Genomic DNA, 72,089 nt, shown 5'->3' with positions numbered 1-72,089 from the left:
ATTCTTCAACAAAAAGACTTCAAAAACAGACTCCAATGAGAGCCTGCTGAATTGGAATTAATTTGCAAATTGGGTACAATTAACTTAGGCTTGAATAGAGACTGGGAGTGATTGAGTCATTACACAAAGTAAAACTATTTCCCCTTGTTTATTTCCCCCCACCACTGTTCCTCAGATGAAAGCTTATGCTCAAATAAATTGGTTAGTCTCTAAGGTGCCACTAGTACTCCTTTTCTTTTTGCGAATACAGACTAACACGGCTACTACTCTTTGCCATGTGATCATGGTAAAAGAATTACAGAAAGTCATTTTCTCCAGACATGGAAAAAATAACATTATGCCTTTATTTCTCTCTCTGCCTCACCGTGGAATACCTACCTCAAATCTTCCCCAGGACTTTTTTGTTGGGTTTACTGCTACAGATTAAAAGAGTACACATATCCTCATATCACCTACCCTAGGAGTTTGAGGTGAAAGTGGTGTTCTCGTCCATACTCCCTGTTGAATAAAAGGCCCAGGTAGGAACCATCAAATTGTGGAGGTAAATGCATGGTTATGTAGGTGGTCGGAGAGAGGGCTTTGGATTCTTTGACCATGGAATGTTGTTCCAGGAAGAAGGACTGCTAGGAAGAGATGGGATCCACCTAATGAGAGGGAAGAGCATCTTCACAGGCAGGCTTGCTAACCTAGTGAGGAGGGGTTTAAATGAGGTTCTCCAGGGGATGGTGACCTAAGCCCAGAGGTAAGTGGGGAATTGGGATATCAGGAGGAAACACAATTAAGACAGTGCAACTGTGGAGGCCTCCTGATTAATGCTGAGAAAGTAGGGCAATCAACTAGTTATCTTAGGTGCCCGTACACGAAAGCAAGAAGCCTGGAAAACAAGCAAGAAGGATTGGAAGACCTGGTAGAGTCAAGGAAGTATGATGTGATTGAAATAACAGAGACTTGGCAGGGTAACTCACATGACTGGAGCACTGTCATGGATGGGTATAAACTATTCAGGAAGGACAGGCGAGGGAGAAAAGGTGAGGGAGTTGCACTGTATGTAAGACAGCAGCATGATTACTCAGAGCTCCAGTATGAAACTGAAGAAAAGCCTGTTGAGAGTCTTCGGCTTAGGTTTAGAGGTGAGAGCAGCAAGGGTGATGTCGTGGTGGGTATCTGCTATAGACCACCAGACAAGGAGGAGGAGGTAAATGAGGCTTTCTTTGGACATCTAACAGAAGTTTCCAGATCACAGGCCCTGGTTCTCATGGGGGACTTCAATCACCCTGACATCTTCTGGGAGAGCAATACAGCAGTGCACAGACAATCCAGGAAGTTTGTTGGAGAGTGTTGGGGACAACTTCCTGGTCCAGGTGTTGGAGAAACTAACTAGGGGCTGTGCTCCTCTTGACCTGTTGCTCACAAACAGGGAAGAATTGGTAGGGGAAGTAGAAATGGGTGGCAACCTAGGCAGCAGTGATTATGAGATGGTTGAGTTCAGGTCCTCACAAAAGGAAGAAAGGAGAGCAGCAGAATACAAATCCTGGACTTCAGAAAAGCAGACTTTGACTCCCTCAGGGAAATTATGGGCAGGATCCCCGGGGAGGCTAATATGAGGGGGAAAGGAGTCCAGGACAGGTGACCATATGATTGTGGGATACTTTTGGCAGACTCCCATAACCCTAATCTGTTGGAGGCTGCATCAACACGACAAAGCAATAGGGCTTGAACAGTGGGTCCCAGGTTGACTTGAGCTTGAACCTTACACCCTCACTGGGACCTAGGAGCCTGGGTTTGAGCCTGAGTCCAAGAAATGTGTGTGTAGGCAAAAGGAAGGGTTGGGCACAAGTCTGAGTCTGAGCCTGGGCTTACATTGCAGTGTAGACATATTCTGAGTTATCTGAAGGAGATATAGAGTATGATTGGCATCTTGCTTTTATAGTAAATGATGGAGCACTGTAATTTCCAAATGAGAGGACATAAAGATTAGATCTAGGGAGAGAACCATTAGCTGAAATATAGTATGTTGCCATTTGAATGCTGGACTTAAATTTATATATTTTGAATATTTTATATTCTTCCTGAAAGTAACTGTATATTATATCATGCACAGAAAATGCAATATATTTTACATGGAATAAATAAATTGCTGTTTATATGGTATGTTTCATCAAACTTCCAGAGAGGTGTTCAGAATAACAACTACCTTGCACTTGTAGAAACACACTTTGTTACAGATGAACACACTGCTACTCACAGAGTAATGTGTGGCACATAATAGCACTACAGAGCAGTTGATTATTTTTTTTCTGTGCCTGAAACCTTCTAAACCCTTGGATGAATATTCCATTTAGCAACTAAGTTAGGAAGCTCCATGCTTCTTAATGTAACTGAAATGGATTTGTAGACTATATTAGGCCTGATTTCTCTCACGTCAGTATAAGGTCTTGATTCTACAAGTTGCTGAACACTCTGCCTCCAGCAAAAGCACTTAAATACATGCATTGACCTATGTTTAGAGTAGTGAACATGACAACAATGGCAAATATTCATAGACGTCTTTTAGCTGATAAAGTTCTAATAATATTCTCCAACCCCATTTAACATTATTGGTTGCTTTATCTAGAAATAACTATATGTATTTATATTTTACTTTGAAATTATACACTCTGCAAAGAGTTTTAGGGCCTGGCTCTTAGTGGATGTAAAATTACATAGATCTATACAACTCACTGAGATAAGTTGATTTACCACAGCTATTCTATATAGACTTCTATAGTATACTCATGATAAATGTATCTGAGAACCTCAGGTCTGGCCCCTATATTAAGGACTAGAGCTATGTGAAGTTTTGTTTGCTGACCAAACTGAGAAAATTATTGAAAAATTGTTTCTTGTTGACCAAAACATTTTGATTCACAAGAAATTAAACATTTCATTTTGGTTCTGTTTTTTTCTTTAGCCTTTTTAAAGAGTAAAATTTAGGCAATTTTTGAAACATTGTTTTGAAATTTTTCATTTTGAAAATGTCAAAATGAAACATTTTGACTTTAAAAAATATGCTTTGTTTTTGGCCAAAACTATTGGCCAAATTTTACATGAATTCATGAATAGTTTCAGTCAACACAAACTGCAAAAAACTACCCGCCTCTACTAAGTATCCACTCTTGCTCATGCTGTGTAATTGTCCAAAGAGCAGTCCCATTGGTTTCAAAGGGTTTCAATATTAGGATAGGAGAATTGGACCATAAATTATTTTTAAAGAATCCGAAAAAAGAATCACATTCTGATTTTAGTCAAACCACTCTAAATCTCCAGGTTACAGACCTTACTACAGAATTTGGCTCTGTGTCAGTCATATTGTACATAACTAGTTCAGGCAGATAGGGCTGCAGTAAGGCCTGATAGACTCAACTTTCAAGTCTGTCTTTTTTCCTCTTAAGAGTTATATTTTTAAAATGATCATTTAGCATTTATATTTACTCACAATATAAATCTACTTAATACATCATGAAAAAATAAGTCTAGTTTAGAAATTTCTTGAATAAAAATCAGTTGATTAGTTTGTACATGTTTTCATTATGTATTGATTAAACTATTATAATTTACCTATTCTGGATTAATTTTTCTATCACAAATAGCATATTGCAAATAGTAGTGAATTTTGCTGTTCATTTGTTGATATGATCAAAAGTGCCAGAACACATTTCTGCCGTTAATCAAACTTTCTTGGGACTCTTTTGTTTGTCATTAGTTTTAATACCTTGTTTTTAATCTGTAAAATACTGCAAAGTATTGATACAGAATATTTGCCAAGCAGAGATTCAAGCTTGCAATTTATTTTTATTACATATCTGTGCTAAGATTTAACCCTTATTATATTGAACAGTGGAATAATACATTATGTAACATTTCTGCCTAAGAGTAACTTAGTTTGCAGTATTGAAAAATTATTTCCTACGACAGAATTCAGAAAATGGGAGAAGATCATGATTTTTTCAAACAAAACAACAGAGAAAACAAACAAACAAACAAACAATGAAGCTAGAATGTTTGATAAAGGAAAATACTGTACTTTGTCCACTCGGACTGGAGCTCTTAATTTTCTATTTTTGCAGAGAGGTCTTCTTGTTTAGGGATTGGATATACAGTGTAAAAGAATTATGAGGTTTATTTAATCTTTTCTAGTATTCTCTATTTGAAATGAGTGATTGTACTGTTAATATGACATCTGTGTCTTCCAACCCCCTGAATTTTCAAAACATTATGGGTAGGATTTTTGAAAGCACTTTGTGTTGACTTAACTCAGCCCCAATTATCATTGAATTCAATGGGATCCGAGTTAGGCCAATGGTGAATGCTTTTGAACATGCCATTCCAAGTTTCTAAAATAGAAATTGAAGCCACTGAGACTCTGATCCTGCAAGTGGGCTTCTGGACAGCTTACAGAATCAGAGAATAAATCTTTCCCTCTTTTTCTAAAAGTGAGTGAAAAATATTTCTATTAGAGTGAAAAGTATTTTGTTTACATTTTTAATTTTTACATTTAAACAGGTCAGCTTTCTGCAGGCAATTACTAAAAAACTGAAAATGATGCTAAAATAATGTTACACTCCTAATAGTAGAGCTTCAGGAATGCATAGCCTTCCCTTGGGTCCTGAATGCATACCTACACAAAGCCAATGTTGACAAGGTTATTGTATTTATACTAGAGCTGTCTGATAAAAAAAAACAGCAGGAATTTAACTTTTTTTTTGTTATTTTGCAAAAAATTGTTGACATTTTCCAGTTGTTCAGCCTCTACTGAGATCAGGTATAGCACAGTCAGCAGCAGCAAAAGCTTCCTCCACATCACCTTACCAATACACCACAACCAATCACAGGATATATTGTATGACATTTCTAAGAGTGAGGGGTAGTTGAGTCTTCGTACCACTGAATCCTTAACCTCTCTGCTGAGACTGCCAATAAGGGTTGTAATTAAAGTGGTGGTTTCTATGCTAGAAACTAAGCTAAGACCAACACACAACTTTTGTCTTAAAGGAAGATCAGCCTGAGGTGAAGTTGCAAGGGAGTGGAATAAAGGAGGACAAATAGTGGGTGTTGTTAGGACTTTGAGCATCTCAGAGGACACTCTGTGAACTGAAAAATAAAACAAACAAACAAAAAACACCTATGTATTTTTGAACATGCCAAGAAAGAAACCCTTGTCACTGTTTGTATCTGACTTAAAAATAATGGATTGACATCACTATGAAAACAAAAGAATGACAAAATTAATGAAGATATTGATTTGTTATGGGTCAAATGAAACAAGATAAATTGGAGCAGGAATGGGACCAGGAAACAATTGAGAAATACAAATTAACTAACTGCTAGTCCTGTTGGGATGCTTGTCCCTTGACATACAATTACATTATGCGTTATTTCTAAAGAATCTTCTTGATTCCACTCACTTGTGAACTCTACATCTGTCTTCTCTTTTACACAAATGAGAACAAAAACTTGTACGAAAATAATAAATGGATCATCAGTTCCCATAACAAGAGGGAAACCTGCTTTTTTTTAACCCCCAAAACTAAAGGCTGGAACACAGACTGTAATCAGCATTTCTCAGAAGCAACAAGAGCCTTCCTTCTATTCCTTTTAATTTGTAGACAATCACACATGTGCTTACATGCAAATCTACTGCACACGAATGTAGCAAAAAGAGATTGGCTAATCCCTGTGTTACTGAACTCAGCAGCATGAATTCACCCTTCTAGCTATGAGCAGTAGTGCTATGCTGCTTATGGATTTTTTTTTCAGTTTTCTGGCAGTTCTGCAAAGTTAAAAAAACATATTTTGGGTTGAAATTAAAGTTTCACTTTGATTTCAAGCTTTTTTTTTACATTTTTATTTTTTTTTAATTAAATTGAAGGAAAGTCCAGTACAAAGTCATTTGACTCAAAAAATTTAAAAGTTTTATTTTGAAAACATTGGAATGAAATGCTGTTTTTGGATGAACATTTCAGGAAAAACTAGCATGAATTTGCAAAATGTTAAGGTGTCACCAGAAAAATGTATTTCTGAGAAACATCAGCTCAGCTCTAATGGACAAAAGGCAAAAGTATTCAACATATAACAAAAACTGCTCCCTTTCCTGTATTCATCCTTTCCGCCTGCATTCATCTCCCTGCAGATGGATTTTTGCAGCATTCTCCTATGGCTAGCCTATCCAGTTATTTCAAACGAAGAAGGGACAGAGGGCAAGTAACACATTGGAGGGCTTCTCATGGGAAACTCCCTAACAGCAGCCTCCTTTCTTTTAAACCTAAAGAACTCCACCTCATGCAAGTACACTGATCACAACTGCAGCAATATATAAAGGCAGGGAGTTCGTCTCTCATGTATTCAGGACCGAAGTCATTTAAGGTATTGCAAAATTCGACAGACAACTTCAACTAAAGGAGCAGATCGAAATAACCTTTGTCATTTCTTCTGAGTAAGGTACTGTTACATGTACTGGGCAAGGTAAAATGGAGACATAGAGCAGGGTGTTGTCAGCATAGTAGAAGCACCATAACAGGTTTCTCTCCATTAGCTCTCCTAATAGCCCCGCTACACACTACAGAGGATGACAAGATGGAACTAAGTTGAATTATCACTTCCTGCAATTCTCAGTGTAGACCCAGCCCTGCAGTCCTTATATAGACAAAACTCAGATTTGATTTTATAGGACATCTTGTCTTAATAAAGACTTCAAGCTTGGGCCCTGAGTTTTCTTCCAGAATCACTAGAAAAATAACTCTACATCATTATTGCCATTGATACAAGATCATGCTTCTAGGGAATCTGAGATACTGTCCAAAAGGAACATGCAATTTCCATGGGCCTAATCCTGCAGACCTGTCACAAGGCAAAACTGAATTCAATTGAAATTTTGCCTTGGTGAAGACTGAAGATTTTTTTTTCAACATTTGCTCTATTTATGAAGAAATATATAGTTTTAAAATGTAGGAAAAGCCTTTTTATCTTCATCTGAAGCAAAATATATAGAAAATTACATCTGGCTTTTATATATGTTTCTTTTAGTATGAACTGGGGAGCACACTTTGATTCATCTTTATATTCTTTTTCTCACTGTATTTGTATTACATTAATGGGAAAATACAGATCTACAGTGGCCAAAATAAAATGTCTAGATCCTATGGCTATTATTATCTAATGACTTTGGAGCCTAATAGATAAAGAGCCTGTTTAGTAATTCAAAGAGATTAAGTTCAAATCCTGTTGCAAGGTTGTACTTTTATTAAAATTTCTATTAACTTTGCTTCCATCAGTGAGATTATATATAAAGTAATTCCTACCTTGAAAAAGAAAAAGAGAAAGGGTACTTGATTCAAAATAGTTCACATATAATCTTTTTTTAAAAAAAGTTGACTTGGAAAAAGAACAGTTTGGCCACATAAACAGCCTTTTTTGCAAAAAGGGTACAGCTTTGGAACTCTTCTATTTTTGCTACTCAATATAGTAGAGGATACCAGGGACCAAAAACAAATGCAGGAAAAATAGTTTTAATTTCTGCTGAACTCCACCAACAGTTACTGATAGATTTCCTACAGTTTTCTGTATGGTATACTAACAACCTTAAGAAAAGCAGTTTGGATCTTTATATGGTCCTAGCGTTTAAGGCCAAATGAAAGGATCACCAGATCCTATAATCTGACTTCCTGCATATCAGAGACCATCAACACATCCAGCACCCAAACACTTCTCTAACAGACTAAATGGTCAATTAAACAGGATACAGTTAGGGATAACTTGACTTCCTTTCTGTAGTTCACCAATCTTGAGTATTAATGTTTAAAGAGAGGAAGGTACACCTAAATTCTGTCTTATTTAATTTGATAATTATGAATTACTAATCTTTTCTCTAAATAGACTGTGTTTAACACAAGACTTTTGAAACTGTTTAGAGATTTTTGGGTGACTCCGTGTTTGGGTATCCAATCTGAGACACCTTAGAGAGACCTGATTTTCAGACCCGGTATTTCCCAGTTGTAAGGTTTTAGGGCTGAATGCTGGGGACTGGATAGGAACCAAGATTTTCTTTGTAGTTGCCTGCTTTTGATTCTGTGTAGTAAAGTTGTTACCCTTGCCTTTACATTTATTATATATTTTGGACCCAACCAGGGCAAGGTGTAAATCTCTGTGGTTGTGCTACTCCAGTCCTTCTACCCCTCATGTTCTGAAACAAATCAATATTTTATGTGCCTCCCAGGCAGTGCTTCAGGACATTCCTGGGTGTCCTAACCAGTGTCAGAAGAAAAGCTCGTTAAGCACATCCCTATCTCAGCATGTAGGCCAGGTCAGCAACTCTGCCAGCCAGTGTCCCTGTTGGGCTCTGCTAATTTAAGCACACAAAGGTTCTTCCAGTTCCAGGGACCAGCATGGAAAGAGCTGGCCAGTAGGTGTTTATGTCCCTGCTTTCTCCAACACACTGCCCATTTCCTTCCTCTTGTGTCCTGTGTGGAGAAAATATGACTTGATGTGGCAACTTGCAAGGTTGGTCTACCACTCAGAATAGGAGTGCAGCTCTGAGTGCCACAGTGTTGAAGATGTGCTCCTTTCATCCAGAACTTTTTCCACTTTCCCTCATCTTCTCTTCTCCTCCATTCAGAGAGATCTAAAATTATTATTTTTATTTATTTGTATGTGGTGCTACATAGTCTCTACTAGCCCATTGGGCTAGGCACCATATAAAACACATATTGTAGGAAATATTGCCCCTGCCCCAAAAGCCTACACTGAAAAGTCACAGTAGTGGAGGGAAGGGATACAATAAACAGTCAGCCGTTCCTGGCTTCCTACAGCTCCCATTGGCTGGGAACGGTGAACCATGGCCACTGGGAGCTGCAAGTGGCCATACCTGTGGACACTCAGGTAAACAAAGTGTCTTGCGGCCAGTCAGGGGCTTACCCTGAGCAAGCCATGAACCATGTTTGGGAACCCCTGATCTAGCCCAGAATCCTGTCTTCCAACAGTGGCCAATGCCAGGTGCTTCAGATGGAATACATAGAACAGGGTAAGTATCATGTGATCTGTGCCCTGTCATCCAGTCCCAGCATATGGCAGTCAGAAGCTTAGAGACACCCAGAGCACTCCTGACCATCTTGGCTAATAGCCATTGATGCACCTATCCTCAATGAACTTATCTAATTCTGTTTTGAACCCAGTTATAATTCTGGCCTTCACAACATCTCCTGGCAATTTTTGAACCCAGTTATAATTCTGGCCTTCACAACATCTCCTGGCAATGTGTTCCACAGCCTAACAGAGCATTGTTTCTTTTTGTTTGACCTGCTGCCCTATTAATTTCATTGGGTGACCCCTGGTTCTTATGTTATGTGAAGGGGTAAATAACACTCCCTTATTAATTTTCTACACACAATTCATGATTTTCTAGACCTCTGTCATATCCTCCCTTAGGCATCTCTTTTTCTCAACAGTCCCATTCTTCTAAACTCTCCTAATAAGGAAGCTATTCCATACCCCTAATCATTTTTGTTGCCCTTCTCTTTACCATTTTTGTTACCTTCTCTTTACCTTCTAATATTTCTTTGAGAGGCGGTGACCAGAACTGCACACAGTATTCCAGGTGTGGGTGTACCATGGCTTTATATAGTGACATTACAATTTTTCCTGTCTTATTCTATATCCCCTTCTGAACGGTTCCTGACATTCAGCTAGCTTTTTTGATTGCCGCTGCAGACTAAGTGGATGTTTTCAGAGAAGTAGCCACAATAACCCCAAGATCTCTTTCTTGAGTAGTAGCAGCTAATTTAGACCCCATCATTGTATATGTACAGTTGGGATTGTGTTTTTCAGAGTGGATTACTCTGCATTCATCAACATTGGATTTAATTTGTTTTTTTCTTGTCCTGTCACCCAGCTTTTTTTTAGATCCCTTTGTAACTCACCATGTTCTGCTTTGGCCTTAACTATCTTGAGTAATTTTGTATCATCTACAAAATTTGCCACCTTACTATTTAACCCTTTTTCAAGATAAATTATGAATATGTTGAATAGATCTGGTCCCAGTAAAGATCCCTGGGGACCCTATTATTTACCTATCTCCGTTTTGAAAACTGACTATTTATTCCTACCTTTGTTTTCTCTCTATATCCAGTTACTGATCCATGAGAGGACCTTTTTTCTTATCCCATGAGTGCTTTCTTGGCTTAAGAACCTTTTATGAGGGACATTGTCATAAATATAAAGGGAAAGGTAAACCCCTTTAAAATCCATCCTGGCCAGAGGAAAAAACATTTCACCTGTAAAGGGTTAAGAAGCTAGGATAATCTCTCTGGCACCTACCCAAAATGACCAATGAGGAGACAAGATACTTTCAAAGCTGGAGGGGGGAGAAACAAAAGTTATCTCTGTCTGTGTGATGCTTTTGCCAGGAGCAGAAAAGGAATGGAGTCATAGAACTTGGTAAGTAATCTAGCTAGATATGCGTTAGATTCTGTGTTGTTTAAATGACTGAGAAAATAAGCTGTGCTGAATGGAATGTATATTCCTGTTTTTGTGTCTTTTTTTAACTTAAGGTTTTGCCTAGAGAGATTCTCAATGTTTTGAATCTGATTACCCTGTAAGGTATTTACCATCCTGATTTTACAGAGGTGATTCTTTTATTTTTTCTTCATTTAAAATTCTTCTTTTAAGAACCTGATTGCTTTTTCATTGTTCTTAAGATCCAAGGGTTTTGGTCTGTGTTCACTTATGCAAATTGGAGAGGATTTTTATCAAGCCTTCCCCAGGTAAGGGGGTGTAGGGCTTGGGGGGGATTTTGGAGGGAAAGACGTTTCCAAGCGGGCTCATTCCCTATTATATATTTGTTAGATGCTTCGTTGTGGCAGCAATAAAGTCCAAGGGCAAAAGGTAAAATAGTTTGTACCTTGGGGAAATTTTAACCTAAGCTGGTAAAAATAAGCTTAGGGGTTTTTTCATGCATATCAAGGTTCCTTCCCCACTCTGAACGCTAGGGTACAGATGTGGGGACCTGCATGAAAACCTCCTAAGCTTATCTTTACCAGCTTATGTCAAAACTTCCCCAAGGTGCAAATATTCCACCCTTTGTCCTTGGATTGGCCGCTACCACCACCAAACAAATACTGGTTACTGGAGAAGAGCTGTTTGGAAACATCTTTCCCCCCAAATACTTCCCAAAACCTTGCACCCCACTTCCTGGACAAAGTTTGGTAAAAAGCCTCACCAATTTGCATAGGTGACCCAGACCCAAACCCTAGGATCTGAGAACAATGAAAAAGCATTCAGTTTTCTTACAAGAAGACTTTAAATAGAAATAGAAGTAAAGAAATCCCCTTTGTAAAATCAGGATGGTAGATACCTTACAGGGTAATTAGATTCAAGACACAGAGAATCCCTCTAGGCAAAACCTTAAGTTACAAAAAAAGATACACAGACAGAAATAGTTATTCTATTCAGCACAATTCTTTTCTCAGCCATTTAAAGAAATCATAATCTAACACATAGCTAGCTAGATTACTTACTAAAAGTTCTAAGACTCCATTCCTGGTCTATCCCCGACAAAAGCAGCATATAGACAGACAGAGACCCTTTGTTTCTCTTCCTCCTCCCAGCTTTTGAAAGTATCTTGTCTCCTCATTGGTCATTTTGGTCAGGTGCCAGCGAGGTTACCTTTAGCTTCTTAACCCTTTGCAGGTGAGAGGAGTTTTCCTCTGGCCAGGAGGGATTTTAAAGGGGTTTACCCTTCCCTTTATATTTATGACAATGTAGGTCCCCACATCTGTACCCTAGAGTTCAGAGTGGGGAAGGAAGCTGGACAGACATTGTCAGAGGCTTTCTGAAAGTCCAAGTACACTATATCCATTGGATCACCCTTGTCCACGAGCTTGTTGACACCCTCAAAGATTGGTGAGGCATGATTTGCCTTTCCAAAACAACATCTATGTGTCTGATAATTCTGTTCTTTACTATAGTTTCAACCAATTTGCCTTGTACTGAAGTTATTTGGCTATATTGAAAGAAGGACAGGAGACACTTGATATGGTTTTAATGAGGCCACAAATTTATAATTCAATGTCTGGGACTACCCTGCAGATAAAGTGTACATACTCCCATTTTCATTAAATAACTACCCAGGAGGGTGTCCGCCAGGCCTCTTTCTTTTTCTATCTTGGTCTCCTAGCCAACATATTGCTTGGACTTTACTTTCCCCCCCTCCCTCCCCGTCCCACGAGTTGGAGGATTAAGGTGGCTAATCATCAACATAATCTTGGTCAAGGGGTCGGTATTATATTCCTACTGCTATACCCTTATTATTCAAACATGAAATTTCTATCCATAAAGATTCAATGATACAGTTTGATTCATTTAAGTTTTTCACTATATTTGATTCAATGCTTTCATTTGCCTATAGTGCAAATCCCCCACCACCATGACTTCCTCTGTCATTCCTATGTATTTTGTACCCTGGTATTACCATGTCCCAGTGATTAGGATTGTTAAGTGAGTTTTCATGATGCTTATTATATCAATATCCTCAGTTAATACCAGTAACTGAAATTCACCCATCTTAGTATTTAGTTTTTGTATACAAGCACTTATAAAATTTGTCAATATTTACTTGTCTTCCTTCATGTGATGTAATTGAATGGGACTCTTTCATTTGACTGTTTCTCTTCAACTGCTGCATGGATTTTATCAACTTCTAGCTTCTCCTATTTACTAAGATATAGAGACTCTCCAATAATAGATCTTTCCCTAAGGAATGTCTCCATCCAAACTGTGTGACCTTCCACTGTTGCCGGCTTTCCCCCAGCCCTTAGCTTAAAAATTCTTCTATCGCCTTTTTAATTTTACATGCCAGGAATTTGGTTCCATTTTGTTTTATGTGGAGCCCATCCTTCTTGTATAGGTGCCTCCTTCCCAAAAGGTTCCCTAGTTCCTAATAAACTTAAATCCCTCCTTCCTACAGCATTGTCTCATCCACACATCGAGACCCTACAATTCTGCCTGTCCAACTGGCCCTGACTGTGGAACTGCAAGCATTTCAGAGAATGCTACCATGGAGGTCCTGGACTTTAATCTCTTAGCTAGCAACCTAAATGTGGCTTCCAGAGCCCCTCTTCTACTTTTTCTTATGTCACTGGTACCTACATATGCCACGACCACCAGTTCCTCCCCAGGACTGCACATAAATCTGTCTAGATGTCTCAAACAATCCACAACCTTCATACTAGGCAGTCAATTTACTATGAAGTACTCCTAGTCATCACAAACTCAACTATCTATATTTCTAATAATTGAATCCGTCATCATTACCACCCTCTCTCTTCCTACCAACTGGGGTATCCTCCCCTGAAGGGGTATCCTCAGTGTGAGAAGATCATCTGGAAGGAGGGTCCCAACTATGGGATCATTTCCTCCACTCCAGTTTGATGTTCTTCTTCCTCATGAGACTTTCATCCTCCTCAACAGCACAGAGGCTGTGAGACTAAGGGTGAGACTGCTCTACTGTGTCCCAGAAAGTCTCATTTATATTCCTTTTTGTCTCCCTTAGCTCCTCCAGTTCAGCCACTCAGGCCTCAAGGGCCTGTACTCAGTCTCTGAGGGCCATGAGCTGCTTGCACTGAGTGCATATGTATGCCACCTGACCACAAGGTTGGTAATTATGCATGCTGCATTCAGTGCAACAAACTGGATAGCCCCCATTCTGCTGCTGGACTTCTGCCTGCATTATTTTTACTCCTGCAGGTTTTGGTTAGGGTTTTTTGGTTTAGTTTGGCAGTGGGCGTTGGATGGCCCAAGTTTAGAGAATGTTAGCTATTCTGGTTCTCATGCTTCCTCTTAACCTGCCTCTCAAAACTCCTGTTTGCTGCTTCCGTTTGCTAGCTCCAATGAATATATTCAATGATTGACCAAATCTTTTCCATTGAGAAAGGTACCAAGAGGTCTATGGTTGGTTATTGGTTTAAAGGAGCCCAATCCACAGAGATATTTGTAGAAGTTTTCACATGCCCATACATTTGTTAGATACTCCTTTTCAATGTGCACATATTGCCTTTCTGGTTCTATAAAGTCAATGAAAGCAGAAGCACATGTAAAGTGTATGAAAGCAGCTGGCTTCCACTCAGATCCATATAGCTTCAACGATGCAGCACCAAGGCCATAGCTACTGGCATCAGCATTGACCACTGTGAGTTTGTTTAAATTGTAGAGCTTTCAAACTGGATCAGTTGAGACCATTTCTTTTACTGTTTTGAAAGCAGTCTCCTGATTTGGCCACCATAACCAGAATATACTGGACCTTAATAACAGGTTTCAGAGTAACAGCCGTGTTAGTCTGTATTCGCAAAAAGAAAAGGAGTACTTGTGGCACCTTAGAGACTAACCAATTTATTAGAGCATAAGCTTTCGTGAGCTACAGCTCACTTCCTCAGATGCATATCGTGGAAACTGCAGCAGGCTTTATATATACACAGAGAATATGAAACAATACCTACTCCCACCCCACTGTCCTGCTGGTAATAGCTTATCTAAAGTGATCATCAGGTGGGCCATTTCCAGCACAAATCCAGGTTTTCTCACCCTCCACCCCCCCACACAAATTCACTCTCCTGCTGGTGATAGCACATCCAAAGTGACAACTCTTTACACAATGTGCATGACAATCAAGTTGGGCTATTTCCTGCACAAATCCAGGTTTTCTCACATCCCCCCCACCCCCATACACACACAAACTCACTCTCCTGCTGGTAATAGCTCATCCAAACTGACCACTCTTCAAGTTTAAATCCAAGTTAAACCAGAACATCTGGGGGGGGGGGGTAGGAAAAAACAAGAGGAAACAGGCTACCTTGCATAATGACTTAGCCACTCCCAGTCTCTATTTAAGCCTAAATTAATAGTATCCAATTTGCAAATGAATTCCAATTCAGCAGTTTCTCGCTGGAGTCTGGATTTGAAGTTTTTTTGTTTTAAGATAGCGACCTTCATGTCTGTGATTGCGTGACCAGAGAGATTGAAGTGTTCTCCGACTGGTTTATGAATGTTATAATTCTTGACATCTGATTTGTGTCCATTTATTCTTTTACGTAGAGACTGTCCAGTTTGACCAATGTACATGGCAGAGGGGCATTGCTGGCACATTACCAGCAGGACAGTGGGGTGGGAGTAGGTATTGTTTCATATTCTCTGTGTATATATAAAGCCTGCTGCAGTTTCCACGATATGCATCTGAGGAAGTGAGCTGTAGCTCACGAAAGCTTATGCTCTAATAAATTGGTTAGTCTCTAAGGTGCCACAAGTACTCCTTTTCTTTTTGGACCTTAATAGTACACTCAGTGGTTTTGTCACTGTAGTAAGATCTTGAAGGCATCTACCAAAATAATTTACCAGCCCTAGTGTGCATATCAGTTCTGCTACATTTGTTGGTGCATTCAATCCTCTAATTGCTCTTACTTTCTGAGAGCTGGGCCTAGATCCATCTTTGTTAATTATCTGACCCAAAAATTCAATTTGGTGTTGTCAGAGAACAACTTTCACTGAGGGTGTTCTTCCATTGACAACCAGATTTGGGGGTTGGACTAGATGACCTTCTGGGGTCCCTTCCAACCCTGGTATTCTATGAACCCATGTACTAAAATATTGTAATTTTCTTAAGCAGCTCTACCATCTTTCTTTGGAACATTTTATAAGTGCTGGCAATCCCAAAATGTAATGTTTGATAGCAAAATCTTCCAGATGGTGTAAAGAATGAAGCAATCTCTTTGGCTCAAGGAATTTGCCAGAAACCTCATAAGGCATTGTTCCCTAGCCAATGGGAGCTGTGGATCCAGCACTCATGGCAGGACGGGGGCAGAGCATGGAGCCTCTGTGGCTGTTCCTCTTCCTAGGAGCAGCAGGGACATGTAACCACTTGCGGGAAGCCACCTGAGGTGACAGCTGCCTGGATCCAGCACCCCGAAACCTCTCCCGCACCCCAACCCCCTGCCCTGAGCCCCTTCCCACACCCAAACTCTGTCCCAGAGCCCACACCCTGCACTTCCTCCTGAAATACCCATTTCTAGAGCTTTCTGGTGCATAAAGTGTTGAATAATACAGCTTTTACAGTATCTGGTTTTTGGAGGATTTCTTAAGCAAGTCAAAAAGAAAAGGAGTACTTGTGGCACCTTAGAGACTACTCCTTTTCTTTTTGCGAATACAGACTAACACGGCTGTTACTCTGAAACCTGTCATTAAGCAAGTCAACTTTTTTAAATGAAAAATTTCCACTTTTAAAAATAAACTTTAATGAAAAGTATTAATTTATTTTTCTTTTTTTCAGTTATTCAACTGAATAAATGAAAAATTGTTAGAAGTCAAAAACTGTAAACAACCACCAGTCAAAAAATGCCCATGAAAAATGTGATGGAAATTTTTTGGATTTTTTAGATTTTTTTAATTTAGAAAAAATATTGATTATTTTTTGCTCTTGCCTATTTTCTATTGTTAAATACATTTTATAATTTTATGAGTACCCATTTACTGAACTTTTGTCAATTTGTTTTATTAGTTTTTAATTGTCTTTGCTTCTTTACTTTTTTTAAACTATGATTTTTCACTGTTAAAGTAGCAAAATTGCACTCCAGTTCAGACAGATGAAATATGGCCCTTTTGCTTTATGTATCAAGACCGACATTTCCAAAAATATTTAGAATACACAGCTGAGAATGTAAAAATGGGGGGTTACTAGACAAATAGTTTGCAATTTCTTCTTGTTTAGGCATTATCTGGAGACATGCAGATGTAGATCATTGATCACTTGAGTAATTCCAGTTTAATGGAACTTCTCATGTGTGTAAAGTTACACGCTTCCATAAATGTTTGCAGGATCAGGTCCTTAGTAATGCAACTTAGAGTAGATGCATATGATTGAAAATGTATACCCAAATGTAGGAGACACGCTCTCCTACTGACTTGCTCAGAGCTTCTTTTTAGTTTGCAGCTGCCTTTCTGTGTGTTTTACATTAGAAAACTTCAGCAGGCTAACTTGACTGACAGCCAGCTAGTTACCATAGAGTTGAGGAAACATCAGAAAAAGACTAGTGGCTTAATTCAGTGATGTTTTAAAGCTGTAAAGACCACTTTTTAGAATTTATACTATACTTAAATATTTACCAGTTGTCACAAGGACAAAACAATCTGGTAATATCTGTGGGAGGGGTTACAGTCACACTTACATATTTATCTGGTAAATTGTAAGGGATAGTCATTATTATTGATCAGTTTGATGAATTCAGCATAATCATATCTCATGACTAAGTACTGCACAAAGATAAAATAAGAAAAAAAATTCAAAAATACTACCTTAAATCCCAATCCCATAATAAACTCTGCATAGAAACACCCCTCTGTTCAGGGAAACCTCATTGAAGGATCGTTAGTAATTGCACAACAGCTTCAGACTATAATTCGGAAGATTTTTTTATATGTTAATAAACATACAACAGATGTAGTATGTTTTTTGGCTCGTGATTCAAGAATGGTAGGTTACATGATTCTGGTAAAATTCTCCTTTGTTTACTTAATCATCTTCTTATATTTCAGTTCCTTTTTTGTCCATTCTGTGGTTCTTCCCTTGATGTTTGTAAGTGGACATAGCATATGAAATAGCCCACTTGCTGTTAATTCTGATTGCACAGGGTTTTTAATGTGGATAAATTATACAACTATTATGATTCAAAGACTGTATTCCTGTTTAGCTACTGCAGTGTAAGTTATTGTCCAATTGTAAAATAATGGAATTTCACTAGCTTGCTGCACTAATTTCTCTCAAGTGTATAACAGTTTTCTTTGTTATTGTTTCTTATTCTTGTTTTATAAAATAATAATAATCAGTAATAAATAATAAATAAGGTTTTGTCCTACTTCTCCCCAAAATATCCTCTCAAGCCTTTTGTTCAACCCCCTGCTAATGGAAACTTGTTTATGTAACTAAATTAACTTTCCCATCATTTTTCACACTATTGACATTATTAACAAAATAACGCATAATGATATCACTTACTCTGATTTCACTTCTTTCACTTTAGTATGGTTGCTGCACTAAGCACATTAAAAAATGCAGCTCTTCTTCCTCTATAGAGCATGATTATTGGGTTTAATTTTTATTCACGGTCAGATAAGTCAAATCCCTCTTCCCTAAAGTGTAGATGTTTTTGCTCCCTTAAACAAATGTCCTGCGTACAAATATAGCAAAAGTCAGATTAAAAAGGGCTGTGTTTCTATCTGCACTGTTACTGAGATGCTGTAATTGCTAAAAACAATTCTCCATTCAAGCAGGTGGGAAAAAACTGATTTTAAATTTCTTATTAAAAACAAAAATGCCATGAATTAGAGTCTGAGCAAACCAGTAACTATTCTTTGGGGGCAGGGCAATATTAGTAGGATTTAATAGACCCTTCAGTTTCATCCAGAAGCAAAAGGTCAAAATGGCAGACTATATGTACAGAGCACTCTGCATAGGCCATGCTGCTTCTGACAAATTGGTGTCTCTTACTCCCTGTCAATAAAAGGAGTTAAACATCATAGTATTTGGGGAAAGAGAATGATAGATGCTTGAAGCAATTTAGCTGAAATAGCAAGCAAGCACACTATTGCTGTGATACAGAATTAAAGGTAAAAACAGTTCTCTACATGAAATTAATAAGACAGAGGAGCATAGTATTGCTGCGGGAATGCTTCACCCTATCGTTCATGGAAGCTGAATGACAATTTACTGCCCCCTCCACATATAAATCATTAAAGGAATAAAGAATCTGTGCCAGCATTAAAAGCAATGTAACCCAAACCTACTTGGAGATGAACCAGTAAGCAAAAATGACAGAGAAGAATTTACAAATCAATGAAAGTAACTTATGTTTCACCCATATGGGAAAGATTTCATATTCATTCTTGGATATGAAAGTTCAGAGTCTTTCCTGTCAAGTACAGAAAGGTACAGAATAAGGGAGCCCAAAATATATCCTGCTGATTTAAGGGATGAGTCATCCAAATCTAGTGATAGCAACAACATATTATAAACAATGGGAGAACAAGAAGTCCAGTAGTTTGATTCTGGGGAGAGTGATAGCTTCCAACAAGCAAGATGGATGGTAGATGCCTAAAACAAACAAAAGAAATATGGAAAAGCAATACAAAGTTTTAAAAAAGACAGTAGAAGATAACAATAGCCTTTTAGGGTCCAATCATAAAAAGGACAAAAAGCCTGGCAGTAAAGGAAACTCCATCTCAAGGGTGGCAGTTTATCGTTGCCCTAATGACAATATCAAGCATTGTGTACTGAGTGTAAAATTCTTGTCAAGTAAAAATGGGCTCTATATCACAGTAATGCATAGGCTTTTAAAGAGAAACCATCAGCCAGACTTGTCATAGACAATACAGCTATAATGGGAAGCATGTCAATGTTATTTATTTTGTAGGAAAAATAAACTCTTGAGAGTTAAGGTCAAATTTCCAAGAGTTATACATTAGAAGGCAGATGGCAGCAGAAATCGCACAAAGATGCTTGCAGTTCTTTCATATCAGCTGGCACAAGACTCACATTGCACTTTGAATTAAAGTTAACAGTCAGTAATACCTTTATTGCCATTCTTTATTGTGTGTCAAAAATCAACTGAAACAGCTAGAGTTCCAAAAGGGCAAGAGCAAAGTAAACGCCTAAACAAAATAACTCTGTGGTTGCTCAGCAACCAGGGCTATCAGAACACAGGGCCTAAATTCCCACAAATTTAATGTGCTAATCATTTAACTGCACTGAGGATGTTTGTGCACAGAAGTCCCTCATGTGATGAGGAAGATATGGGCTACAGTTCTGTGAGATGGATTGATGCCCTTCATAGCTGATGAAAGCCAGTGGTGAAATTTTATATCCATTATTGAAAGGATTGTTGATGATTCTCTACAGGAGGGGAGGATGCTCACCAACTTTAAACAATTAGTGGTTAGGCCTCTGCTTTAGATAGTACCTGTAAAGATTGTGCTTGATTCTACTGACATCTTGCATCTATATTGTTGTTTCATGTCTAGGTATGATATAGAATCAACTTTAGTATCCTTGGTCAAATAACAGGTGTCCCTATTTGCTTTATTAGTTCTGTTAGCAGTCTTTGATATGTTTGACCAGCAGGTGTTACTGACACACACTTAAATTATCTGGTGAGCTAGTCTGGTTGTTCTACAATGGCCCCATCCTGTCTTTCCAAGATCTCTCACAGAGTGGTGTTGGAGAACTGCTCATTTACTTCAATGTCTCTCTGTCATTTTCCCGATTCAAGGGACCATATTAATTAGACTATTGATGTGACCAGCATAGGCACTGACTCCATGGGTGCTCCAGGCTTGGAGCAGCCACAGAAAAGAATTAGTGGGTGCTAAGCCCCCACCAGCAGCCAGCTCATCCCCTCACGACCCAGCACCTCCAGTTCGCTGGCAGCCCTGCTGATCAACTCTTTCCCCTCCCTCCCAGTGCCTCCTACCTACTGCGATCAGCTGTTTTGCAGCATGCAGAGGTGCTGCGGGGAGGGGGCAAGGAGCCGGGGGGGGGCGTGCTCGGGGGAGGGGCAGAACTGGGCTTTAAGAGGTGGAGTGGGGGTGGAGAGGGGGCAAGAAGAGGCAGGTGGGGGTGGAGGCTTTGTGAAAGGGGTGGGGTGGGGGTGGGGACTGGGGCAGAGCAGGGGCAGGAAGAGGTGGGGAGGGATTGGGGGTTGCTGGGGGTGGAAAGGCGGGTTGAGCGCCCGTGTGGTCCAGAGGAAGCTGACACCTGTGGTGTCCAGTGCTTTCCAGGACTAGGACCTAGAAGAGTATTATCTGGTTGCAGCTCATTCATCAGTGGCACTTGGCATTCTCTCATTTTTGCTTATTCATCTTTAGACAATTTGTTGAGTATTTAGGGAGCAATACCATAAAACTAAAGGTAGTCTCTCCATTGAATTCAATGGACCCTAGATCAGGCCCTTAGTCAATTAACTGAAACAATCTCATGCCACATAATTAAATTTAGCTACCTTGCAGTATAAAAGGGCCAGGATAAATCTTCTGTTTTAGGTACAAAATATTGGTTTAATTTTTACCCTTTATTTATTTCTTTAATTTCTTTTCACTTTTAGCTGATCCCTATATTTAAGTGCTTTCTACAATTGCTAAAACAAAAGTATATTGTGCTGTTGTTTTATGCTCTAGCCAGTGAATGAGGACTGATAAATATTGAACCCCTTTTACATCTTAAAAGGTAGTATAACCATTTGTTGCATGTCTGAGTTGTTGACTCAAGATTGTCAAATAACTGGCCCAGTTAGAATTATTTAATCAAAGGTTATCAGTTAGAGATTAGTACAGCACTATATAGAATACAGAAAGAAATAGATACATTGCCACCCTTTGTTGTCAGAACAAGAGCTGGCTCTTTGTTTGTTCTTCAGTGTATCTGGAGGTAAGTGCATTTATCATTCCCCCATCAAATTTCCTATACCAGTTTCATTATATAGGGTTTTGAAACAAAGAAGATCCCTTTACCAAGAATATTCTCCCAAGCACATATCTTTTGATGTCATTTCTATATGTTCTCAGTTTACCTGGTTTATGTGTAAAGGCATGATTATTTACATCTGAGAGGACTAACAATTCTTCAAGATAACATCTCTCAGTGGTCCTTCTTACCTCGCACATTCTTCTTTATTGATTCTCCAACAGAGAACATCTGCTGTAACAATTATCCCTTATTAGTTTCCCAAGTCTATATATGCTTATGTAAGCTGAGTGTGTGTGTGTTAAGGAGAGCATTTCCAAGACTATCTGGAGTTTTATAGACATGAGGGCACCTAAGAATTATAAAATACTGCATAATGGATACAATTTCTGAATAGTTACACTCAGTCAAGGGCGAGTGTTCTGAGCCTTAGAATTAAGACATACTGTTGTTGAAGATACAGATTCTAAGGAATTGTTAATATATAAATGAACCAAATATACAGAAATAACTAAAAGTGTTGATATTTACTAACACATTTAATGTTTTGATTTTCTGTTACCTTTGTTGCTTATGGTAATACATTCAAGCATAGCAGTGTACTTTAAATGAAGTCAATACTGTATGTTTTAAATATTATTATCCTATTTATAAACTGAAGGGTTCATGTAGCGTTCATGCACCTGGAAACAGTCAGGGCACACCCTGACTGTTGTGTAGGAGCAATGCACACATTGCTCTGTTCTGTCCAAGGACATGGACCATGAAAACATGGACCATCTGGGAAGTCAAAATAAGGACATCAGCCGTGGGAAGCTTCCTTGGCCAAAGCTCAAGGCCTGAGAATAAAGATTGTAGTAGATAGAGGCTAGTAAATAGGAATATTAATCAAAGTCATATTATTTCCTTTGTTGATGCCTTTTGCGGTCGTTGGGGTATGTGATGCGCAGGGGGGAGAGAAATAAAAGAGGTGGAAAAGCTGACAGGAGGGATCCCATCAGCAGACCAGCCTGCTTGCTTGCTAAAAGCCATGTCCTGTCTTGTATTGAACCGCCACAACAAACCTTTAAGATTATTTTACATTTCAGGTCCTCATTTCATATAAGTTTTAATATAGAATTATTCCAGAACTTGAAAATTAAACAAAATCTCACAGTTTGTTGCAGCCTACCTAACCACTGAATAGCTTTCCCCCCTTTGTTTTTATCTTGTCTTGCTACATATCTTCATTGTTTACCTGCTTTAAAATAAATTTTTCACACATTTTATTTGATCCATCCGTTTAACAGAAACCAGAACAGCCAGCCGTAAATTGTACTTGCAGATAAAGGTTAATGATAAGTAGGTTCTTGTGCTCTGCTGCTTCTAAAGATGAAAAGCTGTTAACATTAAACTTTTTACTTTACTACTGTGCATCCAATGAATAATAGTAATTGTTACCTAACCCTACACCAATTCATTTGACCTCATTCATATGCATCATTAGAAGAGTTTTCAGGTAAATTTTACATTTTTCCAAGTAAAGAGTCTGACTCCATTAAACTCTGTTTTCCTTCTCCCTACACATAAGTGATAACCTCTGAATATTACACTCAAGAGTTGCAGAAGTCAAAAGAAGGTCAGAGTCAAATGGAAAAGTGGCATGCTCTGTTCAAACAGCAATTTATACTATATATTCAGAAAAGAATGACCATTCTATTTGCAGTGGTAACCCCATCATCACAATGCATGCATATTGCATTTAATTTAAAACTCAGCGCACATAATGTTCCCTTTCTACTGAAAACATAATACAGTGTATCATTCCCTTTTTATTCTGTTACTTCATTATTGTTTTCATAAAAGATAGTTATAGAAAAGGTAAGAGGCTTAGAACAACACCACTCATAAACAAGGAATGTGTCTGAAGACTATCAAATAAATCACGTCTGTCTGCCCAATATCTGGTATCTCAGAGGCATCATCTAATCTATTACTACTTTCTGCCCTCCTTTGGGATGAATTCTTCTACAGCACTGGACAATTAGTTTATACAAAGGAAATGCATTTCACTTCTCCGTGCACCAGGTCAACCGAATCTGGTTCCAGGAACAGCAATATTATTGCAGAGATTCCTTTTTTAAAAAAAACAAACAAACATACACCACCTCAAGCTATTAAACTTTGTACCATTTACAGCAATTCAACTCAAATTTTCAAGTTTCAGGGGGGTTTTCTACGTGAATTCCTCTATAGACTGTTTTACATAAGGCTTTTTGATGGTTCAAGTTCAACTCATATCACCCTAAATGTTATGAGCCTTTTTAAATCTTAATCATCTTAAGTTTTCAAAAACTACATCATGCAGAAGTTACACTCAGTGGGCACAATCAAGATAATGTAAAATATGTCAAAGCTGTGTAGGTAAAGTTACTCCAGTCCATTCTTCACAGAAAAGTTAAGATGTTTTAGTGGTGAGGAAATGCAGTCTGCATAGTTCCATCAAGACCTTACCTGCTTTTTCAGCTTCTAATCAGGGTCAGAGTAATTGTTTTGTCTGTTAATAGTTCTTTGAGACATCAGTGCCAGAACTAGCCAGGAACAGGTTTTGTGGGTGGGCCAGCAACACACATCCACTCTTTACCACATGTCTAACAACATGTCTCCTACAATCCTCATCCCACACCACTAAGATCCATCTACAGGCCCTCAAGATGCCTCACACTCAGCCCACAATATCCCCTAAACACCCCTGCACAGCCCCAGAGCTTCTAATTTACTTTTCATCTCTTGAAAGGGAAGTCCTAATTACCTTTACACTGATTATCTCCTTGCACCCTCAGGGCACAGAAAGTGGACAAATAGCAGGGGCAGGGCATGAAAACTCTTGCTCTTGAGCTATTACTTTAACTGCATAAAGTCTGATTCTCCAAGAGCCCAAATGGGGCTGGCTGGTCTACTCAGACTTGCCATTCAGAGTTTCCTTTCGTATGAGACAGGGCCACCCCTTCACTGCAGAGAGAACAGTAGTGACATCAGATGGCATGCTCATCTATTGCTTGAAGCTTCTCTCCAGCATTTTTTCTGAAGATTTTGGTTCTGTTCAATGGTTATTGGATTAACGAAATGGTCCTCTCCAAATTTCTTAATTGTTTGCAGGTATAAAGAAAAGGAAAAGGGGAGGAATGATGGGAACACTGAGCCTTGGGGTGGCTCAGGGGGATCAGAGTGTTGCTTTGGTGGGTGTACATAGAATCATAGAATCATAGAATATCAGGGTTGGAAGGGACCCCAGAAGGTCATCTAGTCCAACCCCCTGCTTGAAGCAGGACCAATTCCCAGTTAAATCATCCCAGCCAGGGCTTTGTCAAGCCTGACCTTAAAAGCCTCTAAGGAAGGAGATTCTACCACCTCCCTAGGTAACGCATTCCAGTGTTTCACCACCCTCATAGTGAAAAAGTTTTTCCTAATATCCAACCTAAACCTCCCCCACTGCAACTTGAGACCATTACTCCTCGTTCTGCCATCTGCTACCATTGAGAACAGTCTAGAGCCATCCTCTTTGGAACCCCCTTTCAGGTAGTTGAAAGCAGCTATCAAATCCCCCCTCATTCTTCTCTTCTGCAGACTAAACAATCCCAGCTCCCTCAGCCTGTCCTCATAAATCATGTGTTCTAGACCCCTAATCATTTTTGTTGCCCTTCGCTGGACTCTCTCCAATTTATCCACATCCTTCTTGTAGTGTGGGGCCCAAAACTGGACACAGTACTCCAGATGAGGCCTCACCAATGTCGAATACAGGGGAACGATCACGTCCCTCGATCTGCTCGTTATGCCCCTACTTATACATCCCAAAATGCCATTGGTCTTCTTGGCAACAAGAAGACACAGTTCTGACTCATATCCAACTTCTCATCCACTGTCACCCCTAGGTCTTTTTCCGCAGAACTGCTGCCTAGCCATTCGGCCCCTAGTCTGTAGCGGTGCATTGGATTATTCCGTCCTAAGTGCAGGACCCTGCACTTATCCTTATTGAACCTCATCAGATTTCTTTTGGCCCAATCCTCCAATTTGTCTAGGTCCTTCTGTATCCTATCCCTCCCCTCCAGCGTATCTACCACTCCTCCCAGTTTAGTATCATCCGCAAATTTGCTGAGAGTGCAATCTACACCATCCTCCAGATCATTTATGAAGATATTGAAAAAAAACAGCCCCAGGACCGACCCCTGGGGCACTCCACTTGACACCGGCTGCCAACTAGACATGGAGCCATTGATCACTACCCATTGAGCCCGACAATCTAGCCAGCTTTCTACCCACCTTATAGTGCATTCATCCAGCCCATACTTCCTTAACTTGCTGACAAGAATACTGTGGGAGACCGTGTCAAAAGCTTTACTAAAGTCAAGCATCTTAAGTTTTCAAAAACTACATCATGCAGAAGTTACACTCAGTGGGCACAATCAAGATAATGTAAAATATGTCAAAGCATGGGGGAGGCAGTTACACCTTGTGTAAAATTAATATGGCGAATATAATGTAATGGAGGTTAAACTATATGGAAGGAATGTGCATTTTCCCAGAATGTGTGCAGAGTATATTCGAGAAGGGGTAAAAAAAAAAAAAAGCAAATAAAACATGGTACTTCATTAAAATCCTATTTGGGCTCCAAAAGGGCCACAATAGGTTGTGCTTTCTTTTTCAGATCTGTGTGTGTTTTGGAGCAGGAGATGAAAGTGGGAAGTAATCAGAACTCTAGTGGAAGTGGAATGTTTCCCTTTTAAGACAGTCTCTGAGCTGCTAACAGCTTTGGATCCAAAAGCAAGCTAGTAAGCCTCTGTGTGTAAATGCAAATTACCTAGCTGATGGGCACAAAGAAGCTGCAAATAATGAATATATCTGGTCAGCAAACAAGCTACTAGAAGACTCAGATTATGGCCCTCCAGGAAAGGGAGGTGAAAAAAACAAGTCAAGCCTGAAAATAAGGGGGACAGGTTAACCCTAGGGGGGGTGTGTACAGTGCTAAAATCTGAAGCTGTCTCTCAGCTATTACCTGAGAATAAACTTAATGCTTGTTACAGCAGAGAAACTATTGCAAACTTGGTCTGTTGTACAAGAGGGGACACCTAGGTACACCACCTCATGAATTTCATAAATGACCCGTAAGTGGGGTAATTCACTAGCCTGACTATAGCAAGGAAATTTGTAAAAGAAAGTGATTTTATTATTACTATTATTAAGCAATAATCTGTCCCCACCAGGGGGGTGGAAATTGTTTCTTTTGTTTTTCAGACACTTTACAAGCAAGCTGGCGCCAGCGGAAGAATAACTCAGAATACCATGGATCTGTGTTTTGTGTTTGTCTGTGGTGTTTGTCTTGTTGCTAGCATTGTTGTGTTTTAATGAACAGAAAACCTCATGACATGGGTGGGGGATGGCTTCAAAAGGCTGACCTTGGGCGGGCGGGGTGAGATGTGTATGGGAATACAAAATGCTCAACTAGGAGGCCAGCACCTGTGTAATAGCTACCGTGATACCTGGAAATGGAATGGCAACTAAGGTGGTCCCCACAAGCCCTATGGAAATAATGAGAAGGGGAGGAGCTCACTGGGAATCAATGGAGGGGTGTGTAAAATAGTGTAAATTAACAGAAGATGTTTGGATGTGCCCCTCTCCTATGACTATGGAGGAGCAGGATCAATGGCCTATGCAAGGGGTGGACAATTGGGTGTACGGTGTTTGGCTGGGAATGTACATATTACTGTGGGCACAATTACCCCAGCCCATAACCAAACTACACACATCTACATGCTGCTATCTGGACTTTGGTGCACAAATGGATCTGTGAATCTTATTGCTGTGAATAATCAAACCAGGGCATACTGCCTGATTCCATACCAGGTGGTCAAGCTGTTTTGGACAATATCCCATTTCTCTGTGAACATTCAATGGACTTATGATATGGACAAAAGCAAGCAAAACCTGCAGGGGCAGCTTGTTGCAACCGCCAGCAACTGGACACATAAGATCGTGACCCTGTCGAAGGAGGAGAGGCAGTGTTTTGGGGGTGTCTCGGATGCTGGACCATACTGCAGTGGTCAGGACTCAGTGTTGCTGTGGATTTTGTATTGTTAACTGTACTTGTGTTACATTGCATATGGAGATAACCTATAAGTAATGTAGTAATCCCTCCAAACCCTACAGTGTACTAGACAACCCGGATCCAACCTTCTCGGGCCCACTATAATGGGAAGTCTGGAACACTAATTGGAATAGGTGTGGTATGCCCATACGAGAGAAGGTGCAGGGCACTATACGACACAAGGGGCAGTGGGACAAATGGAATATCGACACCTTCCACCTTGATGCCTGGCCCTATCAGGAAATGTGTCGCCATATGTCCTATGCTTTTCCAGGGATACCTGGGCAGGAGGATCCCAAAAGAAAAAGAAAAAAAAATGGGTGGAGTGTTAGGAAATAGATATTCAGGACTGTCTTTAAAGGCCTATACTTTAAGAATTTAGGTGTATTCTTATCACTTGGCTAGTTAGCGGTATAAAAGAAAGAATCAAAATCACTGTCTGCCAGTGTAAGATCCTTCTCTTACTTTGACAATCTGAGGCCCTGTTCTTAGGCTAAGGCCTTTGGCTAAGCAACAGAGGCAGCCATAAGCTGGGAAGCGTCCGGTCACCTCCTCATATTCCAAACTAGTCACATTGAAATAAGGTGCTATTGGGCTGTTAAGAATACAGTCCTGTCCTGATAATGCCTAACGCCTCCAGAGAAAGGGAAGTGCCTAGAAGATGTAAAAGGAAACTTAGTTTGATAGCATCCTTTTTGGCAACAACTCACTTATCAATAGCTGGGATGTGAAATCCTCACTTCTGTATTGTTTTGTCATTATAGTTTCCACTTTGCTATTGTTTGTCTGTATAATCTCTGTCTGGTTCTGTGATTGTTTCTATCTGCTGTATAATTAATTTTGCTGGGTGTAAACTAATTAAGGTGGTGGGATATAATTGGTTAAATAATCATGTTACAATATGTTAGGATTGGTTAGTTAAATTTCAGAAAAATGATTGGTTAAGGTATAGCTAAGCAGAACTCAAGTTTTACTATATAGTCTGCAGTCAATCAGGAAGGGTGTGTGTGTGTGGGGGGAATGGGAACAGGGAATGGGGGTGGGGAAATTGGAATCATGTTTACTAAAGGGGGAAATGGGAACAGGGAATGGGGTGGGGAAATTGGAATCATGTTTGGCTAAGGGCAGGAATGGGAACAGGGACACAGGTGTAAGGCTCTGTGATGTCAGAGCTGGGAAGGGGGACACTAAGGAAGGAAACTGGAATCATGCTTGCTGGAAGTTCACCCCAATAAACATCAAATTGTTTGCACCTTTGGACTTCAGGTATTGTTGTTCTCTGTTCATGCAAGAAGGACCAGGGAAGTAAGTGGGTGAAGGACTAAGCCCCCTAACAATGACAGAAGGGACAAAGGTTAAAGGCTAGCAACCCATCCCTCAGTAAAGTCCTGATGTGTGAGTAAAGGATGGTCTCCAGGTACCCTGTGGAAAAGTGTTAGGTTGTTTGGGAGTGTGATAAGTGAAGGGGGGGGGGCAAGGAGTAGATCTGTTTTATGGACAGCCAGCCAGTTAGCTACAAAATCACTGTTAGCAGCCGTTCTCTACTTGGTTCACCTGCAAAGGGTTAAAAAAGCCCATAGGTAAAAGAAAAGGAGTGGACACCTGACCATGAGAGCCAATGGGAGGGCTAGAACTTTTTAAAATTGGGAAAAAAACTTTCCCTTTCTCTGTCTGTTGTTATTCTCCAGAGAGAAGGGACAGAGCAGAGACAAGGCTGGAGCTATGCTGTAAAAGCTGTGGGACAAGTATGAAAATCACCAGATCATACCTAGAAACTACTTATTTGAAACCCCCAGATATGTAAGTAGATCAGGAAATGTCTAGGAAGACACGATTAGGTTTATTACTTTTATTTTTTCATGGCTGATGCACTCCTCTGTGCTAACCCGCAAATGCTTTTGTTTTGCTTGTAACCACTAAGCGGGACCTCCAGAAAACCATTCTTAATACTTAATTATTATATTTTCTCAATTTAAATCTAGCAATAGCCTAAGTTCCAGATGTATTTTATTTCTTTTTGTTTTTAATAAAATTTACCTTTTTTTAAGAACAGGATTGTTTTTTTGTGTCCTAAGAGGATGGTGCATATGTTGCATAATTAGCTGGTGGCAACGGCTGATTTCCTTTGTTTTCTTTCTCAGCTCTTTCCCGGAGTGAGGCTGAAAAGGCTTGAGGGTACCCAACAGGGAGGGATTCCCAAGTGCGCCCTCCTGGATTCAAAGGGTTTTTTTTTTGCATATGGGTGGTTGCAGCATCTACCCATCCAAGACCAGAGAGATGCTGTGACCTTGGGAGTTTAATACCAGCCTGGAGTGGCCAGTATTAATTTTTAGAATCCTTGCAGGCCCCCACCTTCTGCACTCAAAGTGCCAGAGTGGGGAATCAGCCTTGAAAGGTAGGCTCTAATGGATCTGTTTAGATTACAAACCAAAATCTCTCAGATCAGTTTAAATCCCAGCAGCCCAAAAATGAGTTCAGAAAATGGCTTCTTTTTTGGCACAACTCTAATAATATCACAAACATGTACTTTTCTTGTTTTTCTAGCTAAACCTTTTGTTTCCAATATTTTGTGTTGATTTCTTTTTCTGGCTGAGAAACCTTAGCCCTTTTTCAACACATCACTGCTGCTAGGGGAACAAAGTATTCTTCCCAATTGCTATGGTTTTATTTTTAACGTAAAACTAAAGTTTAGTAGAAAATTAAAAGTGCAATACAAAAATATAATTCAAGCAGTATATTGCCAAGTACACTTTTTATCTTCTGTTTTTGGAACTCTAGTTTTTATATGTTACAAGACAATTTATCAAATTTGGCAGGCTCTGCTACAAAGAGAGCCCTGTAATGCAAAATGCATTGCAATGTGCCAAGTAAAAAGGATTCCCCTAACATACGGTTATCCCTCAAAAAATCCTTTACCCAAATTTATTTTTCCATCAGATGATCAACCAAAATTGACACAGGTGTTGACACTAAACTGGGAGGAGAGGTAGATATGCTGGAGGGTAGGGATAGGATACAGAGGGGACTAGACAAATTAGAGGATTGGGCCAAAACAAATCTGATGAGGTTCAACAAGGACAAGTGCAGAGTCCTGCACCTAGGACTGAAGAATCCCATGCACTGCTACAGACTAGGTACTGAATGGCTAGGCAGCAGTTCTGCAGAAAAGGACCTAGGGGTTACAGTGGACGAGAAGCTGGATATGAGTCAACAGTGTGCTGTTGTTGCCAAGAAGGCCAATGGCATTTTGGGATGTATAAGTAGGGGCATTGCCAGCAGATCGAGGGACGTGATCGTTCCCCTCTATTCGACATTGGTGAGGCCTCATCTGGAGTACTGTGTCCAGTTTTGGGCCCCACACTACAAGAAGGATGTGGAAAAATTGGAAAACATCCAGCAGAGGGCAACAAAAATGATTAGGGGACTGGAACACATGACTTTTGAGGAGAGGCTGAGGGAACTGGGCTTGTTTAGTCTGCAGAAGAGAAGAGTGGGGGGGGGATTTGATAGCTGCTTTCAACTACCTGAAAGGGGGTTCCAAAGAGGATGGATCTAGACTGTTCTCAATGGTAGCAGAGGACAGAACAAGGAATAATGGTCTTCAGTTGCAGTGGGGGAGGTTTAGATTGGATATTAGGAAAAACTTTTTCACTAGGAGAGTGGTGAAACACTGGAATGCGTTACCTAGGGAGGTGGTGGAATCTCCTTCCTTAGAAGTTTTTAAGGTCAGGCTTGACAAAGCCCTGGCTGGGATGATTTAACTGGGAATTGGTCCTGCTTCGAGCAGGGGGTTGGACTAGATGACCTTCTGGGGTCCCTTCCAACCCTGATATTCTATGATTTTATGATAATCAGATTCAAAACAGAGAATCCCTCTCGGCAAAACCTTAAGTTACAAAAAGACACAAAAACAGGAATCAGAGTAACAGCCGTGTTAGTCTGTATTCACAAAAAGAAAAGGAGTACTTGTGGCACCTTAGAGACTAACCAATTTATTAGAGCGTGAGCTACAGCTCAGCTGTAGCTCACGAAAGCTTATGCTCTAATAAATTGGTTAGTCTCTAAGGTGCCACAAGTACTCCTTTTCTTTTTGAAAAACAGGAATATACATTCCATTCAGCACAACTTATTTTATCAGCCATTTAAACAAAACAGAATTTAACGCATATCTAACTAGATTGCTTATTAACCCTTTACAGGAGTTCTGACCTGCATTCCTACTCTGGTCCCAGCAATGGCAACACACAGACAGAGAGAGCCCGTTGTTTCTCCTCCCCTCCGCCAGCTTTGAAAGTATCTTGTCTCCTCATTTGTCATTTTAGTCAGGTGCCAGCGGGGTTATACTAGCTTCTTAAGCCTTTACAGGTGAAAGGGTTTTTCCTCTGGCCAGGAGGGATTTAAAGGTGTTTACCCTTCCCTTTATATTTATGACAGGAGGCCACTTCCTCCTCTTCCCCCATCACCTTGTTTCATTCTACCCAAAACCAGATTTTTTTGAGTTGCTGAAATATCTGGATTTGTTTTGACCAGAACTATTTTTCTGTCTCTCCCCACCCCATTGGCCTTCTTGGCAACAAGGGCACAGTGTTGACTCATATCCAGCTTCTCGTCCACGGTAACCCCTAGGTCCTTTTCTGCAGAACTGCTGCCGAGCCATTCGGTCCCTTGTCTGAAGTGGTGCATGGGATTCTTCCGTCCTAAGTGCAGGATTCTGCACTTGTCCTTGTTGAACCTCATCAGATTTCTTTGGGCTCAATCCTCTAATTTGTCTAGGCCCCTCTGTATCCTATCCCTACCCTCCAGCGTATCTACCTCTCCTCCCAGTTTAGTATCATCTGCAAACTTGCTGAGGGTACAATCCACACCATCCTCCAGATCATTTATGAAGATATAGAACAAAACCGTCCCCAGGACCGACCCTTGGGGCACTCCACTTGATACCGGCTGCCAACTAGACATGGAGCCATTGATCACTAACTGTTGAGCCCGACAATCTAGCCATCTTTCTACCCACCTTGTAGTCCATTCATCCAGCCCATACTTCTTTAACTTGCTGGCAAGAATACTGTGGAAGACCGTGTCAAAAGCTTTGCTAAAGTCAACGAACAACATGCCCACTGCTTTCCCCTCATCCACGGAGCCAGTTATCTCATCATAGAAGGCAATTAGATTAGTCAGGCATGACTTGCCCATGGTGAATCCATGCTGCCTGTTCCTGATCACTCTCCTCTCCTCTAAGTGCTTCAGAATTGATTCCTTGAGGACCTGCTCCATGATTTTTCCAGGGACTGAGGTGAGGCTGACTGGCCTGTAGTTCCCAGGATCCTCCTTCTTCCCTTTTTTAAAGATGGGCACTAAATTAGCCTTTTTCCAGTCGTCCGGGACTTCCCCCGATCACCATTAGTTTTCAAAGGTAATGGCCAATGTCTCTGCAATCACATCCGCCAGCTCCTTTAGCACTCTTGGACGCAGCGCATCCGGACCTGCTCTCCTTTTTCCCCTGTGTCAGGATCCTGAACTCAACCATCTCATGGTCACTGCCTCCCAGGTTCCCATCCACTTTTGTTTCCCCTACTAATTCTTCCCGGTTTGTGAGCAGCAGGTCAAGAAGAGCTCTGCCCCTCATTGGTTCCTCCAGCACTTATACCAGGAAATTGTCTCCTACACTTTCCAAAAACTTCCTGGGTTGCCTGTGCACCGCTGTATTGCTCTCCCAGGAGATATCAGGGTGATTGAAGTCTCCCATGAGAACCAGGGCCTGCGATCTTGTAACTTCCGTGAGTTGCCGGAAGAAAGCCTCGTCAACCTCATCCCCCTGGTCTGGTGGTCTATCGCAGACTCCCACCACGACATCACCCTTTTTGCTCACACTTCTCAACTTAATCTAGAGGCTCTCAGGTTTTTCTGCAGTTTCATACTTGAGTTTCGAGCAGTCATACTGCTTCCTTACATACAATGCAACTCCCCCACCTTTTCTGCCCTGCCTGTCCTTCCTGAACAGTTTATATCCATCCATGACAGTACTCCAGTCATGTGAGTTATCCCACCAAGTCTCTGTAAGGTATTTACCATCCTGATTTTACAGAAGTGATTCTTTTACTTTTTCTTCAATTGAAATTCTTCTTTTAAGAACCTGATTGCTTTTTCATTGTTCTTAAGATCCAAGGGTTTGGGTCTGTGTTCTCCTATGCAAATTGGTGAAGATTTTTTTTATCCAGCCTTCCCCAGGAAAGGGGGTGTAGGGTTTGGGAGGACTTTTTGGGGGAAAGATGTTTCCAAGCAGGCTCTTTCCCTGTTATATATTTGTTAGACACTTGGTGGTGGCAGCAATAAAGTCCAGGGCAAAAGGTAAAATTGTTTGTACCTTGGGAAGTTTTAGCCTAAGCTGGTAAAAATAAGCTTAGGGGTTTTTTCATGCAGGTCCCCACATCTGCACCCTAGAGTTCAGAGTGGGGAAGGAACCTTGACACCTCCCTATAACTTTTGTTTCATGAATGTCTATGAATTGCCAGTATGAATGAAAATGAATAGTCACTGGGCCAGGGAATGTGTGTAAGAATGCCTTTATAGCCAGATGGTTTGAGTATTCCTTCTAAAGATGTGAGGCCCCAGTTCAAGTCCCTGTGCTAACAGCTATTTAATTATTTCTAAAAAGTGGAACAGCTTCACCAGGAGAGACCAAGGGAAATATGCTAAGGATAACCCTCAGTCCAGTGACTAGGCCACCTCATACAGGAGACCCAAGTTCAAATCCCTTCTGTATTTCAGGTAGAAGGGGGAATTGAACCTGGGTTTCCTACAGCTTGGGTGAGTGCTCTAACCACCAGGCTAAAGACTACACAAAAGGCTGCTACCTGGCAGCTAAGTCATAACAAAAATGTTCTAAACTATTTACGAAATTCATGTCAAATTTGCCAATAGTTGCAGGTTGACTGAAATGGCATTTTTTGGCAAATAAACAATTCGTCCAAAAATTTGCCCATCTATATCTGTGGAGCTCTGTTCACCATAATGCATAAGTACCTAGAAATCACAGAAGTTCACAGAAAAGAAAGTTGAACCTGAGTCATAGGGTTTGGACCTGGAGACATGTCTTCCCCTCCCATCTCCCTCCGCCCCCCCTCCCAAAAAAAACAAAAAACAAAAAACGTTGTACAGTCTCAGAGCCAGTGTTTCAGGACACTCTATTTAATGAAGTATTCAGTTAGATGATTCACCAGGAAATCTACAATGGAACTGAAATTTCAAAAATGATTGTAGAAGACAGTCAATAATCTTTTATGTATGTTCCTGTCAACCAACATTCACTGATTAAAAGTAAAAAAAAAAAAAAAAAAAAACACACAAAAACTTGATGTTCTGTGGACAATGACTAATTCAGCAGTTGTTATAGATCAGGTCAAAATGAATTATCCTGCCAGTATACGGTCATTGATTTTACTATGATTGCTTTTTTTTTTAACTGAAATTCCCTCTTTCCCTCCTTTTCTCTTTTTGACTGGTCTCTGAAGTTCTTGGTAAATACTGTCTGTGTTGTTTAATTGTTTTAGAGATTTCCGAGCCTAATTGGCTTAATAGTGCTTGTCTGTCAGAATAAGAGAACTCTAGCTGCTGTCAGAAGTTTACATCTGAAATGAGCATTAATAGACATATTCAATGTATGTCCATCATAAGGAGGATATAGATTTGGGACTGAACTGAGTGAATTAGAAGTGCTACTATTAAGAAAATAAAGATATCTTTTCTTCTCAGTCAGGAATGGACTGTGGAAGTGCCAAGCTATAGGATTCCACAGAGTTTTCTCATCTAAAACCCTTGGAAAGTAATCCAATTTACTTTTTGACCAGATCTAGACTACCACATCACTTTGAGGAATGACTTAACAGAAACTAATGGTAGGTAACAAAAGCTTATTTCTTCTGCTTTTTGGTTAGACCATTCGTTGCATGTTCATTGTATCAACAGATCTATTTGTGTGTGTATGGAATTGCATAAACACATAAGGAAAGTGTAAGGAGAATCAGTGAGCCCTATCTGACAAAAAGAAAAGGAGTACTTGTGGCACCTTAGAGACTAACCAATTTATTTGAGCATAAGCTTTTGTGAGCTACAGCTCACTTCATCGGATGCATACTTCAGTCCTTTTGGTACGATGTCCATCTGTTTGCATTTGGAAAGGAAGATGATATCTGTCTGTATCTGTACAAGTTTTTTCATGAAGTTGATAGATTTCCACTCCATACGGCTAAATGCAGTGCCTTGCATAATGACAGGTTTCAGAGTAACAGCCGTGTTAGTCTGTATTTTCAAAAAGAAAAGGAGTACTTGTGGCACCTTAGAGACTAACCAATTTATTTGAGCATAAGCTTTCGTGAGCTACAGCTCACATCATCAGATGCATACTTCAGTCCTTTTGGTACAATGTCCATCTGTTTGCATTTGGAAAGGAAGATGATGTCTGTTTGTATCTAGACAAGTTTTTTCACGCAGTTGGAAACCTGTCATTATGCAAGGCACTGCATTTAGCCGTATGGAGTGGAAATCTATCAACTGCATGAAAAAACTTGTACAGATACAGACAGACATCATCTTCCTTTCCAAATGCAAACAGATGGACATCGTACCAAAAGAACTGAAGTATGCATCCAATGAAGTGAGCTGTAGCTCACAAAAGCTTATGCGCAAATAAATTGGTTAGTCTCTAAGGTGCCACAAGTACTCCTTTTCTTTTTGCAAATACAGATTAACACAGCTGTTACTCTGAAACCTATCTGACAAAGTTTCTTGAATGTGGATATTTCAGGATCAAGCTCAAGAATGTGCAAAGGGACGGGAAAGGGAATTAAAAAAGAAGTAGATATTGTGGATTGCTTTGGTTGGGTAGGCTTCTTGTTTTCTCCAGGTCTGAGTTAATTATTTTTTTATAATTTTATAATTATTTTTCTCATTTTAAAAATAGGTTTTAAACTACTAAAGAGTACATACTGAATGAAAACCCAGTGGTGCAACAAAAAACACATAGAGTCCCTGCTTCTACTAAATCATAGAAATTTAGATATGTAGGACTGGAGGGACCTCAGTAGGTCAGCTAGTCCAGTCTCCTACACCCAAGGCAGGACTAAAAAAACCTAGATCAAGTGGGTGTGTTGTTACAAACATATAATACAAGAACTCCACGTTCTGTAGGGACTAACTGTCTTCCAGCTATGATTCAATGTGTTTGATCTACAAAACTGCGCCTGGTCTGAGAAGATTATTGGAAAGATTGCCTCTTTCCTTATGCCATGTTGGGTTGATTAGAATATACTGAGATACTTTCAGTGTTAGCATATGGGAGTTCAAGACTCCAGAACTGGTAATAAGGCATTCTCAGTAGTGGATCTGTACTTTTGAAATCTACTTCATCAGGCAGTCCAACAAAGCTTTTGATTGGTGAGTTGAAGTATGTGGTGTAAGATGTATCTGTTTGGTCAAACTTACATCTAGACCATTTTGGAGAAGAGTTTGCACAACTTTGCAGACAGAATGTTTTAACCCTGTATATTCTGAATTTTGTATTTTTAAATTCATGTAAAGCATCCAGGTACTGAGATGAAGGATGCCATTTACAAATTAGCAAGCATAATCCATGCACTGTAGAAGAGGTGACTACAAAGTCAGTGATGACAGTTCTGTTTATATCAAACATACAGCCCAAGATATACATGATCAGCATTTACATTTAGATAGATATTTTTAATAGCATGATTTTAGAGGATCATTTTATGCTATTGTGTCTCTATACCTAAAAGAAAATTAGCACACTGAAAAATATTGAGAAGGATGGCATGGTAGAGGTAGACTTGTAGTAAACATGAACATTAAAAGGTTAATGAGATTTGGAGATGCAGGTGGAAAGTCTGGTTGAGTTTAGGAAGGGGTTTGAGCAGATTATGGAGCAAAGACATGAGGTATCTGAAGGGAAAAGCTCAGACTTGCAGATGGAAGCAGGACTGGGAAATTCTGAGGGGAGACTGGGTGAGGAAAGTGGTCAGTGGAAGCATGTGACTAAAAGAACCAGGCAGAGGAAAAGACGGGCTAGTGAAGGAGAAATAGAGCTCAAGAATAGGTTTGCCGAGTTGGAAAATGAAGAAGGGGCTCAGCAGGTAGTAACTGAAGGTGGAAGGGCAATGAAGAAGAAAAGAGCGGCTAGTCATATAGGAAAAGGGGAAGAGTTAATGGAGACTACATGAAATATGAGCCCCAGGAGGATACAGGATGGGTTAAAGAGGATTACAAGGGAGAATAGGAATGGAAAGAACTTGCAGCCAGAGGGAACAGTTGATAGACTGGAGAATAGCACTGTCACCAGGAAAAGGCAGGTCTATGTGATTGGGGACTCCATACTGGGAAGAATAGATAGGTCTGTAACCAGAGCTGATCCAGAGAATAGGAGGGTGTGCTGTCTTCCAGGTGCTAAGATATGGGATGTAGACCTGAGGTTGAAAAGGATTCTAAAGGGAGCTGGAAAGAATCCCCTAATTATCCTTCATGTGGGAACAAATGATACGGCTAGATTCTCACTGGAAAGTATTAAGGGAGACTATGCTAGGCTGGGGAAGACACTTAAGGAAATCGAGGCTCAGGTGATCTTTAGTGGGATTCTGCCTGTTCCTAGAGAAGGGCAACAAAGGTGTGACAAGATTATGACTATCAACAGATGGCTTAGGCAGTGGTGCTATAAGGAGGGTTTTGGGATGTATGGCCACTGGGAGGCATTCATGGAGAGAGGACAGTTCTCTCGGGATGGACTTCATCTGAGTAGGAAAGGAAATAGACTTCTAGGATGGAGGCTGGCACAACTGATTAAGAGAGCTTTAAACTAGGAATTAGGGTGAGATGGTTGGGAGATGTCCAGGTAATCTCCATGCCGGAATTTAGCATTGAGGGGAAAGAAAACGAAAGTAAGAGAGGATACAGCCGTGGGTAGGAGGAAAGGCAGTGTAGATACAAATCTAATAGGTTATAGTGGCAGTAAAATGACCGTGCCTAATAGGGTCCAGAATGTGAGTGAGGCCAAACAGCAAAAATTAAGATGTTTGTACACTAATGCAAGGAGCCTAGGTAACAAAATGGAGGAACTAGAGCTACTGGTGCAGGAAGTGAAACCAGATATGATAGGGATAACAGAAATATGGTGGAATAGTCGTCATGACTGGACTACAAGTATTGAAGGGTATGTGCTGTTTAGGAAAGACAGACATAAAGGTAAAGGTGGTGGAGTAGCATTGTATATCAATGATAAGATAGAATGTAAAGAAATAAGAAGCGATGAAATGGATATGATTGAGTCGTTCTGGGCAAAAATTACACTGGGGAAGAAAATTATTAGAGCCTCCCCTGGGATAGTACTTGGGGTGTGCTATAGACCGCCAGGATCTTATTTGGATATGGATAGAGTCCTTTTTAATGTTTTTAATAAAGTAAATACTAATGGAAACTGTGTGATCATGTGAGACTTTAACTTCCCAGATATAGACTGGAGGACGAGTGCTAGTAATAATAATAGGGCTCAGATTTTCCTAGATGCGTTAGCTGATGGATTCCTTCATCAAGTAGTTGCTGAACCGACTAGAGGGGATGCCATTTTAGATTTGGTTTTGGTGAGTAGTGAGGACCTCATAGAAGAAATGGTTGTAGGGGACAATTTTGACTCAAGTGATCATGAGCTAATTCAGTTCAAACTGAAAGGAAGGATTAACAAAAATAAATCTGCAACTAGGGTTTTTGATTTCAAAAGGGCTGACTTTCAAAAATTAAGGAAATTAGTTAGGGAAGTGTATTGGACTGAAGAATTTATGGATCTAAAGGTAGAGGAGGCCTGGGATTATTTTAAATCAAAGCTGCAGAAGCTATCGGAAGCCTGCATCCCAAGAAAAGGGAAAAAATTCATAGGCAGGAGTTGTAGACCAAGTATCTTAGAAAGGTGATTAAGAAAAAGCAGAAAGCATACAGGGAGTGGAAGAAGGGAGGGATCAGCAAGGAAAGCTACCTTATTTAGGTCAGAACATGTAGGCATAAAGTGAGACAGGCTAAAAGTCAAGTAGAGTTGGACCTTGCAAAGGGAATTAAAACCAATAGTAAAAGGTTCTATAGTCATATAAATGAGAAGAAAACAAAGAAAGAAGAAGTGGGACCGCTAAACACTGAGGATGGAGTGGAGGTCAAGGATAATCTAGGCATGGCCCAATATCTAAACAAATACTTTGTCTCTGTCTTTAATAAGACTAAAGAGGATCTTAGGGATAATGGCAGCATGACAAATGGGAATGAGGATATGGAGGTAGACATTACTATATTAGAGGTAGAAGCAAAACTCAAACAGCTTAATGGGACTAAATCGGGGGGCCCAAATAATCTTCATCCAAGAATATTAAAAGAATTCACACATGAAATTGCAAGCCCATTAGCAAGAATTTTTAATGAATCTGTAAACTCCGGGGTTGTACCGTATGACTGGAGAATTGCAAACATAGTTCCTATTTTTAAGAAAGGGGAAAAAAAGTGATCCAGGTAGTTATAGGCCTGTTAGTTTGACATCTGTAGTATGCAAGGTCTTGGAAAAAATTTTGAAGGAGAAGGTAGTTAAGGACATTGAAGTCAATGGTAAATGGGACAAAATACAACATGGTTTTACAAAAGGTAGATCGTGCCAACCAACCTGATCTCCTTCTTTGAGAAAATAACAGATTTTTTAGACAAAGGAAATGCAGTGGATCTAATTTACCTAGATTTTGGTAAGGCATTTGATACCGTGCCACATGGGGAATTATTAGTTAAATTGGATAAGATGGGGATCAATAGGAAAATTGAAAGGTGGATAAGGAATTGGTTAAAGGAGAGACTACAACTGGTCCTACTGAAAGGTGAACTGTCAAGCTGGAAGGAGGATACCAGTGGAGTTCCTCAAGGATCAGTTTTGGGACCAATCTCATTTAATCTTTTTATTACTGACCTTGGCACAAAAAGTGAGAGTGTGCTAATAAAGTTTGTGGATGATACAAAGCTGGGAGGTATTGCCAATTTAGAGAAGAACAGGTATACGCTACAGGAGGATCTGGATGACCTTGTAAACTGGAGTAATAATAATAGGATGAAATGTAATAGTGAAAAGTGCAAGGTCATGCATTTAGGGATTAATAACAAGAATTTTAGTTATAAGCTAGGGACGCATCAATTAGAAGTAACGGAGGAGGAAAAGGACCTTGGAGTATTGGTTGATCATAGGATGACTATGAGCCGCCAATGTGATATGGCTGTGAAAAAAGTTAATGCGGTCTTGGGATGCATCAGGAGAGGTATTTCCAGTAGGGATAAAGAGGTTTTAGTACTGTTATACAAGGCACTGGTGAGACCTCACCTGGAATACTGTGTGCAGTTCTGGTCTCCCATGTTTAAGAAGGATGAATTCAAACTGGAACAGGTACAGAGAAAGGCTGCTAGGATGATCCGAGGAATGGAAAACTTGTCTTATGAAAGGAGACTCAAGGAGCTTGGCTTGTTTAGCCTAACTAAAAGAAGGTTGAGGGGAGATATGATTGCTTTATATAAATATATCAGAGGGATAAATACCGGAGAGGGAGAGGAATTATTTAAGCTCAGTACCAATGTGGACACAAGAACAAATGGATATAAACTGGCCACCAGGAAATTTAGACTAGAAATTAGACTAAGGTTTCTAACCATCAGAGGAGTGAAGTTTTGGAATAGCCTTCCAAGGGAAGCAGTGGGGAGAAAAGATCTATCTGGCTTTAAGATTAAACTTGATAAGTTTATGGAGGAGATGGTAAGATGGGATAACATGGTTTTGGCAATTAAATATTCATGGTAAATAGGCCCAATGGCCTGTGATGGGATATTAGATGGGGTGGGATCCGAGTTACCCAGGAAAGAACTTTCTGTAGTATCTGGCTGATGAATCTTGCCCATATGCTCAGGGTTTAGCTGATCGCCATATTTGGGGTCGGGAAGGAATTTTCCTCCAGGGCAGATTGGAAGAGGCCCCGGAGGTTTTTTACCTTCCTCTGTAGCATTGGGCACGGGTCACTTGCTGGAGGATTCTCCGCTCCTTGAAGTCTTTAAACTACTATTTGAGGACTTCAATAGCACAGATATAGGTGTGAGGTTTTTTGCAGGAGTGGTGGGTGAAATTCTGTGTCCTGGGTTGTGCAGGAGGTCAGATTAGATGATCATAATGGTCCCTTCTGACCTAAATATCTATGAATCTATGAAACAATGCATTAGAACAAATTTGTTGTAATTTCTCTCCTTTACTGTTCAGAGGACTTTTTTTTTTATTTTTAGCTACAGAAAGTAAGAATTTTCCAAATAGTCAAAACTTCCAGCAATAGGTGATAAAATCCCAATGGAAATGAGCCCCAGAGTTCAAATGTTGAAGTTATGTCCATTTATGTTATTTTGTCACTAAAAAACTGTAGTAATTATACCTGATTGCTTTTTCCATTGTTCTTAAGATCCAAGGGTTTGGGTCTGTGTTCCCCTATGCAAATTGGTGAGGATTTTTATCAAGCCTTCCCCAGGAAAGGGAGTGTAGGGTTTGGGAAGGCTTTTTTGGGGAAAGACGTTTCCAAGCGGTCTCTTTCCCTGTTATATATTTGTTAGAAGCTTGGCAGTGGCAGCAATAAAGTCCAAGGACAAAAGGCAAAATAGTTTGTACTTTGGAGAAGTTTTCACCTAAGCTGGTAAAAATAAGCTTAGGGGGTTTTCATGAAGTTCCCACATCTGTACCCTAGAGTTCAGACTGGGGAAGGAACCTTGACAAAACCAAAAACCACATCACATCAGGTTTCTCTCAGTCCCAAGAGACCAAATCACTTACACAAAATCAATTGGCATTTCAGATCTTACACCAAAGATGATGCTGGAATCCAATTATATAGTAAACTAACTATTGGTTTATTAGCTAAGTAAAACAGAATGAGAGTTATTGAGAGGTTAAAACAGGAAAAATATAATAGGTGAGTCAAATTTGTAAATCCAAAATGTTAGCAGAGATGTAGTCATTTGCCAGTTTCCAAAAAGTCTTTTCAGGGCTACTCGGAATAACTCTGGGGATCTCTTTTCAGAGTAACAGCCATGTTAGTCTGTATTCGCAAAAAGAAAAGGAGTACTTGTGGCACCTTAGAGACGAACCAATTTATTTGAGCATAAGCTTTCGTGAGATACAGCTCACTTCATCGGATGCATACTGTGGAAAGTATAGAAGATCTTTTTATACACACAAAGCATGAAAAAATGGGTGTTTACCACTTTTTGTACTGGTAAACACCCATTTTTCATGCTTTGTGTGTATAAAAAGATCTTCTATACTTTCCACAGTATGCATCCGATGAAGTGAGCTGTAACTCACGAAAGCTTATGCTCAAATAAATTGGTTAGTCTCTAAGGTGCCACAAATACACCTTTTCTTTCTGGGGATCTCTGTCTTCTTGTTCAGTTATTCTACCCTCTTAGAAACCAAACTGTCAAGAGATAATCAGTACTTATAACTTCTTTTCACCTACAACAATCTGTCAAGTGACTGTACCCACACATAAAGGCCAATTGCTTTGAATTTAGCACTCTTCTTCATTTGCATTTGATGAGTTATTTAGGGATATACAGAATGTAAATGCTGCAATTACATTATAATAAGAATAGATAAGTGAAAACAAGAAAAGTAACATTTAATTAGTTTTAATGAAGTTTTAACGTCTGAATACACTCTTACATTAACACGTAATTTGATCTCGGGTTATTTAATTACTGGGCATGTATAATGCTAATATAGTGTAATCGTGAACAACAGGCTATAGATAGGTGAAAACACTAATATTAACATTTCCTTTGATTTTGATAAACACCCAGTAAATTGGCCTGAGCATATACTAATATATTTAACTCCTTTGATATTCACACACAAGAGAATTGGCCTATGGCTCTGGTCTGAGCTGGTCTGTCAGCATCACAAAAGGAAAAGAGTGAACAAGTTGTACCACTGGTGAAAAGTGACTGTCCTGTTGTGCATCTGGCATATGATCCATCACTTGAGTTTTAATTTAATTTAATTAATTTAATTTAATTAATTTTTAAAATATTTTAGTTAAACGCGTGCATTAACTAATTTAATTAACAAATTTAAATCATTTAAATTATGACATATTCCATATGAAACTTATCTATATATTATGTATGAAATCCTATCTCCATAGTCAACTAGACTGACTTTATATATAGGTCCAACTCACGTACCCAAAGATGTCAGCAGGAGCAGAATCAAGTGCATAATGAGTACTTATATGATATGAATTCATCCTGGATGAAGAGAGGTCATACACAGAACATACCTATTAAAAGATCATCCAGTCCATCTCTCTGCAAATGAAAGGCTGTTCCCTACAGTGCATTTTCAAGTGCTTTGCCCAATCTAGTTTTAAATGTTCAATTGAATGGGGTTTCCTGCACTTCTTTTTTGAGACTGTCCCCCTAGCATAATAGATCTGACAGCATAATAGAATGTGGTGTAAGTTAAAGTGCTACCACAAAACCTAATTCATAGCATGGGCTGGAATCACTGTAACAGGAGTAATACAACACCACAATTGAAAGAAAGTGTTCATCCAACATGAAAAAGAATTGAAACAATTTGTAGAACATTTAGAAAGTTTTATAGCTTTTTGTACAGGAGAGCTGCCCATGCTGTTCATAAAGCAGATTTAGCAGACTATTCATACAGACATGAAAGGACAGAAGTAGCCTGTGCTCACAGATGATTTCAGCAAAAAGAAGCAAATAAAAATGTGCTACATTGATAGCCATGTGTTAGAAACCAGTGACTTCTGTTTTGTTTAACCATGCTAAACACAAGGGTATGCTAAACATGAATTTCCACTACCTCTGAAAATGTTTGCTTTAGAGCTTGTTTGTGATTTTAATCAGTTGCTATGCCTCCAAGTTTAAAAATATTTAAATCTACTGCAAGAAAGTCATTTCAGTTCTAGAAAATCCTTATCTAAATGTGGTTTTATCCTGAACAAGTACCAGGTTTATTTATTTTCAAAATTTCAATCCGTAAGCATCTAATTTTTAACCCAGGGTCTGAGAGGTAGACTGCTTATCACCCCTACTAATAATGGTTCTGCAGATCATATGCTGCTCGACGTGACACCTCCATAAACCAATTGCTTTCAGGGAACTTCTACAGATGCAACTGCTTTGAATGTAGTAAACAATTCTGCTGATGATGCACAAAGAGAAATAAAATCCAGTTGTTTTAGCTGCATTGGCTCTGCAAGGGTAACAGGTATAAAAAACAGTAAGAAAACCTTTCACTTACTAAAATATTCTGAATTCACACAACAAGCAGATCTGTTAAATAAGAATGTACCATTTCTTCACTGTCATTAGTCAAAATGGAACCATACTATAAACAAAAATGGTCATTCACTAAAACTATTTTAAAGCAATTATGCTGAATATAGTGAGATCTCCATTTTAACAATATTTTTGTAACTTTTTAAAAGCTTCTCAAGTTAAGACAAGCTTCTTCAAATTATGCTGATGTCGGCATCATCCAAAATTCAGAATTTGACATTAATTTTCATTTTAACTGGCTATGCAAATTTCATAGAGTCATAGAATCATAGACTTTAAGGTCAGAAGGGACCATTATGATCGTCTAGTCTGACTTTCTGCACAATGCAGGCCACTAAATCTCATCCACCCACTCCTGTAACAACCCCCTAACCTATATCTGAGCTACTGAAGTCCTCAAATCATGGTTTAAAGACTTCAAGGTGCAAAGAAACCTCTAGAAAGTGACCCGTGCCCCACACTGCAGAGGAAGGCAAAGAACCCCCAGGGCCTCTGCCAATCTGCCCTGGAGGAAAATTCCTTCCTGACTCCATCTAACATCCCATCACAGGCCATTGGGCCTATTTACCACGAATAGTCAAAGATCAATTAATTTCCAAAATTAGGCTATCCCATCATCCCCTCCCCTCCATAAATTTATCAAGCTTAGTCTTGAAGCGAGATATGTCTTTTGCTCCCACTGCTCCACTTGGAAGGCTGTTCCAGAACTTTACTCCTCTGATGGTTAGAAACCTTCATCCAATGTCAAGTCTAAACTTCCTGATGGCCAGTTTATATCCATTTGTTCTTGTGTCCACATTGGTACTGAGCTTAAATAATTCCTCACCCTCCCTGGTATTTATCCCTCTGATATATTTATAGAGAGCAATCATATCTCCTCTCAGCCTTCTTTTGGTTAGGCTAAACAAGCCAAGCTCTTTGAGTCTCCTTTCATAAGACAGGTTTTCCATTCCTCGGATCATCCTAGTAGCCCTTCTCTGTATCTGTTCCAGTTCGAATTCATCCTTCTTAAACATGGGAGACCAGAACTGCACACAGTATTCCAGGTGAGGTCTCACCAGTGCCTTGTATAACGGTACTAAAACCTCCTTATCCCTACTGGAAATACCTCTCCTGATGCATCCCAAGACCGCATTAGCTTTTTTCACAGCCATATCACATTGGCGACTCATAGTCATCCTGTGATCAACCAATATTCTGAGGTCCTTCTCCTCCTCTGTTACTTCCAGGTGATACATCCCCAGCTTAAAACCAAAATTCTTGTTATTAATCACTAAATGCATGACCTTGCACTTTTCACTATTACATTTCATCCTATTATTATTACTCCAGTTTACAAGGTCATCCAGATCTTCCTGTATGATATCCTGGCCCTTCTCTGTATTGGCAATATCTCCCAGCTTTGTGTCATCTGCAAACTTTATTAGCACATTCTCACTTTTTGTGCCGAGGTCAGTAATAAAAAGATTAAATAAGATTGGTCCCAAAACCGATCCCTGAGGAACTCCACAAGTAATCTCCTTCCAGCCTGACAGTTCACCTTTCAGTGTGACCCACTGTAGTCTCCCCTTAACCAGTTCCTTATCCACCTTTCAATGTTCATGTTGATTGCCATCTTTTCCAATTTAGCTAATAATTCCCCATGTGGAACCGTATCAAGTGCCTTACTGAAATCAAGGTAAATTACATCCACTTTGTTTCCTTTGTCTAAAAAAATGTTACTTTCTCAAAGAAGGAGATCAGGTTGGTTTGGCACGATCTACCTTTTGTAAAACCTTTTTGTATTTTGTCCCAATTACCATTGACATCACTGTCCTTAATTACTTTCTCCTTCAATTTTTTTTCTAAGACCTTGCCTATTACAGATGTCAAACTGACAGGCACAAGTTAGATCCACAAGTTCTTCAGTCCAATCCACTTCCCTAATTAATTTCCTTAACATTTCAAAGTTAGCCCTTTTGAAATCAAAAACCCCAGTCACAGATCTATTTTTGTTTATCCTTCCATTTACTTTGAACTGAATTACCTCATGATCTCTTGAACCAAGGTTGTCCTCTACAACCATTTCTTCTATGAGGTCCTCACTACTCACCAAAACCAAATCTAAAATGGCATCCCCTCTTGTTGGTTCAGCAACTACTTGGTGAAGGAATCCCTCTGCTATTGCATCCAGGACAATCTGAGCCCTATTATTATTACTAGCATTTGTCCTCTAGTCTATATCTGGGAGGTTAAAGTCTCCCATGATTACACAATTCCCATTAGTATTTACTTCATTAAAAACATTAAAGAGGGCTCTATCCATATCCAAATTAGATCCCAGTGGTCTATAGCAAACCCCAAGCACTATCCCAGGGGAGGCTCTAGTAGCTTTCTTCCCCAATGTGATTTTTGCCTAGACAGACTCTGTCTTATCCATTCCATCACTTCTTATTTCTTTACATTCTACCTCATCATTGATATACAATGCTGCTCCACCACCTTTGCCTTTATGTCTGTCTTTCCTAAACAGCACATACCCTTCAATACCTGTAGTCCAGTCATGACGACTATTCCACCATGTTTCTGTTATCCCTATCATATCTGGTTTCACTTCCTACACCAGTAGCTCTAGTTCCTCCATTTTGTTACCTAGGCTTCTCGCATTAGTGTACAAACATCTTAATTTTTGCTGTTTGGCTTTGCGCACATTCTTCACCCAATTAGGCACAGACATTCTACCACCAGTGTCACCTATTAGACTGGTATCTACACTACCCTTCCTCCTTATGTCCATTCTCCTAGCCACGGCTGTATCCTTTCTTACTTTGTTTTCTTCCCTCTCAATGTTAAAATCTGGCGTGGAGATTACCTGGATATCTCCCAACCATCTCTCCCAGATTCCTAGTTTAAAGCTCTCTTAATCAGTTGTGCAAGCCTCCATCCTAGAAGTCTATTTCCCTCCCTACTCAGGTGAAGTCCATCCTGAGAGAACAGTCCTCTTCCATGAATGCTTCCCAGTGGCCATATATCTCAAAGCCCTCCTTATAGCACCACTGCCTGAGCCATCTATTGATCATCATAATCTTCTTACACCTTTGTTGCCCTTCTCTAGGAACATGCAGAATCCCACTGAAGATCAACTGAGTCTTGATTTCCTTAAGCGTCTTCCCCAGCCTCGCATAGTCTCCCTTGATATGTTCCAGCGAGAATCTAGCCGTATCATTTGTTCCCACATGAAGGACAATCTATGGATTCTTTCCCGCTCCTGTTAGGATCCTCTTCAGCCTGAGGTCCACATCTTAGCACCCGGCAGACAGCACACCCTTCTGTTCTCTGGATCAGCTCTGGTTACAGGCCTGTCTGTTCTTCTCAGTAAGGAGTCCCCAATCACATAGACCTGCCTTTTCCTGGTGATGGTCTGATTCTCTAGTCTATCCCCTGCTCCTTCTGGCTGCAAGTCCTCTCGATGCCTAGTCTCCTTTGCAATCCTCTGCAACCCATCCTGTATCCTCCTGGGGCTCATATTTGGTGTTGTTATCTCCACTGACTCTTCCCCTCTTCCTATAGGACTAGCTGCTCTTCTCTTCTTCCTTGCCCTCTCACCTTCAGTGACCCTTCTTCATTTTCCAACTCCACAAACCTGTTCCTGATCTCTTTTTCTCCTTCACTAGCCTGTCTTTTCCTTTGCCTGGTTCTCTTAGTTACATGCTTCCACTGTCCACTTTCCTCACCCAGCAGTCTCCCCTCAGAGTTCTTTGGTCCTGCTTCTGTCTGCAAGTCTGAGCTTTTCCCTTCAGCCTCCTCATGTCTTTGCTCCATCATCCACTCAAACCCCCTTCTAAATGCAACCAGAGTTTCCACCTGCATCTCCAATCCTCGGATCTTTTCTTCCATCAGTTCTACCAGGTGGCACTTCATGCATACAAAACTTTTAAGGTACCCCCTTCAGGATCATGTACATGCCGCATACATATCATACATACATATGTACATATCATATCATACAATGACATACTGTATAATACTGTGCGCATGACAATACAATCATATCATGCAGGCGCAGAAATGGCCTGAGAAGTGAAAGGGGAAGATGATTTCAGCTGTGAATATTAGATCTGCTGGATAAGGGAGTGAAAAAAGGACAAACAGATGCATTGGCCAGATTCAACAGAATTACATTGGAGTTAAATTTATTCCTTTAACATCATGTTACTCCCGTGACAATGACATCTGTCTATTTCATCAGTAACTGTCAGTTTGTAGTGCATACCTAATAACCTCACCATCTTCTCATAAATAGGAGAAAATAGGTAAAAACAAAATGCAGAAATAACATATGATCCTACATGTTTAAAGACTACATAACAATCTGTTGCTTAAATTCGAACACTTGCTTCAGTATAGTTAAATTGGTGCTTATGTAAATTCTTCTTTTTACCAACCTACTCACACACTTACTTTTTCTATAATATTTTTAAAAAAAATATTTTAAAACGTATAGCGTATTTATAATTAAAAGAAAACAAACCAAACAAAATAACCCTCCCCAATTTAACTTAAGTTTATGAACCAGTATCAGACAAGTCTAAGTAAATCAATAACATATACAAAAAGTTTACCATTGTATAGGATTCAACTTAATTATACTGTTATCAAGTAAAATAAATTATCACACTGTGACTGCTCAGTAGCAACATCCAGTTTGCAAGTAGTTACTGAAGAGAGTTTTGAATATAGAAAATCACTTTTGTTTTTGAAAATCACTGAGTTGCCATTTTTTTACCATATGGCAGGGAAATGTGAATTTCTTCACATTCCAAATTGTTATGATTTTTGGTCATTTTATTCCAAATAAATATTAACACATGAGACGTTCTCTGTAGAAATGCTTCATTAATGCACATTTCAGGCTTAAAACCTAAAAGTAAGCTAGCACTTTTACCAGGTTTCAACACAGAGAGATCAAGAGGATAAATATAAACTTTTGCCAGTTTTGAGGTCCATCATCACAAGATTATTTAAACCAGTAGCATTGGTAGTGACATGCTTTTTCCTGGCATACTCAAGAAGTGAACATTATCTATCATTGCCATCTTTGATGTATTTATAATAGTGTTATTCATGTTTTATATTCTAACCATATGACTGATCTTCATGTATAACCACAATTATGCTATAGAAGTACAGAATTTCAAATCTGTAATATTTCTGCAGGAGAAGTGATGGGGAAAAACTGCTTGCCACTTCTATCCTGTTGAACGGAAGCATATATTTCAAATCTCATTTCCGCATAGTAAATGTTTTAAAATGGGATTAGCTGACAACATTCAGTATAGTGGATTTTAATTTACACATTGCTGTGGAACTGCAATAACTCCAGAGAGTTGAAGGAAACAAAGGAGTATACATATTAGTAGTTAAAGCAATCAGTGTTTAGTTCCCTCCTTTCCCTATCACTATCTCAAAATAATAGAAAAAATGACAGTTATATTTTTCTCTGAATTCATAATTACCTGTCACCTAAAAAGTCTTCTATAAATCAGTCTTTTATAAATCATGAAAACACGGTATACTAGTTGCACAGAACAATTCTGTATCAAAAGAAGGCATTTCAGACAGAAAATGAAGTATGTAAAACATTAATGGAAAATAGAATGTTTAATATTATCCACTGGATGAACATATTTCATGGACATTTTAAAGGCCTAATATTGTGAGATGCTATTACTGAATGCTGGAGTTGAAAGGAGTCAGTACTGCACAGAAGATGCTCAGAATCCCACAAGATCAACCCTTAATACTTTAGTGTGAGTGTGTAAAAACAAAGACGCACACAACTTGTTTGCAAGTAAGATATTACACAATCAAATTTTAGAATTCAGCAGACTGTCAATTCTAACGGTAGCAAGGTAATTGATTTGCACGTCTGGAAAATGATACAGTATGTCAGATAAGGGCAGATTGTTGATTTATCGCTATGTACATAAAAGTAAGTAGCAAAAGGACACATTGTGAAAAGGTGTGAGTAGAATACCTCTGAAAGCACACTCAGATGCTGCATCTGAAAAATGGGATAATGATACTGATCATGTTTGTAAGGCGCTTTGAAGTCTACTGAAGAATAGCCTAATATAAGAGCTAGGAATTATTATTACTATCTACTACACTCTGTAGAAAAGTCCAGTGCTGGACTGTGGAACTGTGTAGAACCGTGGGAATGCTCTTGGCAAGAAGTTGTCTTTATGACACTAATTCTTCATCAGATGGTGCAATAGGTGACCTGCCTCTGCTAATGATGTAGGACACTAGCTAAGTATAGAATAGGGCTTCTACCTACAAAAATGAAAGCAAGCAAATAAAAAAGAATCAATGAAGGGCCCCAAACATTTAAAATGAGTATTAAATATAGGCCTAGACTGTCCATTTACTCATTCTGAAACTTACTTTTTTCAGAATGCTGAGCTATACTTTAAAGTGAACTGCTCTGATATGATGGCCCATTTCACCAAAATGAATTTCTTAAGGACACATATGAAGTCAGACCCTGATCCACAGAGGGACTTAGGTGTTGTGATGCTGAGCAACAAAACATCTAACTTTTAGGCACCTAGAAAAATCACAGGAACAATGCTATGATCCACAAAGCCTGAGTCAGATTATTAGGTTCCCTACACAATGAATGGAGAGACATATAGGCCTAAGAATGTGATCCACAAAAGCCAGAAAACTAGGCAGGACATGCTTGCCAATGGGAGATGTTGTCAAGAAGGGAGATAAGCGTCTATCCACGGCTGGGAACCCTTGACCTGGAGTCAGGTGGCTTAGGCACCTACGTTGTTTCTTATGAGAAAAATTCCACACAAAATGGTTGGAGAAGTAGATGGTGGAAGAACCCTCTTTATAAATTTTAGCCCACTGGTTAGAGCACTCACCTGGAAAATGTGAGACCCAGATACAATTCCCCTAATCTCTCCATCTGAAGCAGTTCCACTATGAATATAGTCATTGGAGCAGGGGGACTGGACACTGGGTCTCCCACTCTCCCAGATGGGTGCCATAACCTCCAACCTATAATGTCATTTTCACACTCTCTCTCTCTGGCCCAATGACTCTAAGGGTAGGTCCCCACTTAAAACGCTGCATCAGTTAAGTTAAGACCAAAGTATACTATTTTCCAAAATTACTGTGACTTCAGTCTTATTGTCTTATAAGGTAACTAAACTGGGCACAATTGTTTAAGGGTAATAATAGCAGTATAGCCAGGGGTAGCATGGGTGGCAACTTGGGCTAGCCACCTGAGTACATATCCAGGGGACCAGGTGGGTTTGTCTGTCTATCTGTGCTGGGAAGCACGTTCCCAGCTGCAGTGTAGATATACCCTTAGTTTAACTTTTTCACTAATCCATGTTGAAATCTTGGGAAGCTGTTTCCTTGGGTTGGTAACTTCTTGTGTCTTCTCTGTTCTTAGCTATCTGTGACAGCTTGCATGTAGAGATGGTCAAGATGAGTTCTGTTGACTTCTGTGTTTGAGCAGGGTAGCAGGACATATGTGAGACAGATGCTCACTTCAGAGTTTTATACTCTTCTTCTTCCTATTTTCTCATCATTACAGGAAAACACACCTCTTTCAGGCGTTTTATATTGAAAGCTGGCTTCTGTCATCCTTTTATTGGCTCAGCACCTAAATGCCTTGTCCTTAGGAGCCTCTTCATCTTATGAATAGTAATAGTTTGTTAATACATATATGTGTTAGGGTTGTAGTTCTTTCTTGACAATTACATTTCCATTTGTTGTGGTGGTGGGAGATTCTCAGAACATCTTTAAAGTTAGTGTTTTAACGTTAGGGTTTTTTTCAGTCTATTTTCTGATATTTTATTTTTTCAGTTTAATCTGAGTTTAACAGGAAATTAAATTTTGCTTTCAAATAGTCCAAACACTCTTGTACTTTATACTGCATATTATATTAATGAAAAATATGTCATTAATATAAATATACCATATTAAATAGCTTATTACATTAGTAATTAGTTTACCAAGATCAATATATTCTATGTTGGTACATAAAGTATTTTATAATTTATATAGGGAATTTAGATAAGAAGCTGTGTGTTTTGTTAGCATATTGACATGTGTATATATATCACAAAGGTAGCCATTTCAACAATTAAGAAATAAACAAAATGTTTAAAACATTTCCAGATATACATGTTTTCCCTCGAGGCTTTTCTGGATGCAGTTTTTAGAGTGATTATTTAAAAACAAAAATATTTCAACAAGGACATTTCTAGAATTATTTCCATGGTTTTACTTGAAAATTTTTCTTGGAAGGGTAAAAAAAGCCCAGTTTACAATCTAGATTTATTGCTCTGATAACACAACCCTATGCTCCTTTTCACAGTCAGGACTTTTCATAAATCATGATGTTCTACATGGTTTGTTTTCTTGAAATAAGGATAATATTTGTATCAGACTGCAATCTTATACAAAAGGGGATGTCCTAATCTAGATAGCACACACTTTGGTTTATCTCTCTCTTGACGCAAGCTCCTTAGAGTTATCATCTGTTTGTATAGCAATTTAGATATTTTGTACAAAGCACAAGTTTCAATAACCAATACATCTTATAAACATAGCCCAAAGACAATTGTAAAAAAATTAAACAGGAATGGAAAAAAATGTCTTTTAGAATTTGTATAAATATTCTTATGAGTAATAAACAATGTTTTATGGCTAAGGAAAGGTTTTCTTCCTGTCATTTGCCTTGCCTTGGAGTAACAGAAAGCAGAATAATTATAAGAAGAAGAATGGGGAATTTTAACTATCCCCATATTGACTGGATACATGTCAATTCAGGATGGGATGCAGAGACAAAGTTTCTCAAAACCATAAATGACTGCTTCTTGAAACAGCTAGCCCTGGAACCCACAAGAGGAGAGGCAATTCTTGACTTAGTCCGAAATGGAGCACTGGATCATGTCTAAGAGGTGAGTATGGCTGAACCACTTGATAATAGTGAACAAAATATAATTAAATGTAACATCCCTGAGAGGAGGAGAGGAACACCAAAGAAGTTGACCACGGTAGCATTTAACTTAAGAAAGAAGAACTACACAAAATTAGGAGGCTAATTAAATGGAAATTAAAAGGTATGGTCCCAAAAATGAAATGCCTCCAAGCTGAATGGAAACTTTTAAAAAACTTCATAAATAGAAGTTCAAATCACCCTGAATTTAAAACAAACAAACAAACAAAAACACATTAAGAGGACCATAAAAAGTGCCACTAAGGCTAAACAACAAAGTAAAAGAAGTGGTTAGAGACCAAAAAGCATTCTTTAAATATTGGAAGTTAAATCCTACTGAGGAAAATAGAAAGGAACATAAACTCTGGCAAGTCAAGTGTAAAAATGTAATTAGGAAGGCCAAAAAAGAATGTGAAGAGCAACTAGCCAAAGACTCAAAAACTAACAGCAATTTTTTTTAGGTATGTCAGAGGCAGGAAGCGTATCTAAACAATCGGTGGAGTCACTGGACAATTGAGATGCTAAAGGAGCACTCAAGGAAAAGGAGGCTACATTAATTTTTTTGATCGGTTTTCACTGCTTAGACTCTGAGGTGGATTCCCACACCTGAGCATGCTCCAGCTTTCATCCAGACCACATCACATGATCCATTGTCTACAGCCAACCTCTAAGATACAACCGCATTTGCTCCAATACCTCAGACAGAGACAAACACCAGCAGGATCTCTATCAAGCACTCTTAAAACTACAATATCCACCTGCTGCAGTGAAGAAACAGATTGACAGAGCCAGAAGAGTACCCAGAAGTCACCTACTACAGGACAGGCCCAAAAAAGAAAGTAACAGAACCCCACTAGCCGTCAACTAAAACCTCTCCAGCACATCCTCAAGGATCTACAACCTATCCTGAAGGACGATCCCTCACTCTCACAGAACTTGGGAGACAGCCCACTCCTCACTTACAGACATCCCCCCAACCTGAAGCAACTATTCACCAGCAACCACACACCACACAACAAAAATACTAACCCAGGAACCTATCCTTGCAACAGCCCTTGTTGCCAACTTTGTCCACATATCTATTTAAGGGACACCATCATAGGACCTAATCACATCAGTCACGCCATCAGGGGCTTGTTCACCTAAACATCTACCAATGTGGTATATGCCATCATGTGACAGCAATGCCCCTCTGCCATGTACATTGGCCAAACTGGACAGTCTCTACACAAAAGAATAAATGGACACAAATCAGACGTCAAAAATTATAACATTCCAAAACCAGTTGGAGAACACTTCAATCTCCCTGGACACTCAATAACAGACCTAAAAGTGGCAATTCTTCAACAAAAAAACTTCAAAAACAGATTCCAACAAGAAACTACAGAACTGGAATTAATTTGCAAACTTGACACCATCAAATTAGGCTTAAATAAAGATTGGGAGTGGACAGGTCATTACACAAACTAAAAACTATTTTCCCATGCTAATTTTTCCCCCTACTGTTACTCATACCTTCTTGTCAACTGTTTGAAATGGGACATCCTGATTATCACTACAAAAGGTTTTTTTTTTCTCCTGCTGATAATAGCCCACCTTAATTGATTTGTCTTGTTAGAGTTGGTATGGCAACCCCCATCTTTTCATGTTCTGTCTGTGTATATATAGATATATAGCTATATATATCTATATATATCTTCCTACTGTATTTTCCACTCCATGCATCTGATGAAGTGGGTTTTAGCCCATGAAAGCTTATGCCCAAATAAATTTGTTAGTCTCTAAGGTGCCATAGTCTCCTTGTTCGTTTAACTGTAATTTGTAATTTATCATTTAAATCAGCTTCTGTACCACATGACTGGGGGATAGCAAATGGGATGTCAATTTAAAAAAAAAAAACTCCAGAGGCCAACCTGGCAATTAAAGGCTGATAAGCCAAACTTCAGTACCAGACAAACTGGTTGAGACTATAGTAAAGAACAGAATTATCAGACACATAGATTAACATTTGTTGGGGAAGCATCAACGTGGCTTTTATAAAGCGAGATCATTCCTCACCAATCTATTAGAATTTTTTGAGTGGGTCAACAAACATTTGGACAAGGGTGATCCAGTGGATATAGTGAACTTAGACTTTCAGAAAGCCTTTGACAAGCAAAGTTATCAAAATAAGCAGTAATATAGTAAGAGGGAAGGTCCTCTGATGGTTAAGTGACTAGCAGAAAGATAAGAATAAATGTTCAGTTTTCAGAATGGAGAGGGGTAAATAGTGTTGTCCCCAGGGGTCTGTACTGAGACCAGTGCTGTTCAGCTTATTCATAAATCATCTAGAAAAAGGGGTAAACAGTGAGGTGGCAAAGTTTGCAGACAATACAAAATTACTCAAGATAATTAAGTCCAAAGCAGACTGTGAAGAGTTACAAAGGGATCTCACAAAACTGGATTACTGGGCAACAAAATGGCAGATGAAATTCCATGTTGATAAATGCAGAGTTATATAGATTGGAAAACATAATCCCAATATATACCTACAAAATGATGGGGGTCTAAATTAGCTCTTACCACTCAAGAAAGAGATCTGGGAGTCACTGAAGATAGTTCTCTGTAAACATCCATTCAATGTGCATTGGCAATCAAAAAAAGCTAACAGAAATGTTAGGAACCATTCGGAAAGGGATAGATAATAAGAGATAAAATGTCATAACGAGTCTATAATCATGGTACACCCACATCTTGAATATTGTGTACAGATCTGGTTGCCCCATCTCAAAAATATATATTAGAATTGGAAAAGGTACAGTGAAGGGCAACAAAAATGATTAGGAGTATGGAAGAGCTTCCTGCCCAAGAACCAGGGGTCTCCCAATGAAATTAATAGGCGTCAGGTTTAAAACAAATAAAATGAAGAATTTCTTCAAAAAACATAGAATCAACCTGTAGAACTCTTTGGTAGGAGATGTTGTGAAGGCCAAAACTATCATGGGGTTCAATAAAGAACTAGATAAGTTCCTGGAGGGTAGGTCTGTCAATGATTGTTAGACAGGATGGGCAGGGATGGAACAGCATGTTCTGAGTGTCCCTACTGTCTGTTTGCCAGAAGCTGGGAGTGGACAACAAGGGATAGATCACTTGATAATGGCCTGTTCTGTTCACTCCCTCTGAAGCACCTGGCATTGGCCACTGTTGGAAGACAGGATACTTGGCTTGATGGACCATTGGTCTGACACAGTATGGCCATTCTTGTGTTCTTACATTCTTAAGGCTTTTGCAAGGTCTTTGATCAGCTTGAGCATTTTATAACATAACTAACTAAACATATGCATTTTTTTTATATTTTAAGGCATCCTGACTATGCATATTCGTAGCTATATCTTAATATTAAATAAAGATCAGACAAGTTTAATGACCTAACATTAAAAATATTAATATTATTTTTGACCAAAATTGAGGATTTCCCCCTAAAGATCACTCTCCTGAGAGACAAAGTCCCCTGTTCATATCCTTTCTCCCTATTAGAGCACAGGGGGAATTGAAACTTGGACTCCTATATCCCAGGTTTCAGAGTAGCAGCCGTGTTAGTCTGTATCCGCAAAAAGAAAAGGAGGACTTGTGGCACGTTAGAGACTAACATATTTATTTGAGCAAAAGCTTTCATGAGCTACAGCTCACTTCATCGGAAGCATGCAATGGAAAATACAGTAGGGAGACTTTATATACACAGAGAACATGAAACAATGGGTGTTACCATACACACTCTAACTAGAGTGATCGGGTAAGGTGAGCTATTACCAGGAGGAGAGAAAAAAACCTTCTGTAGTGATAATCAAGATGGGCCATTTCCAGCAGTTGACAAGAACGTGTGAGGAACAGTAGCTATAATCATTGGGCTAAAAGAGACAACTTGGGCACCATCACCTCCTCCTATTCCAACAGGGTTTTGAATGGAACCCAACCCCTTTTGGGGGGCAGTCTCTGAGCACATTTACGAGATTGGGTCCAGTGTGATCATTGGGACAAAAAAATTACCCTAATTGTGATCTGAAATGCAAAAAGTGTGTTAACATTCATAAGATGTTACCATAAACTGTAATAACAGATTTTGATGGGGTTGGATACAAAAGGAAGATAGCATGACTGGATTAGTCTAAACAAAAAAGCCTACTCAAGGACTGTGTTGAGATCATGCTTAGTAAACAAGAAAATGTTGATCTGGAAATTAATCAACCAAAATTGGTGTGTCACAATCTAGCCCTAATTGGTGGACAAATTGATGACAGGATGGGCTATTCCACTCATCACTCCCTTTTTGGGTCCTTAAAGAAAGAAGCTTTGGGGTGAAAAGATAGAAGAACAGATGGAGGTTACTGGAGTGAGCTTCACTCTCATTGCTGCCACCCCCACCATTTGCTGGGACCCTCAGCCTTTGTCATCTTGATCCTGACCAAACCAGGCCAGAGAGGGGGATCCAGATGACATTGTCACCCCTAGCAGCTCCAGCTGAATCCCAAACACCTTCTGAGATGAAATGGGGTCATATTTTAACAACAGCAGCAACTGCAGCAGCTCCAACCCATCTTGACAGGCTTCTTTTCTTTCCCCTGAAAGGTCAGTAATTACCATCTTTGATGACATCTAACAGACAGTCAGCCATGGGTGGGTGGGGATATTCCTTCTAAAACTCTTTCCCATGAAAGGAAAAAGGAACAAGAAATGTTGTTAAAATGAAAGCCTTACTTAATAATTTATATTTTGAATGCTTTTCCTTCTTTTTTGCATCTTTAATAAAAGGTTAAAATGATTTTAAAGGTGATTTTCCCTGGTAATAAGTCAGCTGCTGTCTCTATATATCAAACTCTGAACACTGTTTAATATTGGACAGTGATTAGATTATGTCAACACCTTTAATATCTTTCAGACCCTACATATTATCTAAATCGGGCCCCATAAATGAGATAGGCCCACCTATCTTTCTCTGTTTGTGAATCACAATAGGGTTTATGTGGAAGATAGGCATGCAAATGCCTAGAGTGAGGGAGCAGCAAAACCTAGAAATAGAAACTTAGGCTTGTGAGGAGCTTCTACAGCTGAATTTTAGGTGCCATGGGGTCTTCGGCACCTACAAGGTTAGCTAGCAGATGACTGGGATTTTGTGGATTGCAATGGTGTCGAAAACTAGGACTTAAATGTCTAAGTAACTTTGTGAATCTGAGCCTCTGTCTTTAACATGGTTTCTCTTTGTGAATTTAGGCTGGGATCTTGGAAGGTGATCAACAACATCCTATGCTGCACTTAGAGAAAATAATATATGTATCGATGATGATTTGTTATGAAAAGCACATTCCTAAAGTATGATATTACTTTCTGAGAAGAAATACATCAGCATGGTCATATAAATTGATTGGAAGATTTGCAAATTTTAATAACATACAACATGATGAAATTGATTAGTGTTTGAATTTGTGTTTTGGGCCCCAATTTAGAACATATCAGGACAATCCATCAACAGATTTGCCAAGGGCCCACAATAAAAGACTGATATTTATTAGAATTATACTATTGATATTTTGAAATTGAAATGATTTTAGGTATAACTCATTCTGTTCCATTTTCAGGTGCCCCAATTTGCTAATTATTATACATATTCATAAAAAGCCCAGGTAACTCATTGCTTTTGCTGTGGAAGCAAAGCAGGTACTAAGAGCTGCTCCTAATTTTCAAATGCTACATAATATATTTAATAATTATAAAGAGGTAACCAGAATCTCCCTTGCCTAAAGTGATATTATTGGAAAAAGTAGCTCAATTTGGCAGAAACAAGGTCCCCTCCATTAGTCAGTGACATATCTGTCAAGTGAGAGCTTGCATTCTTCATGTGATTCTGTTATTTTTCATTGTAAACCATAGTACACCAGGAATAGTATTGCTGTAACGTTTAACTTTATTAAATAGTTTGTATGTGCAACCATTAGAAGATATATGATAACTTGAGAAATCTTCTGTATTTGGGTAGCTGTGCAATGAAATATTTTCTCCAGTGTCTATATTTTAGTCATTTATATTTGAATATGGACAGTTGACTTTAGTGGAGAAGGAGGGAGCAATATGCAAAGATAATTTAAACACCACTCTTCTTGTAAATTATTGGGTAAACAATGATAAAGGAGACTCCTGACATGATTATGTAAAAATATAAGATAAAGAGGAGGCCAATGGCAATAAATAATAAGTTCTGAGACTGCATAAGAAGAGATAATTATGGGGAAAGGGACAAGAAAAATCAATATATTACACCAATGATACAATGAATTATCAGAAAGAAATAATAAGATTCAGAGTTTGTATACTGCTAAAAGTATTCTGTGTTGGGGGTGGAGAGTTTAGTGATTAGAAAAAAGTGATGAAGTGGTGTAAATGAAGATAATCATCCCTGATGATAAAATTTCAAATAAAAACAATGCTAACTGTTTTATTAAATTATTAAATCTATCTTGAAACTGAACACTTTAATTATTGGAGATGTTTGTATGTAGCACAGCTTACAATGAAGGTTGCTCCACACTTGCCATTATAAGACCATTTTCAATTACTTGCCAAACTCTTAACCATTTGGGCTTAAATTTTCCAGGCTAGATGCCTGCCTGTGGCTGAATATTTTGGGAAACTTTCAGCCAAAATGGTTCAGCTATTTCTGAGAAACTTAGGGAAAATTGTTGTTTTTTTCATGTTTAATTCTGGTGACCTTTTTGAGACGCTCTAGTGACTCCATGAGCAGAAGGCACTTGGATGGAGATGGATTTTTTTGTCAGAGATATGCCTTTTGCAGTCACTGAAAATCCACTCGAATTAGGCCAAGTTATAAACTTTTGAATAATTGCATATGCTCAGTAGAGACTTTCTAGAGTTTTGCAGCTAAAATCTCTGGAGATTCCATGTATATTGGGCACATTCCAACCCAGGGCTTCAACAGACTTTCCCTGTGAATGTCAGTCTGGGTAGCTGTGGGTGGGAACAGTAACTGGAACTAAGAGCAGGGCGACTGTCTCTCCTGTGGTTTTGACCTCCCTGCTGAACCCCTTCAACGGCTGCTTGATGTGAACATCAAGAGGACAAGACCTGGACCTAGGGATGGTGAGAAGAGTAGATTGAGACAAGATTGAGACCTGGGATTGGGAAGACTGCATGTTGAACTAGAAGACTGGAACTGGGCATGTGAGGAAAGTGTGACTGGGATGAGGAGCCACGGGTGGGGAAGAGACAGGACTGATACAGGGACAGGTTTCAAGTAGGGGTCAGATTTTGGAGAAATAGGCACATTACAGAACATTCCCCTCCAGAGCCTGGAACAGAAACCAAGTCTCTGCATTCCTCTGCTATCAACAAATGCCTGTGAAACTCCTTGGGAGTGCAGGTCTCATCCCCCTCTAGTGGTGGTAAACACAGAGAATGACAACCTACCGCTGCTATTGGTTATTCCATTAATTCAAGTGTCAAAGGTGTGTGTGGTCTCTGTAGGTTCCAACCCTGCTGATAATTTATGTGGTTTTCAATATGGTGCCACAAGATGGAATTTCTGATTATCTCAGTTTACTTTTTACAATAACACACTTCGAAATCATGTTAAAAACATTATTAGGGTTGCAAAATCAAGCACCGAAAAGTTAGGAAACAACAGAATTAAGGTTGCCTGTGCAACATTAATTTGCCCCTCTTGTGAGTATGCATTAAGAAGGTCTGATTAAAAGATCAAATATTTTTTCCACAGCTCTGCTTCATTCAGTACATAGGATAAACCTTCTATGTGTATAAATCAAAGTTTTGTAATGAATGATGCTGTTGTCTGTAGGACTCCTGTTTTATTTGTGGCAGAAGTTGGAAGGTGCGTACTATTTGGGGGTACTGGGACAGGTGAGTCTAGGCCCACACAAAACTAAAGGCCCTCACCCTCAACTAAAGGGATGGGGAACTATTAGGCCCAGGCCACAAGTGAGTATGTGGGACAAGGAAGAAGAGAAGAGGAATGGGAGTGAGGTCAAAGGTAAAAAATCAGGGAAACAGAGCGTGACACTGAGCGTGAACTCTGGACAGTGCTCACATCCCATCAATAATACTTAAGGATTCAGGGAACACTGCGCAAAGGAACTCTCTTCAGAGACATGATTGCATAAAGGAGTGGAAATAGGCCCCACATTCCCAGAATGCCCTCTCCCAGCTTCCTCCTTCTGGTATGTTGGGTGGCCATCTTGTCCAGGGCCAGGAGGAAGAGGACGTTGACAGGGTCACACAAATTTGTGGGGCTGCACATGGCCTGTGCAAGAATTAGGAGGTGCTGGGAGAAGTGCAGCTAGAACCTCAGTAAAATGTTCTGGAGGATCTGTAAGAGAGGCTGTGATCTGACACACTCTAGATAGATGTATGCCAGGGTCTCCTTCTCACCACAAAAGGGACCAAGGGACTGGTATCTGGGGAGTTTGTGAATTGTGCCAGGTACATACCCATGCTCATAGTTCTATGGAGAAACCATCAACTAATATTCCCAGTGGACCATGGAACCAGAGTAGAGTTGGAAAATGTGTAGTGAATAAGGATGGAACTGCAGGAAGAGAAAGAGTAATTGCATAATTAAGGCAGTTGAATGCCAGTCTGGATAACTGGATTCTATCTCTGTATCTGCCATACAGTATCTATGTGATATCAGTCAAATCACTTAGTCCAGGCTTTTCACAGGTGATCAGTAATTATGTACTCCTCATTTTTGGGTACCTGGCTTGAGACCTTTGGATCTGATTTACAGCAATCACAGATGCTACTGAGATCAATGAGATCTGTGCTTTGAACATATAAAGTGGCATCAATAAGCTGTTTATTTGTACCCTAAGCTGTCCATTTTTGAAATTGGCAAGGAAGAAATTAAATCACTTGAACAATCACCTTTCAGTCTCAGAAACATACAGGAGTACATTTTAACATTTTGCTGTTGAATTCAATTAATGAGAGTTTCAGGTACCCAGCTTTCTATCCACAATTCAAAGACAAAGTGGCAAATAAATCTACAAATTTCACCCTCGAAAGGAAGGCTGTCCCTGTGAATAGTTAGTCCATACTATGTGCTCTTTTTTAATGGTGCTTTTTATGCTATTCATGCTATTATTACTATTGCCTATAGCATTTGCTTTATTGTTCTTTATTTTCTTTGTTTCTTTTTTCCCATTGTTATAAATGATAATACAATTTTACAAAATTACAGAAACTTAAATTTCATCTGGTTCAGCAATAGGCAGCATAGCAGCTTAATTATGCCCTGTCTGTTTCATCTTAAGACTTTCCACACAACTCTCTTAGAGATAGATATTTCATAAATAGGCCCCTAAAGATTTTTTTAGCAGCGAATTGCAACACATTGAGCCAGGAAATGCGCAGAAAACCATATAAAATATATTACTTCCTTGGCATTGCTAAGAAAACTTCTTATAGTTTTGAAAAGATATTGACTTATAAAGTCATCAAGTTTATCTGAGCTTCAGAAGAGACCATCAGAATAACTTCATGAACAGATTCATTGTAGGCACTTTGCAAACATGAACAAAAGATAATTTTATTTCAATAACACTGAAAATGATTGCAACTAAACTGCACAGGGATGCTCTTAATGCAGTGTAAATGATTTGCTGACAGAATGAACTGTTTCCCAAAGGCACTATAAAAATTGAGTCAGCAAAATCCATTTACCTTGGTGGGTAAGAAGTTGGAAATTTTCTGATAAAGGTTCTGTAGCTCCCTGTGTTACTGTATAAGAGCTAATTCCTTCCACTATGAGACATAAAATGGTAAAAAAAACAAAAAGCTAAAAAAAATAAAAAGAGAGAAAAATCCCTACTACAATAAATCAATTGTTCTACTGTACTTATATATACATACGCGTATTGGAATGAATGTTAGTTAATTTTTCTTTAATTGCATTTTTTTAAGTGTAGTAGTATTGATAGCCTAGAGACTGAAATCATGTATCCACAGAACAAATACATCACAGCATATCTTAAAACTGGACTGGAGTGATTGCATTTAGGAGTTAGAAGGTAGCTCAGTCTCCATGTTCTGTTATCCTTGGTCCCTTTGCTGAGGTGTCCAACAGGGCTACAAATTAGTGGTGACCGTGATGGTGATTATTTTTGTGATGCAGAAATTGTTCCATAGAAATTGGATTGAGATCACCAACTCACTTTTAGAATTAGTCAACATTTCTTGTTTTTTGAATTTTTGATGATTTTCTCATAAAATATTTGATTTTTGATATAAAACAAAATATTAGAGGATAATTTTTGGAGGGTTGACTAGCTTTTGAGCTGCTCAAGAGTTTTTGATGATCAAAACTTTTAATTAAATAGGGACATTTTTCATTTTTTTTAAAGAAGTAGAAAAATCAGAACATCAATGCTGTTTTTATTTTATGTTTATTTTTATTTTTTACTTTTACTAGCTCTTCTCATCCCAGACAAGACACCCAACATGATTAGGTAATAACTCTTGGTTATACCCAACCTTGAGTTGCATTGGACTTTGAAGTTACAGTCTACATATTTCTTCATCTTCCTCCTGAGTCATATCTTCCCCAAAGAATTAATATTGATTATGGGATTTTAAAATCTATTTCTGCCTCAAAGACATCTAAGCCTGTCTCTTTAACTCCCCATAAACATTAGTTCTAAAACCTTCCAAGGTTTATTCTCATATGCACAAATTTTTGTTCAAATTTATGCAACATACCTCTGTTATAATAAACCACCATACTAGCCACACTACCAGAAATATATGTAGCTTGAAAAAATTAGATAATGAGTGCCACCCATCTGCCTCAACAGGTGAGGGGATTTTATGGAGCCAGTGGTGAAGGTGGACAGTCCCAGTTGCAAGGGAGGGACACACTCACCAAAGGACACCAGGTAGTTCCTCCCCTCAGGAATCTCTGGCAACCTTTGTCCAGATGGTGAGAGGTCTCATTGGCTAGCATTCCCCAGCTCCCAGAATTTATCTTGGAGTGGGGGCTATGTGAAGACTCTTTTGGCTCTGTTCTAGTAGCCCTACCCTACATCTACATTGTACTAGGAATTGGAGCCAGGCCTGATAGATACTGCAGAACAAGCTGATCACCCATTTTGGGGTCAGGATGGAATTTTTTCTCCCATTGGCCAATTGGCAGTCCAGGAAGTTATTTCTTTCCTCACAGCATCTGCAAGACACAGTGGATTAAGAAGGGAGGAACTTAGGTTGAGTTGTTTATTTGTGGCAACATGTGGCTACTTTTCAGTGTGTTAAAAAGATAAAATTAATAGTCCCCAGATGTAAAAGACCTGGAATTTTGGTGGTGGTCTTTGGGCTCATGTGTGGGAGCATTTGGGCTTTGCGGGCTGAGGTCCTTCCTTACCCTTCTGCACCGTAGTCTCCCTCATGGAGGGGAGGGTGTTAGGATTCAGAGAGAGCTGAGTCCTGGGGCATAGGCTGAGGAGAGCCTGCCCCAAATTATAGGTTGACACCATACTCACCCTGTGTAGAACTTCTGGTGTTTTGTTTTGTTTTGTTTTTCCAAAAAGAAAAGATTAGTAGAATCCTATAATGTAAATAACAAAAGTTACTTCAACAGTAATACACCATAGTCAGATTTTATGACATGCTTAAAATATGTTTCCTTACAGCACAAAAATGTCCATGGGAACATACACAAATTCTGAAATTCATACAGAGTCAACATGTCAAAATATTCCCTCCACCTCCAAAAGTACTAGCATGACCACTGGTATGAAATGGAGAGAGCTGGAATCAGCAAAAACTAAGGCGGCTGGAGTGGCCCCCATTCTCAGGGCTGTCCAACCAGTCATCTGGATGATCTTTTCCACTAGATTGGCAGTGCTGAAAAGTTAGCAGCTATGTTGATACAGGTTTTTAGCTCATGACTAAGCTCTCTAATGGTGGATCTGAGATAGTGCTTCTCCAAGAAAGTATCAATTTTTCACAATGTTTATTCTTGTGAAGGGAACCAGTTAGTCCAGCTCCTCCCATGCACCCCTAGCCAGGATTCCTGTTTCAGCCAGCAATACAGCTGCAAGGAGTTTTTGCAGATGGCAAAAGGAGGCCAGAAGGAGTCACATCTATACATGACCTGCCAATGGTGGTTTGCTCCTCTCCACACTGTGCAGTTGACAGGGAATTTGCAAATCACAGACTACTAATCACCTGAAGACACAGACTTGCCCAAACTTAAATGCATATCTTGTAAAGTATAACTTGCCTCATTTACTATGCATGCATATAACACTTTTAAATTTCTGGCTTTGCAAAAGTGTGACCACATGAGTAGCCCCACCTTGCAAAACATCTCGTTCTAATTCTCTCTCTCTCTCTCTCTCTCTCTCTCTCTCTTATTAGATCATGCACATTTCTGAGACAGAGAGAGAGAGAATGTCACTTAGTTGATGAGATTTGGATTTGTGAAAGCAGGCAAGAATTCTAGTCACAGCTCTGCCACAAACTTCTGTTATAACTTTGGGCCACTTTTCTCGTCCAGAGTTTGCAAAAAATGAGGTGGGGATAAGATGTTTGCCACCTGTGGTGTGAATCCTGGTTAAATATGTGAAGTGTAGAGCCAGTCAGTGGAAAAAGCTGGATTGTGACTCAAGGTATAAAAAACTGAAGAAATAAACATACAAAAAGTATGCCCCGGTAAATGATCAAGTAGAATTTGATAAGACTGTAGTATTTATGTGATATAGAGCACAGGCAAAACAAAGTGAATGAGACAATTCTATATTAGCATGAAATATATTCTCTGATTATTAATTTGATTATTGTTTAGTTGAATTATCTAAAAATATAGAGATAGGAAAAAGTCTTCTATCCCAGTATGTTTGTGGCTTCTTATTTTAAGATATTATATTTTTTTGTCCTAAGCTGTTGTTAGAAACATTAGGTTTACAAGTGCGGACATCAGTACCAACCATCTGCTGTTAATTTTGTCAAAGAAGTGAGATATTTAGAGTAGTCACCTATAAAATGTCACTATTTACTCAGTTACCACATGGTATTTCCTCCTCTAGGTACAATTTATCACTTTTTATCATGATTAACATTGATTTTATAATGACTAACTATATTAATGTGAGGAGGATTTGGATAAACAAAAACAGTGTGTCTCACCATAGGAAAACAAGATTCCCTCTCAGGACACAAATTAGAAGAGAATATGTAACTACAAAAAGAAAACTGGCAAATTATGCTTCTCTTTGAAATACACCCCTCCATTTATACAATCAAGACTTCATTTAAAGTGATTCATTTTTTTTTAAAAAAGCTGTAACACTTCAGTATTGATGAGTTCATTTCTTTTCTTTTGTAACAGAAGGTTGTTCTTAAACATAAGGAAGTAATAGGAAAAAATAGTCTGAATTTACAGTTCCTCAAAAATTCTTGATTTGTTTTTCATTAGCTTGATTTTTTTAAATATTAAATCCATTTGAAGCAGGAATTAAATTTATTCTACAATTCCTTTAAAAATCCTAATGTCCTTTTTAACCTAACACATCATTACAATCATATTTGGAGCTCTCATTTCTTAAACTATAGCCCATGCCTAACTTGAGTAATGAGGTGTGAGAGATAAAGCTATTAATTTAGGGACAAAGCCAGGTAGCTTTGTGTTACCTTCGGGAATGACCTTTTCATCTTTAACTTTTAACCCTAGTTGAAGTTATTATGACCCTACCACAGTTTTGTCAGAAGGACCATCTTTTTGACTTTTATGGGTTTTTTTAATAAAAAGTATGTTTTTGACTTAGAAATAACTATTACAAATGTTATTATCTATGAATTAGCAATATAATTATCAAATCAGAGTTTCAACTGGAACTAAGTTTAGAAATCAACAAATATACAATAATGTGGATGGCTTTAACAATGGAAAAAAATAATTAAATAAACAATCAAATCATTACAATATTAGCATAACATGTGATCAACTCGTACACAAAATATCCCTGGAAACACAGGGGCATTATCTACTTCCCAGCTCTTGGAAATAGTACTGAAGCCCTTCAAAGTTGTCACATTTCCAGACGACTTTCACCTTTGCTCTTTTTATGCCTAATGTATTCACTGTGATACAGGTGTATGATGCGGTATACAAACTCCACACCAGAGAGAAAGGGGTTAAGGAACAGCTTTGGGCCAAGGCAGCCCCACCCGCAGGGTCTGCACAAGATGGAGGCGGGGTTTAAAAAGTGAAGCAGAGCAGCTCAGAGGGAGGCAGGGAGCAGAAAGGAGCAGATGGCTTCTCTGAGGGGCAAAGTGATGCCCAGAAACTCATTGCCTGACAATGCAGACCTGCGCAAACCTACAAAGGAGACACAGTTGACTGAGTCTGCCAGTGAGAGACTAGACTGAAGATACTGTGATGCTAAAGGAGACTTGGGAAAGAAGTGGTTTGTGGCAGCTGCTTAGCATATGAAGGTGCTGCCCACTGTTGGGTCCCTGCCTGGAGCCTGGTGGAGAGAGCAGGCCTGAGCTTCCCTCACACCGAAGGAGGACATTACAACAACAAAAGCATTCACTTCAGGTGAGAATGCAGCTGGAAAAGATTTTGACCATTCAAGGGCACATGACCCAAAGTCCCCATGCATAAAAGGGAAGGACTGTAAACCCTTGAGGGAGAAGGGTGCTAAAGGACAGGACTGTGTTTTGAATGGGGAGATGACTTTGAATGGACTTCAGAAAAGCAGACTTTGACAACTTCAGGGAACTGATGGGCAGGATCCCCTGGGAGAATAACATGAGGAGGAAAGGAGTTCAGGAGTGCTGGCTGTATTTTAAAGAATCCTTATGGAGGTTACAGGTTACAGGTTACAAACCATCCCAATATGTAGAAAGAATAGTAAATATGGCAGGCGACCAGCTTGGCTTAACAGTGAAATCCACAAAAAAGAAGCTTACAAGAAGTGGAAGATTGGACAAATGACCAGGGAAGAGTATAAAAATATTGCTCGGGCATGCAGGAGTGAAATCAGGAAGGCCAAATCACACCTGGAGTTGCAGCCAGCAAGAGATGTTAAGAGTATCAAGACGGGTTTCTTCAGGTATGTTAGCAACAAGAAGAAAGCCAAGGAAAGTGTGGGCCCCTTACTGAATGAGGGAGGCATCCTAGTGACAGAGGATGTGGAAAAAGCTAATGTACTCAATGCTTTTTTTGCCTCTGTCTTCACGAACGAGGTCAGCTCTCAGACTACTGCACTGGGCAGCACAGCATGGGGAGGAGGTGACCAGCCCTCTGTGGAGAAAGAAGTGGTTCGGGACTATTTACAAAAGCTGGACGAGCACAAATCCATGGGGCCGAATGTGCTGCACCCGAGAGTACTAAAGGAGTTGGCAGATGTGATTGCAGAGCCTTTGGGCATTATCTTTGAAAATTCATGGTGATCTCGGGAGGTCCTGGATGACTGGAAAAAGGCTAATGTAGTGCCCATCTTTAAAAAAAGGGAAGAAGGAGGATCCTGGGAACTACAGGCCAGTCAGCCTCACCTCAGTCCCTGGAAAAATCATGGAGCAGGTCCTCAAGGAATCAATTCTGAAGCACTGAGAGGACAGGAAAGTGATCAGGAACAGGCAGCATGGATTCACCAAGGGCAAGTCATGCCTGACTAACCTAATTGCCTTCTATGACAAGATATGCGGATGATACTAAACTGGGAGGAGTGGTAGATACGCTGGAGGGGAGGGATAGGATACAGAAGGACCTAGACCAATTGGAAGATTGGGCCAAAAGGAATCTGATGAGGTTCAATAAGGATAAGTGCAGGGTCCTGCACTTAGGACGGAAGAACCCAATGCACAGCTACAGACTAGGGACCGAATGGCTAGGCAGCAGTTCTGCGGAAAAGGACCTAGGGGTGACAGTGGATGAGAAGCTGGATATGAGTCAGCAGTGTGCCCTTGTTGCCAAGAAGGCCAATGGCATTTTGGGATGTATAAGTAGGGGCATAGCGAGCAGATCGAGGGATGTGATCGTTCCCCTCTATTCGACATTGGTGAGGCCTCATCTGGAGTACTGTGTCCAGTTTTGGGCCCCACACTTCAAGAAGGATGTGGATAAATTGGAGAGAGTCCAGCGAAGGGCAACAAAAATGATTAGGGGACTGGAACACATGAGTTATGAGGAGAGGCTGAGGGAGCTGGGATTGTTTAGCCTGCAGAAGAGAAGAATGAGGGGGGATTTGATAGCTGCTTTCAACTACCTGAAAGGGGGTTCCAAAGAGGATGGCTCTAGACTGTTCTCAATGGTAGCAGATGACAGAACGAGGAGTAATGGTCTCAAGTTGCATTGGGGAAGTTTAGATTGGATATTAGGAAAAACTTTATCACTAAGAGGGTGGTGAAACACTGGAATGCGTTACCTAGGGAGGTGGTAGAATCTCCTTCCTTGGAGGTTTTTAAGGTCAGGCTTGACAAAGCCCTGGCTGGGATGATTTAACTGGGAATTGGTCCTGCTTTGAGCAGGGGGTTGGACTAGATGACCTTCTGGGGTCCCTTCCAACCCTGATATTCTATGATTCTATGATTCTATGATAACTGGCTCTGTGGATGAGGGCAAAGCAGTGGACATGTTGTTCCTTGATTTTAGCAAAGCTTTTGACATGGTCTCCCACAGTATTCTTGCCAGCAAGTTAAAGAAGTATGGGCTGGATGAATGGACTATAAGGTGGATAGAAAGTTGGCTAGATTGTCGGGCTCAATGTGTAGTGATCAATGGCTCCATGTCTAGTTGGCAGCCGGTATCAAGTGGAGTGCCCCAAGGGTCGGTCCTGGGGCCGGTTTTCTTCAATATCTTCATTAATGATCTGGAGGATGGTGTGGATTGCACCCTCAGCAAGTTTGCAGATGACACTAAACTGGGAAGAGAGGTAGATATGCTGGAGGGTAAGGATAGGATACAGAGGGCCCTAGACAAATTAGAGGATTGAGTCAAAAGAAATCTGATGAGGTTCAACAAAGACAAGTGCAGATTCCTGCACTTAGGACGGAAGAATCCAATGCTCCGCTATAGAGTAGGGACCGAATGGCTAGGCAGCAGTTCCACAGGAAAGGATGTAGGGGTTACAGTGGACAAGAAACTGGATATGAGTCAACAGTATGCCGTTGTTGCCAAGAAGGCCAATGGCATTTTGGGATGTATAAGTAGGGGCATTGCCAGCAGATCGAGGGACGTGATCATTAGCCCCTATTCGACATTGGTGAGGCCTCATCTGGAGTACTGTGTCCAGTTTTGGGCCGCACACTACAAGAAGGATGTGGAAAAATTGGAAAACATCCAGCGGAGGGCAACAAAAATGATTAGGGGACTGGAACATATGACTTATGAGGAGAAGCTGAGGGAACTGGGATTGTTTAGTCTGCGGAAGAGAAGAATGAGGGGGGGATTTGATAGCTGCTTTCAACTACCTGAAAGGGGGTTCCAAAGAGAATGGATCTAGACTGTTCTCAGTGGTAGCAGATGACAGAACAAACAGTAATGGTCTCAAGTTGCAGTAGGGGAGGTTTAGGTTGGATATTAGGAAAAACATTTTCACTAGGAGGGTGGTGAAACACTGGACTTTTACCTAGGGAGGTGGTGATATCTCCTACCTTAGAAGTTTTTAAGGTCAGGCTTGACAAAGCCCTGGCTGGGATGATTTATTTGGGGATTAGTCCTGCTTTGAGCAGGGGGTTGGACTAGATGACCTCCTGAGATCCCTTCCATCCCTTATATTCTATGAACTTCCAACCCCCCGTCTGGACACTAGGCAGCACTGTTAGTGGTTGTTCACTTTCTACAGGGTGGCTGATCATTTCTAACTTCTCCTTAACTGGCAAAGCAGTTCCTGCACTCTTCTATGACCCATATTAATACCAGGTAATTTGAATAGGATTTGTTTAAAATTTAAAGTGTGCACATGCTATTTCTTTTGATACTCACTCTCGCATTCACACCTTAAAACATGCAGTGTCCACAA

This window comes from Lepidochelys kempii, chromosome 1, assembly GCF_965140265.1.
Source record: "Lepidochelys kempii isolate rLepKem1 chromosome 1, rLepKem1.hap2, whole genome shotgun sequence".
In the NCBI taxonomy this organism is placed as follows: domain Eukaryota; kingdom Metazoa; phylum Chordata; order Testudines; family Cheloniidae; genus Lepidochelys; species Lepidochelys kempii.
Note: the sequence above shows the minus strand (reverse complement) of the source record.